At 43.9% G+C, this 70,492-nt stretch overlaps 3 protein-coding genes across 4 annotated transcripts; all 3 read left to right on the forward strand.

The window, feature by feature from the left end:
* The first annotated feature begins 4,269 nt into the window (after positions 1-4,269).
* Positions 4,270-20,521, forward strand: LOC124503670 (zinc finger protein 2). Of its 2 annotated transcripts, XM_047068880.1 has the most exons (5): positions 4,270-4,327; positions 13,623-13,694; positions 15,101-15,227; positions 17,961-18,074; positions 18,604-20,521. In XM_047068880.1, the coding sequence occupies exons 2-5, from the start codon at positions 13,662-13,664 to the stop codon at positions 19,608-19,610; spliced, it is 1,281 nt and encodes a 426-aa protein (XP_046924836.1). In that variant the 5' UTR covers positions 4,270-4,327; positions 13,623-13,661; the 3' UTR covers positions 19,611-20,521. The 2 variants fall into 2 exon arrangements, with proteins under 2 accessions (XP_046924836.1, XP_046924837.1); XM_047068881.1 differs by lacking the exon at positions 15,101-15,227 and having other exon boundaries at positions 4,300-4,327.
* A 9,822-nt stretch (positions 20,522-30,343) lies between these two features.
* LOC124503668 (zinc finger protein 2-like) lies at positions 30,344-40,401 on the forward strand. The gene is made up of 5 exons (XM_047068878.1): positions 30,344-30,669; positions 31,673-31,799; positions 33,993-34,106; positions 35,356-36,315; positions 39,550-40,401. The coding sequence occupies exons 1-5, from the start codon at positions 30,550-30,552 to the stop codon at positions 39,744-39,746; spliced, it is 1,518 nt and encodes a 505-aa protein (XP_046924834.1). The 5' UTR covers positions 30,344-30,549; the 3' UTR covers positions 39,747-40,401.
* A 3,140-nt stretch (positions 40,402-43,541) lies between these two features.
* On the forward strand, positions 43,542-54,809 carry ZNF892 (zinc finger protein 892). The gene is made up of 4 exons (XM_047068879.1): positions 43,542-43,703; positions 46,860-46,965; positions 47,448-47,534; positions 52,056-54,809. The coding sequence occupies exons 1-4, from the start codon at positions 43,671-43,673 to the stop codon at positions 53,324-53,326; spliced, it is 1,497 nt and encodes a 498-aa protein (XP_046924835.1). The 5' UTR covers positions 43,542-43,670; the 3' UTR covers positions 53,327-54,809.
* The last annotated feature ends 15,683 nt before the right edge of the window (positions 54,810-70,492 follow it).

Below are 70,492 nucleotides of genomic sequence, written 5' to 3' on the forward strand. Positions count from 1 at the left end.
TTAAGTCTATTTATTTATTTTGAAAGAGAGAGAGAGGGGGAATGCGCACGAGCAGGAGAGGGGCAGAGAGAGAGGAAGAAAGGGAATTCCAAGCAGCCTCCATGCTGTCAGCGTGGGCTCTGTGAGCCCTGTGAAGCCCAGGGTGAACCCTGACACAGAGTTCAGTCCCACAAACTATGAGATCGCGACCTGAGCCAAAACCAAGAGTTGGACACTTACCGAGTGAGCCACCCAGGCACCACAACAAGTTTGTTTTTCATGGCCACGGATTCTTTCATAGACCTCCCTTGACTCTGGGCAAGCTTATAATGGCTGTAACCAATAGTGTGCAATAGAAATGACACTACTGATTTTCTTTTTTCTTTTTTTTTTTCAATATATGAAATTTATTGTCAAATTGGTTTCCATACAACACCCAGTGCTCATCCCAAAAGGTGCCCTCTTCAATACCCATCCCCCACCCCCCCTCCCTCCCACCCCCCATCAACCCTCAGTTTGTTCTCAGTTTTTAAGAGTCTCTTATGCTTTGGCTCTCTCCCACTCTAACCTCTTTTTTTTTTTTTCCTCCCCCTCCTCCATGGGTTTCTGTTAAGTTTCTCAGGATCCACATAAGAGTGAAACCATATGGTATCTGTCTTTCTCTGTATGGCTTATTTCACTTAGCATCACACTCTCCAGTTCCATCCATGTTGCTACAAAGGGCCATATTTCGTTCTTTCTCATTGCCATGTAGTACTCCATTGTGTATATAAACCACAATTTCTTTATCCATTCATCAGTTGATGGACATTTAGGCTCTTTCCATAATTTGGCTATTGTTGAGAGTGCTGCTATAAACATTGGGGTACAAGTGCCCCTATGCATCAGTACTCCTGTATCCCTTGGGTAAATTCCTAGCAGTGCTATTGCTGGGTCATAGGGTAGGTCTATTTTTAATTTTCTGAGGAACCTCCACACTGCTTTCCAGAGCGGCTGCACCAATTTGCATTCCCACCAACAGTGCAAGAGGGTTCCCGTTTCTCCACATCCTCTCCAGCATCTATAGTCTCCTGATTTGTTCATTTTGGCCACTCTGACTGGCGTGAGGTGATATCTGAGTGTGGTTTTGATTTGTATTTCCCTGATGAGGAGCGACGTTGAGCATCTTTTCATATGCCTGTTGGCCATCCGGATGTCTTCTTTAGAGAAGTGTCTATTCATGTTTTCTGCCCATTTCTTCACTGGGTTATTTGTTCTTTGGGTGTGGAGTTTGGTGAGCTCTTTATAGATTTTGGATACTAGCCCTTTGTCCGATATGTCATTTGCAAATATCTTTTCCCATTCTGTTGGTTGCCTTTTAGTTTTGTTGGTTGTTTCCTTTGCTGTGCAGAAGCTTTTTATCTTCATAAGGTCCCAGTAATTCATTTTTGCTTTTTTTAAGCAATCTTTTTTTTTTTTAATTTTTTTTTCAACGTTTATTTATTTTTGGGACAGAGAGAGACAGAGCATGAACGGGGGAGGGGCAGAGAGAGAGGGAGACACAGAATCGGAAACAGGCTCCAGGCTCTGAGCCATCAGCCCAGAGCCTGACGCGGGGCTCGAACTCCCGGACCGCGAGATCGTGACCTGGCTGAAGTCGGACGCTTAACCGACTGCGCCACCCAGGCGCCTCATTTTTGCTTTTAATTCCCTTGCCTTTGGGGATGTGTCGAGTAAGAGATTGCTACGGCTGAGGTCAGAGAGGTCTTTTCCTGCTTTATCCTCTAGGGTTTTGATGGTTTCCCGTCTCACATTCAGGTCCTTTATCCATTTTGAGTTTATTTTTGTGAATGGTGTGAGAAAGTGGTCTAGTTTCAACCTTCTGCATGTTGCTGTCCAGTTCTCCCAGCACCATTTGTTAAAGAGACTGTCTTTTTTCCATTGGATGTTCTTTCCTGCTTTGTCAAAGATTGGTTGGCCATACGTTTGTGGGTCTACTTCTGGGGTTTCTATTCTATTCCATTGGTCTATGTGTCTGTTTTTGTGCCAGACACTACTGATTTTCAAAGCTAGGTCATAAAAGGCCATGCAGCTTCTATTTTGCTCACTGGATCACTCTCTTGGAGCCCTGAGCTGCCATATACCCTGCCTGATTACCCCGAAACCACCTACTGTGAGGTAGTCCAAGAACAAAGAGAGGCTGCCAGTAGAAATTCTGGCCCACAGCCCCACGTGAGCCCAGCCACAGGTTCCAGTTCAGGTAGCAGACTCAAGTGGAGAAGCCGTTTGAGTCCTCCCATCTGAGGGTCCAGAAATTATGAAGCAGTGAAGCAGAAGCAAGCCATTGCCACAGTGCCCTGTCCAAATTCCTCACCCACACAATCTATTCGCATGATATAGATGTTTTAAGTGACTAAGTTTGGAGTAGTGTGTTACACAGCAGCAGATAGCCATAACGTCCTGAAGTTCGTCAGAGCTCAGAGTTGGTGGGCCTAGTGGACATCTGTCTTAACCTAGACAAGATAGGTGTTATTTCTTGGTTGCTCAGCATCTATATGCCTTTTCTTTTTTAAGAAATTCAGCTGAAATTCTCTTTAAACTTTCCAGCAACATGGCAGATTGGACACCCTGAACAACTCTCCTAACTGAAAACACTAAAAATGCTGAAAAGCTATAAAACATCTTTATAAACACACTGGTCACCAGGTCTGAAAGTGAGGAATTTGCAGACTTAAAAAAAAAAAAAATGGAGAGCTACAACTCTGAGAAGGGAGCAGCAAACCTGACTTTTTCACTGCTAAACCCCAGTGAACTTAAGCTTCCACTTTGACAGTTAACTGGGGTCAGCAAAGAGAGATAAAGCCTAGGGCCTGCCCAAGGGTGGGGAGTTCTAGAAGGAAACTCATCTAGAACCCCCAAATTTCCACTCTGCATAAGGCTAAATTAAAACAAACACCACACAGAAAGGAAGAGCAAGAAAATATGTCTTAGACATCATGACTTTAATCAAGGACCTTTAATCAAGGTCCAAACCCTTACTACAGTACAAAATCATCCCCAATCTGGCCCCAAATTACGGTTATCAGCCCCTAAACACCCACTCGCCAGTCATCTTGCTACTAATTCTTCACATTTTTATCCTCTAGTCTGTACCTTTACAGGTGTTATTCTCTCTGCATAGATTGCACTTTTTTCTTCTTCTTAATGAATTATTCTTTTTCAAGTGTACCAGTTACAGGAAGCCTTTTCTAACTTTCTCAGCCATAGTTAATTGCTTCCTCCATGTGCTCCCATAGTGTCTTAGACGTGACATATAGAACATACTGCATTGTGTTGTTATGCTTTTACATTGTGGGTTTTCCTTTGGAGCATGAGTTCGTTTGGGGCGGTTAACTGTGTCTTATTTATATCGGTAACAATGCCTTGCCTAAGCTGGTATTTTAGGCTTTTTGAGTGAAAGTACAGACTTGTTCCCAAAGTAGGATTTTATCATATTCTTGTAATCTCCAGTCTTCTCTGGAGCTCTAGCTCAATGGTTCTTAGCTTTAGCTGCACAGTAGAGTCACCTGAAGTTATTAGTAAACTCTCGCTCCTGAATGGATTCCAGGTATCAATATGTCCAAAGCTTTTCAGGTAATTCCGACATGCAGCCAAGGCTGAGAATCCCTACGACGTCTCCACCCAGGGCCCTCTAGCAGTACCAAGGCAGGCAGGCTGGTGTGCGCTCAAACTGTCGGTAGTCTGCCCGGGTGCCCAGTTTGTATAGACGTGTATCCTGGGCTCTCCACTTGGGGCGCAAAAATGTGCATCCTATGCCTCAGGCGCAGCCTCGTCCTCAGAACTAAATTCTGTATCTCTCCGGCCCAAATTTCAGAACCAAATCCCTGAAAGTGGACAAGATGAAGCAGAACAAGCCTCTTCGAAGCGCCAGGAGACTCGTTCTTGGTCTTCCCGGGCAGTGAAAACGAAGGGTAGGGACGGGCCCCAAAGATCCCACACATTTTCTTCGGACGGCCCTTCCATCGGAGGACTGGAGGGACGTGACATCACACGTAGGCAGTATTTCCAGGGTGACCATAAGCCTCCTTTACATCCTCAACCGTTCTCCCCCGACCCGGACTACGGCTCCCGGAACGCTGGGACTAACCACCTTCAGAGCCATCAGCCTTTTTCTCAGAAACACGCGCTTGCGCGGAATTTCATACGTCATATTGAAGCGCGCTGGCCGCTGAGACTTCTGGGGAATGGAGTTTGTGAGAAGGCCGAACATTGATTGGGAGCGCCAACGTCAGAGGCTTTGCGCAGGCGCATTGTTTTCCGGACCTGAAGAGGCGCCGTCTTCCTGGGTCCCGAGCACTCTGTGCCGGAGGTGAGGGCTGGGGGTGTTTGTCTTCGAGATGCGGAGTGAGCGCAGCGGCCGAGAGAAGGGAACACTGAGAACTTGGGGGAGGTGCTGTGGGAATAGAACAGGGTGACGCGGACGGAGCCAGCTTGCGGAGTGTGTCTGTGTGTGGACGTCCCGGCTCGGAGAGGGGCGGACGGAAAGTTGCCCCTCGCCCGCTATGTGTGCATGTGTTCCGTGGAGTGTGGGCACTGTTACGAGTGGTCTTTCAGCATAGATCCCAATGCCAGATCCCAACTTTCAGGTTGGAAGTTTGGAGCCTTCCTCCGCTCTTTTCGTTCTTCTTCCCATAATGGGTGTTTAATAAATACGGGTGGAAACTGACACTAAATCCATAGAATCGCCCACTCCGCCCCTTCCCTCTTTCCCAGAAAGAGTCTCAGATTGTCTCGTTTAGCCCCCTGCCTTGGGCCTTCGTATGAGGCTCCCATTTAAGGATAGATACTTCATTTTTTAAACTACATCATTGAACATTTTTACTTGATTTTAACCATGGCAGTTGAACTTTTAAGCGGTTGGAATCCATTGTTGAAACCTATGGTTATTATGTAGTTCATTGACAAGTTTAATTCTCGAAATAAGTACACCTCTAAGATATCCTCGATTTAAAAGAAGAATATTAGTGAATCGAGTCTGAGATGCAGTCCTTAAAGCTCTTGGTTTGACATACATGGTTATCCATTAAACCAATAATTAAAGCTACCTTAATGCCTAATGTGTCTGTTTCAGCTGTCAACATCATATACAATCTTTTCTTAGTTCAAAGGAATGAATGGCTAAATGAATGCTTTAATATCATTCTTTAGTTGCTAGGGGCCTTGAAGAGGGGCCCTTTCATGGAGGAGGTAGGATCTGAGGTGGCAAAAAAGCAAACAAACAAGGAGTAAGTAGCAAATCATTAGTCGGATTTGAGAGGGAACTGACTTTAACTGGAGTGAAGTGTCAAGAATAGTGGGAGATAAGGGTGGAGAAAAGTATACTGGTGTGATGACCTAGAGAATCAGGACAAAACCAAGCAGGCAGGGTGGATTTTATGGTTCTGATCCGGAGACTGACAGGAATAAAACTATTTGGGGACACCAATTCTAGAGGTCGTATCTAGGACTAGAGAGAGGAAGGGACTAGTGGCAGGGAGCCAGTTAGGAATGCAAAGTAATCCTGATGCAAGTTGTTAGGGACCTGAATTATGGTGTCAGTGGAGGGAAAGGATAAAAATGACAATGCAGAAGAAGGGTCAAGGGATCTATCTGGTGACTAACTTGATTTGAAAGGAAAGAAAGGTAAAAGTTTGAATTGGGGGCATCTGGAAAATAATAGCACAATAGAAAGAGAGGGGCTGATTGGGGAGTTGCATAGGGGAAGATGGTTTTGAGGTGCTGGCAGAATGCCAGATTCAACATTTGAGTCATTTGGAAACGCAAGTTGGGTTTGGAAGAGGGATTGGGACTAGATTGGGAGCCATCTCTGTAGAGGTGGAAAATGGAATGCCAGCTGGATGGACTTTCCGAGGGATAGCAAGAAGAGCATTGTACAAAGACTGAGCATTGGGCAGTGTCCTTGTTTCCAGGGCAAGACTGGGGAAAAGAGGCACACAGAGATGCAGTTTTATTGGTAGGAAGAAAGTCAGGCTAATGCAGTATCATAGCAACTACAGTCACCACTTGAAGAAGCAGGAACTTGTCAGGACAGTCAAAAGCTGCAAGAATTAAAGTTAAGGAGAAAAGGACTATCAGAATTAGAGGTCAGAAATGCACTAGTAAGTTTTGAGCGTGCAGTTTCAGGATGTGAGGGTTAGCAAGAGCAGGATAATGGATTCAAGAAGAGTAGGTGGCATTGATAGGTATATGTTACCAGGATTGATCATAAAAGGAAAACCCAAATGAGAACCCTTGCTACAGAGAGGCCATGGGATTTGGTGGAGATAGTTTCAGATAGATGAAGGGTTGTACTGTTTGAAGATGTGGGAATTGAAGCTATTGGTGAGGTGGGAGATGGTGGAGAAAGAAAGACTGGGAGCAGGGAGCAGATTCTAAGAGGCAACAGTAGTGGAAAGAAAGTAGGACACAGTCAGAGGGACACTCAGGTAAAGTCCCGGAGACAGACATTTCTGTTTGGTTGTCCTCACATCCCGTACTACCTAGCACATAGCAGGTGCCTGGACATATTTGTTGAATAGTAGGATGAATGAGTGGATGAATGGGTTGGTGTTGGGCAGTAGCAAGGAAAGCAACTTTCGTTTGTTGAACAGACAGAAAAATAAATGCTTTCCATTAACTATCTCATTCAATATTTATAACTACTTTGTGAAGTAGGTGTTAAACAACTGGGGGTCAACTTTTAGCTTAAGTGATATGCCCAAGCCTTTACAGATAATAATTAAAGGCCTGTGGAATGCGTTTTACCACACAGACCCGCCTCTTCTGGAACTCTTTTGTGAGTGAGTGTTCTACTGAAATTGAATGGTAGCTATGGAGGTTTGGAATAGCTACGGAGCAAGGATGGGAACACTAAAAGCTTTCCAGGCAAGGGCTTATTTGAAGATCTAGAATAAGAATTTGGGGAGTTTTTTCTCCAGAAATACTCTGAGAACCAGGAAGAGGACAAGAGAGAACAGAAGTAACTCCACGTGAATTTGGTGGATTTGGGGAGCCTTGAATTTCACCGAGAGCCTACTGAAGCAACTGCCCAGGAGGGAAGTCAGCCTGGCAGGGAGCCCACAGATAATGAGCACCCTGGGGGAGTATTGGTTGCTTAATGGCTGGGGGAGCTTTTATTCTCCCCATCATTTGTAATTTTTCAATGCTCACTTTATGAAAGTCATAATCTAATAAATGAAACTTTGAAAATTATCTTTAAGCATTTAAACACTGAGCAGTTTCAACTACAATTTCAGATGTAGTTCAACTGATTTGTTTGAAAAGCCCAAATGCTTTGGAAACATTCAAATACTTTGATTCCAAAGTTATTACTACACTTATACTTAAACCTACTCAAAAACATTGTAATTATAATTTCGTTGTAATTAGTCTTTTCATTATTTCTACCTTCCTAGGATTATAACATGACTTTTAGCTAATGCTAACACTTGGCACATTATTCTATATCCTTTATAGGTATTATTTAAGCATCACAGTAACTGTATTAGACAGATACCTTCATTATTCTAACTTTACAGATGGGTAAACTGAGACACAGGTTGAGAAACTTGCCTAAGGTCATACAGGTAGTAAGACACAGCTGGAATTTTATTTCAGGCAGTCTGCCAGAGTCCATACACCTAATGACTAAACTGTCCTGTATCTCTAAATACTAATTTTGACTTCTTACTAGGGCCCAGGAGTAATATTTTAAGATCCTCCTGGAAATGGAGGAATCTTAACAAACAAGGAAAAGACTACCGTCTAAATGCAACTTGCAGGCTACTGATCATATCTGTTTCCATTTGTGTATATATATCACTCTGCCTCCTCCTAACAAGATTCAAACCCCAATCTCTCCTCAGGTCAAATTCTTTTTTTTTTTTTTTTATAGTTATATTAAACTTGTCTTTCGAGTACTTTTTTTTTTTTTTAAGTTTTTACCTTTTGCATAGGTTTTACACATTTATGCAAACTGGTGTTCACCTCAGGGTAATATTCTTTTGAAGTCTGGCTTAACCAGTGTTCAGTAACCCCTTGTCTAGTAAATGTATATTGATCTGGTCTTTCAGAGTTTTGGAAAACTGTACCTTATTAGGATCTTATCATTAATAAGGCAAGATGGAGGGTTCATCTAGGGAAGGAAGGGATTAAGTCTGCACGGTTACTTTGCCTTTTTAGAATCTAAAGTGGATTCATTATTAGAGGTACATGCTCTTCCTTCTTCCTAACCTCAGTACTGATTAGTCTGTTTAGGGTTTGTAGTTCCTCTCTCTGGCATTACTTGGTTTTACCTCCATTCCCTAGATTTCTTTTTTCATGCTTATATGAATGGGTGCAAGTATATATCCTAAGGATACATCTGTACTTGGTGAGTAGTCATATAATTAATAGAAAAAAACACAAAGTACTTATTTATATAACTAAAGGCTTACTCATTGCCCTGTTTGTATTACAACCAGTTTTTATTACTTTATATTAATTTTTCTATTTTGAGCGTTTAACTCACCGTCCTTCAAAATTCGAACTATTTCATTTAGCGATAATAATTTTTACAACTTGGCCAGTGAATCCAGAGTCACCTGATTTTTCCTATCCAAAGATGTGGGAACAGCTCAAATTCGAAATACTCCAAGCTGTACTCATTAGCTTTCCCCCCAAACCACCTTTTCCATTGCACATCTCCACGAATGGTAGCATTATGCACAGCGTTGTGCAAATGAGTGACCTGGAAGTCATAAGTCATCCTTGCCTCTCCCATCACCTTCGGCCTCCACTTCCAGTCAGTCTATTGTCTGTTCTTCATGTCTTGTCAGTAGTTCCCCTTCTTTCCATTTCTGCTGCCACTGCTTTTGTTCAGTTTTTCTTCATTTTTACTCAATTATGAGATTCCTCACTGGTTCTTCCTTACCTCCATTTTTGCCCTCCTCTGGTCCCATTCTGCTGCAGCTTCCAGAGTGGCATGGCTGCCTGTGTCAGAGGTCTCCAAGATCACCCCACATTCAAGGATTTGCCGGAAGGATGTGGGACTCGGCCTATAGTTGCACTCATGTCTAAGATGATGACCGATCTTGCAAGGATGCACAGCTAGGTCATGAGGGGAAGAGAGGTAGAATCTGGAGGAATTCATAGGCAGGCTTTCTTGTGTTCTCTCCCTGCCAGGAGGGGTCACACAGAACACATCCTCTCTAGCAATGAAAATGCAACAACATGTGTGTGATGTTCCAGCCCAAAAGAGCTCATTAGAGACTCAGAGCCCAAGTTATTTTTTATTGAGGGCAGGTCAGGTAGGCACCCTCTGCCTAACACCTACCAAAATTCCAGAGCGTCTAGCAGGAAAGCAAGCATCCAGCATAAACCGCATTGTTCGCACAAATCATTTAGGCAATGGACCACCCTTCTCTTTTAGGGAACCCTCCCAAAATCTAAGTTCCCAGACCCCAGCCAAGGGTCAGTCTCACAAGTAGACCTTTCTAAGAGTAGCAGTCTCGGGTCTGCTTTGTAACTTTTCTGTACACCACCTTTCCTTCCTGTTATTTTTCCTGTACACCAAAGTAAATACGTACTCTTGTAAAAACAAAAATTAGAATGTAAAGAATTGTAAGAAATAGAATAAAATCACTTACAATTCCACCAGTCAAATTCCATTTACATTTTAGTATGTATTCTTTCAGTCTTTTTTCTATACACATGTGCATACACAAATAAGTAATTTTAAGTGTGCATTCTTTTTTTTCTTTTAAAGTTAATTGATATTTGAGCAAGAGCACAAGTGGGGGAGGGCAGAGAGAGAGAGAGAGGAGAGAGGGGGGAGAGAGAGAATCCAAAGCAGGCTCTGCACTGTCAGTGCAGAGTCCAGTGTAGGGCTCGATTCCACAAACACTGAGATCATGACCTGAGGAGAAATCAAGAGTCAGACACTTGACTGAGCCACCCAGGCGCCCCTAAGTGTGCATTCTTAATATTTGTGAATTTGTTTGAAAAACTTTTTTAGGGTGGGAGGGAGGGGAGAGTAGGTGATGAGCATTGAAGAGGGCATCTTTTGGGATGAGCACTGGGTGTTGTATGGAAACCAATTTGACAATAAATTTCATATATTAAAAAATAAATTAAAATAAAAATTTCATTGCACATTTCCACAGGAAAAAAAAAACTTTTTTAAATAAACATCACAAAGTTGAACTCTCCTGGTTATCTGTACCAATCCCATATCCCTCCCTCCCCAGGGATAACTCACAATTTGGTACTTATTGTCTCATATAGACTTTTTTTTAATATTTAAGGATTATTTCCCTTTTTTAATGTCTATTTATTTTTGAGGGAGAGCAAGAGCATGCACGAGTGGGGGGGAGGGCAGAGAGAGAGAGGGAGGGAGACAGAATCCGAAGCAGGCTCCAAGCTCTGTGCTGACAGCACAGGGGCTGACATGGGGCTCAGACTCATGAACCATGAGATCATGACCTGAGCCAAAGTCAGATGCTGAACTAACTGAACCACCCAGGTGCCCCCCCCATATAGATTTTTGTAGATATTATTTACCTGTTTTTAAGTTTTGTATAAATACTACACAGTAATTCTAAAGCTTTCTTATTTTTTGCTCAGTAATTCTGTGATTTATCTCTATCATTAACATACAGCTCTACTCCATTCATCTTAATCAATGTGTAATATTCCTATACACATAAACTCACACACATATAATCACAGTTTATCCTACTGATGAACATTTAAGTCGTTTGCAGTTTATCACCAGTGATCTTTTCCTTGGTGACTTTTTGTTTTAAATAGACTCCATGCCCAATGTGGGGCTTGAACTCACAACCCTGAGATCAAGAGTTGCATGCTCTAGTGACTGAGCCAGCCAGGCGCCCTTCCTTGGTGATTTGTAATGCCACCTCAGTTGTAGATCAAGCTTCTCTACATGTTTGGATACGTTTGCAGATTTTTTATTCTAGTCTATTAGTCTGTTATCTATGTGGTTATTTTTTCATGAAAATAAAAATCACATAGCATAGAGATTGAAAGCTGATTGACAGACCTGGGTTCAAATTCTACTTCAGCCTCTTACAAAGCCGTAACTTCACTAATCTGTAATATTGTACCTACCTTATTGATTTATGAGGATGGAATTAAATTATCCTTAGAAAGAGTGCTTAGCAGGGCCACATGGGTGGCTCAGTCAGTTTGTTTGTTTTTTTTAATGTTTATTTTATTTTTGAGAAAGGATGTGAGTGGAGGAGGGGCAGAAAGAGAGGGAGACACAGGATCTGAAGCAGGCTCCAGGCTCTGAGATGTCAGCACAGAGCCCGACGTGAGGCTCAAACTCATGAACCCTGACATCATGACCTGCGCCAAAGTCGGTCGCTCAACCGACTGAGCACCCTAAGCATCTGACTCTTGATTTTAACTCAGGTCATGATCTCACAGTTCATGGGTTCGAGCCCCGCATTGGGCTCAGTGCTGACAGCTCAGAGCCTGTTTGGAATGCTCTCTCTCCCACTCTGCCCCTCACCCACTTGTGTGTGCTTTCTCTCTCTCAAAATAAATAAATAAACTTAAAAAAAAAAAAAAGAGTGCTTAGCACAGTGCCTGGTGAATAGCAAATGCTCAATAAATGCTGGTTACTATGATGTTAAATGGTATTACAGTGTATGGATGGGCTGGATCACAAATTATTTAATCATATCTTCTGTTGTAGAAACTTAAGATATTTCAAATTTTTCCTGTATTTTAAGGATTAAATGAGATACTACATGTAAAGTGCTTCAAAAGTTACCACATGTAACACCTCAGTAAAGGTTAGTGTTAATGATGACTAAGAAAAACTTTGCATATATTCTCACTTATTTCTTTAGGACAAACTCCTAGGAGAGGGTTGCTGAGCCAAAGAGTATGTGTATTCCAAGGCCTGTGATACCAATCGCAATGATTTTTCTAAAACACAGATCTGATGATAACCCTTCCATGTTTAATCCTCAGTGGTCTCCATGGCTGTGGTCCTTCTTCTATGTATGGGCCCATGCAAAATTGTCCTTGATCTACCTGGCCTCTGCCCATTTCTCCAGTCTCATCTTTCCTTACAGCACTACTCACAGCCTAGAATTCTCCAATTCTAAGCTACTTACAGTTGTTCATCTTTTCCGTGTAAAGACCCATCTCCTCGTTTTTTTTTTTTTTAAACTTGATATTTTTCCTTACCTAGAATGTTCCACCTCCTCCCCACCCAGATCAAAACTTATCTTAGATCCTGCTTCTGCCAAGGAACCTACAGCCTCCTATCTGCATTAGGCAAGCCCCTGATGGACACTCATCAGGTATCTCTTTATAGTACGTATCCATCCTGTAGTGACTCATTATTTGGGTTACTCTTTTGTCCTGTGTTCTAGACTATAAGCTTTTGGAGGACAAAGACAGTGTCCTATAGTTTTTGTCTTTGGCATAAAAAGTTGGTGCTAAATAAACATTAGTAGACGAATGAATGAATACCAAAGATCAGAACATATATTCCCTTGACTACAGGAGAATAGTCAGTGGGCCATCTCTTTTCCTCCTTCTTCCCAGGACCACACTTCCCATACCACTCATGAATCCCAAGAATGCTTGATTCAACTGTGTTTAATTAGACTCCTGACTGTGGGAACCTGAGACCTACTCAGCTAACTCAAGTAAAGGGAGTTTACTGATAAGGATTCACACAAAGCCTAAGAGGTTTAGAGTCTTAGGGAAATCCAAGAATAAATAAGGCTGGTCTGTATGCAAACTGGAGCCCAGAGATGGTCCTACATGAATTGAGGGACTTCAAAGCCAGTAAAAAACTCTTAGGTCTTTGCTCCACTGCTGATGTGAGCAGGCTTTTCTTCCCCTGACCCATGTCTAGTCTTACCGTATCATGCCTCCCATGTACTCACTGGCTCTGCTTCCTGGTTACTTGGGCTCCCCTGATCCTCATGGCTACTTCCGTCCCTCATGATATCCTTTCAGCTCATCACCCACCTGTTGTCCTGACATTTCTTAGTTCACATTCCTGAGGAAGGATGTCACCTTTTCAAGCTAGATTGCATCTCAGTCTACCGGTCAACCTGCACATTGCCCACCTGAGACCTAAATCAGTGTGGCTCCCGGAGTGAGACGCAGCATCATGCAGAACAAAACATGGCTGTCCAAGTGCTGCTCCTGGAGCACGGGGTCGTGAATGGGTTATTTTTCTCTTAAAGAGACTATGGGTGTTTACTTGACACATCTTATCCATATAATCATTTATAAAATTTCTTGGACTTTTTATCTGGTAGCTATCAGGGCAATAGTGAATGTGACCTTATAAATACAGTATAAGCTTAATACGTTCTTGGTTCCAGGAACAGAACTTCTCCTGTGGGATCATAGTAAAACAAGTCCCACATTGTATCCTGAGTAGTAATATCTGTGGTCTTTCGCTCCAGTTCTGGGGTGGGGTGGGGTTGCTCCTGGCCTTGCTTTGCTTTGTCTTCCCTTTTTGTAGGGTATCAGGAATGAGAATGGACATATGACTCACTGGTATTTGGAGATTTCCTGCTTTATGGGTCAGAAAAATACAAGACTAGTCTTTCTCATACCGACGTTCTCATCCCGTACCTCTTCCTCATTAGGACTCTGCCCTTTTCTACAAGGAGAGCACACAGGAGGGAATGGCCGCTGTGTCTCCAACTGACAGATGCCAGGTGAGGTGGACTTTGTGTTTCTGAAATACTCTGTTAGTCTCCAGAATGTAACCACTTTTCTGTGTCTATCCTGGAGCTTCTTCAATCAAACCTAACCAGGTGAATGAAGGACTCCACAGGGAATGTGTCTTTCCCATTTGATCTGTGGTATCCTTCAGTGACCTTTTCTTACCTTGAACATGTGCCCAGTAGCCTGTCACTAGGCACACTGTGACCTTTGCGCTGAGTGATTTTGACTAAAAAGTGTTGGTACAGGTCTGCTTGGATGGTTTGGGGAACAGTTCTAGTCCTTATTTCCCTTTAGTGCATCTGTGTATAGACTGAGAGCAGACCCCAAGTATTCTAGGAGGTGTTGGGTTAGGCCAATGACACCTGTTGTAGAGCATCTCAGTGAGGTGGTAAGAGTTCTAAAGAGAGATGAGTGTGGGTAGAGACATGTGGCTTGCCCCATTCCCGCCCAAGGGCCCAGTGTCTTGAATTCTGTGCTCTGGCTTAGAACGTCTGCATGCACACTGGAGACTCATCTGGAGTTTTAGGACTGGAGGTAAAGATGCAGTCTTGCAGAATCACGAAGCATTAGCGTGAAATGAGGGGATCCTCAGGACAACCTAATCTACATCATCATTTTATGGATTTGTAAAAAAAAAAAAAAAAAAAGACAATTGGTGGAATCTGAATAAGATTATAGATTATAGTCTAATATCAATGCTGTTTTCTTAGCTTTCATAATTATACTGTGATTATGCAAGAGAATATCCTTGTTTTTATAAAATATGAGTAAAGAAGCATCATGTTTGCAAGTTACATTCAGGAAAGGGACACCTGGGTGGCTCAGTTGGTTAAGTGTCTGACTCTTGATTTCAGCTCAGGTCATGATCTCACGGTCATGAGATCGAACCCCATGTCAGGCCCTGCATCAGGCTCTGCACTAGGCATGGGGCCTGCTTAATATTCTCAATCTCTCTCTCTCTCTCTCTCTCTGCTCCTTCCCTGCATGCATGCACACGCTTTCTCTCAAAAAAAAAAAAAAAAAGTTCAGGAGAAAGATAGAATGTGTATGTACTGAGAGAAAGATAAAGCAAATGTGGAAAATGTTAACATTTGGGGAAGCTGGGTGAAGGGTACATAGGAATTCTTTGTTCTTTCCTTGCAAGTTTTCTGTAAGTATGAAAAAAGAGCCCCTGATATTCACAGGCTGAGCTGTGAGTATAGGGATTACGACCAAGAACTTCATGCCTCAGGGAATTATGCCACTTTCCCCGAGTGCTTCAAAGCCCTGCTTTATCAGAACCATGTCCCTTAACCTTCCCTCCACAACCTCAGGGCTGTCATCTTTATAGACTGTTTTGTCTGGTCCATGTAAAAAGAAGGGTTATGAGTAAGGGAGAATGTTATTGTGTTTCCAGGAATCAGTGACATTTGAGGATGTGGCTGTGATTTTCACGGATGAAGAGTGGAGGCATCTAGTCCCTATTCAGAAGGACCTCTACAAGGAGGTGATGCTGGAAAACTATAAGAGCATTGTCTCATTGGGTAAGGAGAGCTTCCCACAAGAAGTTAGACTCTGTACTGCGTTAATGGGGGGTCGTGGGCTAATAAGTGATACCTCTTCTCCCACCTGAGTTCTGAAGCACTGAGAGACAAAATGGAGGGGTAGAAGGCTATGGCTAAGATGTACAGCAACAGTGGACTTCTCAATTGTGAACCGCAGCATTGGACAGACTTGTTCCCTGAGCCGTAGGCAAGGGAACCCCAGCCTCCCTTGCTCAGCAGTCTGCCCCTGCAATACAGAGGGCCCTGCTCCCCAGAGCAGGGGCAGACAGAAGAAGCCGAGTCACATATGCCCCATCCTTCCCCCAGCTTATCAGGCAGGTAACTTTCTCAGCTCCATCCAGAGGATGAAGGGTTGGTGGGGGAGGTGGAGGGCAAGGGCTATCTTACTGAGGGAAATTTTCTTTTCAGAGAAGCAGAGAAGGGGAGGAAGAAGTGTTTTCCTTTAAAAAGAGGGCAGTACGGGCACAGAAATACAAGGCTGTGCCTCAGAGTAGGTCACTACTCTGCGTTTGATTTTGAATATTTATCTTTAATGCAATCTTAGAGGCGCACAGAAGGCACTTTGCAATTATAGAGACCTGTGTGACAAAGGGAAAATTAAGAATGACTGCCTGGAGGCACCTGCCTGGCTCACTTAGTCTGTACATCTTGCAGCTCTCGATCTCAGGGTTGTTGAGTTCAAGCCCCATATTGGGTGTAGAGCTTACTTAAAAAAAAAAAAAAAAGAAGCTGATGTAATATATTTGTGAGAAGTAAAGTTAGGCTCCTGTAGGTAGTGAGAACCTCTCAGGAGCTTCCAGCATAAGAGGCTGGGAGAGTGTACAGATTCAGAAACCAGTATAAAATAAGCAGGAGGTGGCAGCCAAAGGAGTCCCATTATAGATTTTATGCAAGGCATGTCAAGAATTTAAATAGGCCAGGGGCGCCTGGGTGGCTCAGTCGGTTAAGCGGCCGACTTCGGCTCAGGTCATGATCTCGCGGTCCGTGGGTTCGAGCCCCGCGTCGGGCTCTGTGCTGACGGCTCAGAGCCTGGAGCCTGCTTCGGATTCTGTGTCTCCCTCTCTCTCTCTGCTCCTCCCCCATTCATGCTCTGTCTCTCTCTGTCTCAAAAATAAATAAACGTTAAAAAAAAAAAAAAAAGAATTTAAATAGGCCAAATAGGAAAAAACAGGTAAATATTCAGGGAACATTAAGGGAGACTGCTGAGCCTTTGTCACAGGCTTTGGTGGGATGAAATATTGGGGAAAATAGAATTCCTAGCAAAGGTCAGAAAGAGGAAGCCACAGGGAGGCCATGGATGTGGCCAGTTTATCAGCCGAGAATCAGCATACAACCAGATAGGTGTTCCGTGGGCCCAGGAAGAAAGTGTGTCTCTTTCCCAGTTTGGGGCCCCCAGTGCAATAGAAGTTTAGACTTCGAGACTATTTCTAGGATGGGTTCTATTTCTTTAAATAACCAAAAATGGACAGATTCACTTCTAGAAACTTGTCCCAAGGAAGTAATAGGATTAACAGCCCCTGGTATATAAAAATGTTCACCATATCATTGTTTGTTAATAGCAAAACATTAAAAACAGTCTGAATGTCTGTCAGCAGGAGATTAAATAAATTAGATTATTCCATACAACGTAACCTCTTGTAGCCATTAAAGTGCTAAGATAGATCTGTGTTAATTGAAGTAAAAGAATGTTTAAGTTTATTATTATGTGAAAAAAATCAAATTTACAAGTCAGGATTATTTTATAACCCATTTAAAAAAATTTTTTTAATGTTTATTTATTTTTGAGAGACAGACAGAGCATAGGTGGGGAAAGGGGACAGGAGAGAGGGAGACACAGAATTTGAAGCAGGCTCCAGGCTCTGGGCTGTGAGCACAGAGCCCGACATGGGGCTCGAACCCGCAAACTGTGAGATCATGACCTGAGCTGAAGTCAGATGCTTAACCAACTGAGCCACCCAGGTGCCCCTATAACCCAGTTTTTAACAGAATGTATCTATAGGTATCTTTCAGTTTCAAAATAGATACGAAGTACAAAAGGTGATTTTTCTTTTTACTTCAACTTACCCCTAATTTTCCTACAATGAGCATGACCCACTTGTTTAAATAAGAGCTTAGTAGTAAAGGGTAAACAAAAAGATTATATGTTTTTACTCAAGATGATCTGTTTTGATTCTCATCTTCCCTGACCCAAGGACTCTTTCCCCCCATCCTACCAGTGCTAAAGCTGGGACATCCCATTCAGTTCAGTGGGAAGAATAAACACATAATTCAAATGAATTTTATCAACTTTTTGACCAAGTGCTACTTTGTTTCCCTTAACTTAAAAAATTTTTTTTGATGTTTTTATTTATTTTTGAGACAGAGAGAAAGCACGAGATGGGGAAGGGCAGAGAGAGAGGGAGACAGGAACCGGAGTGGCCTCCGTGCTGACAGCAGAGAGCCCGAATCAGGGCTCGAACTCAGAGTGATGAGATCATGACCTGAGCTGGAGTCAGACGCTAGCTGATTGAGCCACCAGGGGCCCCATCTACTTGGTCCCTTTTAGAACCTCCATTCTGAGCATTCTTTTCCAGTACTTTGCGCTCTGTATTCCTGGTGTGTGCCCTCTGCCTTTTGCATTTTCTCTCAGAAGCACTCTGAGGCTGGGATTACGCTTTGAAATAGTGGCGTATTTTCATCATGTGCCTGGCTTGTTTCTTTCTCCATGAGCAGGACTCCCAGTTCCTCGACCTGAGGTCATTTTTCAGTTGAAGACAGGGGATGAGCCTTGGATAGTTGATCTTCATGGATCTGAGGAGAGAGAATGTCCAGAGAATGTCTCTCTAGGTAATTGTGTATGAACAGGGCTGGGCAGAGTTTGGGTTTGTTTTGTGGTTGTTATTTGGGTGTTTGGGAGGGAGGCTTGGGTACCACGTTTTTCCTCACATTCAAATCTTCTGCTTTAGTGTTTACTCTTTATCACCCACGAGTGTTGACTTTTTTTCTGTACACCTTAAAGTGTCACTCATCTTTATTCACCAAATGTTGTTCTCTCAGATCTGTCACATTGCCCGTTCACCCTTTGATATTCCTATTCCCCACCATCCTCTCCACTCAGTGTACTCTCCTAGTTATCCTGGCCATGCTCCCAATGGAAGGTCTTCTCTTTTCTGAGATGTCCACTGTCAGTTCTATTCCCTACTTTCTTCTCCCTTCCCAGGTCTCAGTCTTTCCCCAGCATGGACAAGTGTCTGTGCAAGCGAGTGAGGCAGTCACCACACTCTACTTTTCCAATTTATCGTAGTGTCTCTTCTTTCTGATGTAGTATTTCCCAGCCCAGGAAAGAAACTGCATCTGTATTTTCTGTCCATTCCAGATTGGGAGACCAAACCTGAGCCTCAGGGTGCTTCGGAAGAAGAAAGACCAGGACGAATAGTGAGGGAAAGGCTTGGAAGAAAAGTTCCTCTGTGTCCTAAATTTGAAGCTCGTGCCCTGGAGGGTGAGTTAGAAACAGGGAAGGGGAGCCCTGTGGTGCAGACCTGCAAGAAGTCCCTTTCCCAGAAGGAAAATTTGCAGCAAGGGTCTAGCCCTCTGAAGAAAATTCTCACTAAGGAGAGAGACCAGGAATGCAGCAACTGTGGGAAGACCTTTTTTGACCACTCATCACTTATCCGCCACCAGAGGACTCACACTGGAGAGAAGCCCTATGACTGTCACGAGTGCGGGAAGGCCTTCAGTCACAGGAGCAGTCTCAGCAGACATCTGATGTCTCACACGGGGGAGAGCCCCTACGAATGCAACGCGTGTGGGAAGGCCTTCTTCGACCGGTCGTCCCTAACGGTCCATCAGCGAATTCATACCGGAGAGAAGCCCTTTAAATGCAGCGAGTGCGGAAAGGCCTTCTTTGACCGCTCGTCCCTTACTCGACACCAGAGAATTCATACTGGAGAAAGTCCTTATGAATGTAATCAGTGCGGGAAAGCCTTCAGCCAGAAAAGTATTCTTACTCGACATCAGCTCATCCATACTGGCAGGAAGCCCTATGAATGTAATGAGTGTGGGAAAGCCTTCTATGGCGTCTCGTCACTGAACAGACATCAGAAAGCTCACACTGGAGAGCCTCGCTATCGGTGCAGTGAGTGTGGGAAAGCTTTCTTTGACCGCTCGTCCCTCACGCAGCACCAGAAGATTCACACTGGAGACAAGCCATACGAATGCACCGAATGTGGGAAAGCCTTTAGCCAGAGGTGCCGGCTTACGCGACATCAGAGAGTGCACACGGGAGAGAAACCCTTCGAATGCAGCGTGTGTGGCAAAGTGTTCAGTTCAAAATCGTCAGTCATTCAACATCAACGGCGTTATGCCAAACAAGGAATTGACTGAGTTGGGTGGAAGCTTCAGTCAGCGGACCACCGTAGAAACCCAAGACTGGTCTTTTCCCACAGCAGGCACATCCCTCATTTGAGCACTCTACGTATTCTGGCCACTACTCCCCTTTTCCATCTCTGCTGCCACGGTGTGAATAAACACTCGCTACCTACTGTGTTATAGAACTGATGTGGGATGCCGGGAAGGAGGCTGTGACTCTAAAGAGTCGACATTTTGCTGAAACTTATCAGACAATAGGATAAATGTTAGGAGGTGATCCGCAGGCACGCCTCTTGTCTGAGGCCCCAGGTATCACTGCACTTTAATAACCGGAGGCCAGGATGGGAGGGATGGCAGAATTGTGTCAGGGCCGCACTGTTGCTTCCAGAACGGTTCTTTTTATAGCTGGGTCCCTTTCCCCTGGGAGCTTTTTTGGGCACTGAACTTGTTCTTTGTGTCCTAGCTTGTAGGTCCCTTCTGCTGCTGCTGCTGCTGCTGCTGCTGCTGCTGCTGCTGCTATGACTAGCTAGCTAGCTAGCACTTACCGAGTGCTCATTATGGGGTAAGCACTCAGTGGAGAGTTCGGCAAAGAGTAGATTATTTGGTCCTCTCACCAACCCTATCAAGTAGAAGTAGGTACTGTTACTATCCTCATTTTACAGATGAGCAAACTGAAATTTAGAGGTGTCGAATAATTTGCCCAAGGTGGCACAGCTAGGAAAAGGTGAAGCCAAGTCTTGGATACAAGTCTGCCTTCAAAGTCTGTTCCTTTAAGCATTATGCTCTACGGTTTGTTTCATAATTTATGTACGTGTAATCTCTCCTCAACTAGATTGTAAGCACTTGGGGGCGTGACTTACGTGTCTTTGTATCTCACACGGTGCCTTGCACATAATAGGTGCTCAATAAATATTTATCCGAATTAATGACTTTTCTACCTACCAAGTTCTATCTGTGTAAAGCATATCCTTGGGTTCGTCCTTTCTCTGAATTTTCAGTCTAGCCTACACCTTTCTCATCTCAGCTCCCTTACTGCAGTAGTCATTTCCTCATTTGAATTCTTTCCTCTTCACTATTGAACAGGGGAATGCTATGCTATGGTGCCATAGTAAGTAACCCCCCAAGTAAAGTTTTTTTTTCACGTAAAATCCGATGTGAGTCAAGTCTGTCTTACTCCATCCTCATCATTTAGAACTTGTCGCCTCTAGGGTTATCATGAAAGAGAAAGCTGGGAGGTATTTTAGGACATTTTTAAGGGCCATCCCTTCTTCTCTCCGCATCTCATAAACCAGAACCCAGCACCAGAGGCTAGGAAAGCACCTCAGTATTTGGTTAACATCAACGGCCTCTGTCGCAAATTACATTTTGCACATTACTGACATTTTGCACACTACTATTAGGCCAGTCTTTCTAGTCTTTCTAAATGACTCTCTCCTGCCCATCAATACCTTATTCAAGACCTAAAATACCTCCCTGTTTAATGAAATCTCGGAATATTTAAGGTCTGCCTTGATGTGATTCCACCTCTCTGAACTTCTGACTCCCGAAATGCTGAGTCCCAAAAAACTCCTGTATGCCCTGGGCCCAGTCCTATATTTTTATTTTATCAAAGGTCAGGCGCTAGGCAACTTCGACTCCAGGTGTCTGCATTCCTTTCCGGGTTGCTTGAGGTGAAGCCCAGAAGAGGACTTGATTCTGAAAGGCTGTCTGGAACTCAGTTCTCCCAGCATGAATCCCAGGGGACCAAGAAACATTTCTCCTGGGAGCTAAAGTCATATTCAAGAAGGTGGATCGCCAAACAGACCACTCCCCACCTCCTAACAACCCTATTTGTCCACCTTTCTTAGAGCAGACGAGTGGCAGGGAAGGCTTTTTCATGTGTGGACTCTTGAAGCAACTTAAGGAAAAACACTTCACAGAGTGCAGAATCTATCAGAGTGGATAATAGCTGGTATTATTTAATGTCCAGTAGAAAATAAAAGGGACGATTGACAGACTTTGGACTGATGACTATATCTGAGAGTTCTGAATTTTTAATTTATTCCCTTGTTAGAAGTAAAGTGAGGATCAGGAGCGCCTGGGGGGCTCAGTCAGTTGAAGGCCCAGCTCTTGATTTTGGCAAGGTCATGATCCCAAATGCATGGGATTGAGCCCCGCATCAGGCTCCACACTGAGCATGGAGCCTGCTTAAGATTCTCTCCCTCTGCCTTTCTCTGCTGCTCTTTCTCTCTCTATACACACACACACACACAAAAGGAAGATGTAAATAAGTAAATTGAGAATCAAGTATTTTCCTAAGATATTCTGCTATTGTCAGCAAGATAAAACTAGAACAAATTCAGAATACTAATGGACCTGGGACTACAGTGGTTAGTGAAACAGAAAGGGGATATAAATTTGATACTTTCCCTTTGTTACCTTTTTGGTTTTTTTAAGTTTTTTTTTAAGTTTATTTATTTAGCAATAGAGGCCGCATGAGCAGGGGAAGGGCAGAGAGAGAGGGAGAGAGAATCCCAAGCAGGCTCCCTAACATCAGCACAGAGCCCAATAGGGGGCTTGAACTCAGGAAACCATGAGATCATGACCTGAGCTAAAATTAAGAGTCAGATGTTTAACTGACTGAGCCACCCAGGCACCCCATCTTTGTTCTTTTTTTAAATGTAGTGATCTGGAGGGCTTTTTTTTTTTTTTTTTTTTAATGTGAAATACTATTCCACCTACTAAAAATTCTGAGGGAAGGGCCACTTTACCTTTGAACTGGTATCTCCCAATAGGGCACACAGTACTGGAGGCCTTAAATTTTGAGGTTTTAGCTTCACCAAATGATCATTAGTAGTAGCAAATCTTGGAACCAGAAATTGGTCAAATTTTTAAAATTAAAAATACCATAGTTTTAAAATTAAAAATGAAACTGGTGAGATTAATTTTTATAATCAAGTTTTAATTTAAAAATAGTTGAATAAATGTTTCATTCAATGTCATTTCCACATGTAATCAATGCAAAAATTATTGACATGTGTTACAACCTTTTTGAAAAAAACTAAATTTTCGAGGTGACTGGGCGGCTCAGTTGGTTGGGCACTCGACTTTGGCTCCGGTCATGACCTCGTGGTTCCACGGGTCGGAGCCCCACCTCAGGCTCTGTGCTGGCAGCTCAGAGCCTGGAGCCTGCTTCTGATTCTGTGTCTCCCTCTCTCTGCCCTCCTCCCGCTCATGCTCGCTCTCTCTCTCTCTCTCTCTCTCTCTCTCTCAAACATTAAAAAAAGAAAAAAAATTAAATAATCTTCAACTTCTTTGTATTTACAGCACATCTCAAGTTCAGACTAGTCACATTTCAAGTGCTCAAGAGCTACCTGTGGCTAGCAGCTACTATATCGTACAGCACAGTTTCGGATAGCCATCAGGGGCTTTTATAGGTAACAGATAAAGGGACTATTTTGAGTTTTTTTTATTTTTAAACTTTTTTTAATGTTTGTTTTTGAGAGAGAGAGACACACAGCTTGAGCGGGGGAGGGGCAGAGAGAGAGAGAGAGAGAGAGAGAGAGAGAGAGAGAGAGAGAGAACCTGAAACAGGTTCCAGGCTCTGAGCTGTCAGCACAGAGCCCAACAGAGGGCTCAAACCCATGAACCGTGAGATCGTGACCTGAGCCAAAATCGGATGCTTAACTGACTGAGCCACCCACGCACTCCAGGAGTTATTTTGATCATTGGAGATGTTTGAGGGGTGCTTGTTTCTGGTCCTGTGGTAAGCACTCTGCACCTGCAGAAAGAAGTCTTTTGCTTCCAGTAGGTCAAGCGTCTGGGTGAGGTCCAAGCCTGGGAAGCCTGTTGTTACCATCCCTCAGGCACATTTTTTTTTATAAATAGATCTCAAAACAGCTGCTTGGATCTTTGTGTGCCTGACTCCTTTGTTCTGAGTTGGATCTTTTGTTATCTCAGGTAGGGAAGAGATGTTACTTATGGACCTCTAACAACCCAATCAGGATATGGAAGAGGAAATATCTAAGGTTGCCAGTTGTGAAAGATAAACGATCCTTCGTGTGATCATCACCTCTTTCTGAGCAGGATATTAGAATCCATTTATTATGACTCTAGAGGGAGGAAAATATTCTATTAGAATGGGCAAAGCATGAATGGGTGCTGGCAATGGATGGGCCCAGTGGAAACTACTGGAGCTCCCCCACCACTCCAAAACTGTCAATATAAAACAGTGAGGAAAATTAAAGGCATGACAATAAAGTTGGAGGACCTGGGAGTGATTTGTCCCACCATTTCCTTTCTGATTCCTTGACTTGTCTGGTGAAAAAGCTAGATCCGAGAAGTTAACTATCTCTGAGAGCTCAATAGAAAAGCTAATGAAGAAGAGTCAACTGTAGCTCGTTTTGTGCTTTGCCTTGTTTCTAAATTGGAAGATGGCTGTCAGTTGCCTCTTGAGGGATATGTAGCCATTGATCTAGTTAACACATTCTTTTCTATACCCATTAAATTGATCCACTAATAGCGGTGTAAATTTAACTTCACTTTGAACAAACTAGCAATTTGCTTTTATTGTCCTGCCACTGAGATAATTCATTATTTTTGCATTATACCATAATCTGATAGAGCAAGATTTAAATAATTAAAATACTGATGTTAGTCATTACACTAATGACAGTATCTGTTAAATAAGGGAAGGAGAAAAAGCCAATAAACAGTGTGTAATTAAGTTGGTCACTGCCGTGGGCAACTGAGGTTCAGTCCCGCTGGGACCTGGGGAATCATGTCGAATGAGCCTCAGGATTATCTGCCCTTGAAGTGGGGAGCATTTATCTACTGGCTCCCATCCCCCATTGGTTAAGTGTTGCTGCATGAACATCAAGGCTTGCTGTAGTCATCCCCTGTGGCAGAGTCAGAGAGTAACTCCAGGGAGGAAAGTGAAAAGTGTGGGGTACGACCAAGGCAAGGGGTTATCTGATTATGTTTGTGCAAATGTGGTTGCTGCAGCATGGCTGGGGTAAAATTTGGGCCAAGAGAATATGAGGTAGTGTACCCAAGGTGTTTGGTATAAGGGTAGAGAGTGAGCCCATTTGAATATAATGAGCTTGAGATGTTTGTGAAATATCCAGACATATGTAGGAATGTTCTGCAGGCAGACTGAACCTGAAAAGAGTGATTTCATATATATGGATGATACCTGAAACCATATAGGTGGTGGGAAATAGCTTATGAAGGTAGAGTGTTGGAAGAGACTAGGATCTAGGATAGGTCCTTGAAGAACACAGATTTAATGGGCATGAAAGAGGAAGAGTCCATAAAAGAAGAGTAAATGGAAGAGACTAGGTAGGTAAGAGAAACACTAGGTGAGAGCAGGTTAACAGGAAAGACTTTCAAGAAAGGGAATAGTCAAAAAGTGTTCAATGTTGTCAAGTGGTCAAGAAAACCAAAGCATTAGGGGCGCCTGGGTGGCTCAGTCAGTTGAGCATCCGACTTCAGCTCAGATCATGATCTCACAGCTCGTGAGTTTGGGCCCCGCGTCGGACTCGGTGCTAACAGCTCAGGGCCTGGAGCCTGCTTCAGATTCTGTGTCTCCCTCTTTCTCTGCCCCTAACCCACTCGCATTCTGTCTCTGTCTCTCTCAAAAGTAAATAAACATAAAAAAAAAGAAAGCCAAAGCATTACCCACCCCCACCCCCTGATTTGTCGATAACTTGGATGGTGGTGCCAAAGCCATATTGGAATGAATTTGGTTAAGGAATGGGTGGAGAGGAAGGTAAACATAGCAAGTATCTTCAACGTTGAGTAGTTTCGCTTTGATAAAAAGGAGAGGTTAAGATTGGTAGCTGGAGGGGGATGTGAAACGAAGAGAATATTTCTTTTAAAATGTAAGAGATGTAAAAAAAAAAAAATGTAAGAGATGTGAACATGTATCAGGATGCCTTCGGGTACGGCAGATAGAAAATGCTTCCTCAACTTGCTTTAAGCCTCAAGGGATTTTATTAACTAACATAATTACAAAGCCCAGATGTATCTCTGTTTATTGTTCTAATTGGAGAGGGCAGTAGAATGAACGTGAAGAAAGGCAAATTTGTATTTCTGATTACAGGCAAGTATGGGAATTCTCTCCCAAGCTTTCTCCGCTCCACCCCCACTCGGAAAGCGAGGGAGATGAAGCAGCAGGTGCCTGAAGAGAGTAGAGGTTGCAAATATCCTCCTGGATAGAAAACTGCCTAAGAAAGAGGCATCCTTGGTAGGGGTCCGCCTGGGGCAAGCGAACAGGGAGGGCCAGGAGACAGCCTTGGTTCTTCACTTTTTTTTTTTTTACTACATTTTCTTTCTTTTTTACTACATTTACTACATTTCTTCCCTTCATTTTTACTACAAGTGTCACCTTCCACCTTTTGAATGACGCGCGCGACTACCCCTGTGGTACCTCAGGAGGCGGGGCCTCCGAAAACCCGCCCCGAGGCCTTCTGGGAATCGTAGTTTTCCGAGGGCACTTTGCGCAGGCGCTCTGTGGTCCTGCTCCTCATGGGGCCGCCGGGAGCCGGTTGGCGCCCAAGGTGAGGACCAGGGGTTCGGTGTGGTGGGACCCGTGGCTGCGGCGAGAGGAAGGTGTTGAAGAACGGGCCGGGAAGGAAGTTGGGCTGCGAGACGCGATGACGTGAGGGTGGAACCGAAATGGGGTGTTTGGAACTATCCTTGGCCGCTGCTCCCAGGCTGACCTTGATCCGACCTGCAGCGGGGAAGGGGAGGAGGCGCCAGCTGCAGGCCCGGCGCGACTCAGGGTGACGACATGGGTGCGAGGTGAAGTGAGACGTCGGTAGCCTGGCCCCGCAGTGTGAGATGACGTGCGCTGGGGTGCGCAGGGCCGCGCTCCGCAGTGTGTATCCGCCGGGTAGAATGGCGCATTTCCTCCCGAGGCGGTCCTTCCCCTGCTTGGGAAGTGCTGGGGGCTCAGTACACCAGGATTGAACTGACTCCGCCGAATCCTGCTGGTCCATCCTTCCCGGAAAGCCCCTCAATTACTCATTTCTCTCGGTTCCCTGGGCCAGGGTTTCAACCGCTTGCACCCGGCTTCTTGGAGCTGTCCAGTGGCGCTCCCTCTTTGAGAGCTGCTTTCCAACACCAACTAGACTTTTTGCAAAACTTGGTATTTCAATTAGTCTGCAAAGATTTCTGGAGTACTAAGTATGTGGAAGTAGCTTTGTTAGTGTGAGGAAAGCAAGATTTGACTCCCAAGATTTGCCTACTTGGAAAGATAAAGATACAAATAACTGTAGTATAAGATAGTATACACCAGGTGATTGAATCAGAAATCTGAGCGTTCAAAGACGGTAATGACCCTGAGTCTTTGTTTTGTGATGTGGATCAATTTGGTTATGGATTGGAAAAGAGTTTATAGGCTTGGCTAGAAACATCCACAGCTTATTTTAATGATACTGGCAGGCATCTTAAGATTAATGCCACCCTTTTGGTTCTGTGAGCCACACTGGATGCTGTGTCCTCTATGTACCCCCAGGATTCAAAAGAGCTCTTAAGAGGAGAGGTCTGGTAGCAGAACGTGAACAATGAAACCTCAGGTAAGAAGGTAGAAGATTGGTTTTGCTCCCTGTCTTAGGTCTCTTTGGGTTGCAAACTGCAGAAACCCCGCTCAAACTAGTAGAAGGGGGATTCATTTTGAGGATGCTTGGTTAGGTCACGGAACCCAAGGAAAAAGACTGCGGTGTGCTTGTAAACTGCAACTGGGGACAGAACAAAAAAATTCAGGACCCTCTCTTAACCCCTTGCCTTTACTTCTGTTTGTACTTCTGTTTTATATTTCCCTGTCACTGCTGACTGGCTTTTTCTGCTCTCAGATGGCATGACAAAATGTGACTGTCAAGGGCTCCCAGGTTTTCATGCCCTCAAGGGGAGCCTCATGAGAGGCTGACCTCTTTTTCTTGGTTCCACTTCCAAAATGCCAGGGGAAGGACTAATTGGTTCAGATGCCAGTCAGCTTTGGCCAGGAAATAGAGACCGTTTTTAGTAATGTATGGATGTGAATAAAGATACTGCCTTGAAAAGTGTGAAGTATTGGCAGAGCTCCAGAGACAGAACAGTAGATGCTTCTTGTTGCCTGTCATTCACCTTGAAATACAACTACTAAGAAAATCACTCTGTAAAGAGTGGTAGGCCTGTCCTGGCCATAGTTCATGTCTCTGAGAACTGCTCTTCATTGTGCTCCTTGGCAATGGCTGAGTGGGCAAGAGGTGGAAACGTGATCTAAGGTCATTAGCCTCTCAATGGCTAACAACCACAAAGGTCTTGAGAATTCTAAGTAGGAGACACAGAGACCATGGCCACTTAATTGTGGGTGTTAGAACAATAAACTCAGGAGGGCTGGGAGTTAAAGACCTTATTGAACCTTGTCTGTACAGAGGAGAATGTTCCGAGAACATTCCTCTGAGAACTCAGAACATTCTCTTGGGGGATGAAGAGGTGCAAGACCCATGTAGCCCTTGGTGGCTTGGTTCCGGCACCATTCTCATTTGTGGTCACCTCCAGGCACATGTCAGATGGCCTGCGTACACAGAAATTATCAATGTAATCTTGCTGTTGGCCATTCTAAATGTCCAAGATGGTATATCCAGGTTCTCTATCAAGATACGTTGCTCTATCTTGATCTCAAGAGCAAGAGATAAAGATGTATGGCACCATCATTATCCTTCAGTATCCAGCAGGATACACAAGTCTATTCATGAAAAAAAAAATCTGATTGGTAGTGGATCACCATCATAATTGGAGTCCAGAAGATAGTGCCAAATGTGACTTATCCTACTGGTTTGTATGGATTATATTACATAGAGTCAGCCTTGGATGAGTACTATTGGGTCCCTTTACCCTCTTTCTTTTTCTAGTCTTTTGCCCTCCCTACTGGATACCGACTACATTTTTAACAGTCTTTGTAATAAAACCCTGAGAGAATGTTATTCTGGCATTCCCTGTGGACAGGGAAGTTTGGGGAGATCGTTGTTCCCGGCTCTACTCCTGGAAGGATTTTTCAGATCCTCTGAATAAAGCTTCTGTTAGGTAAATGAATCTTTTTCTTGAGAATAGTATTACCTCTCCTGTCTTCCAGTTGCTGTTATGTCACAGATTGTCTCCATATCAGGCCCAAAGATCAGAAGGCCAGGAGAGAAGAGGACGGAGATTCTTCCTCCTGTTTCGGACATATAGTTACACTGTGTGGTCTGCCTTGATACTTGACTGCTGGGCTTTTAAGACTCACCCCTCCTTCTTGCCCTTTTGTCTCACACCTGGACAAGCTGATAAGGAAGTCTGAATGCTCTCTCCTTGGGCATTGGTGGGGGATTCCAATCACACAAGCCCCTTCCTATGGGCATGTGGGCACGCTCACCCTAGCCCTGCCCCCTAACCACAATAAAGACCAGGCTGGTCTCCTTTCCTCCTTTCCTCGTCCTCTCTAGAGCCATTTTGGACCTATTGAGAGACCGGCTCTGCTCTCTCCAGAGACCTCAATGACATAAGTAATAAACCTTTTTATATACTTGGTCTGTGTTTGTGCATGTGGCATCATCATTCTCAATATTGAAACCAAACTTCGCGTGGGGTCTGTCTCTGCAGGTGACCATTGCACTCTGGACACCCTAGCTCTCTAGCTAATCCTTTATTTCCCATGGGCTTCTGTGATGCCAGCCAGTGCTGTAGGGGCAGCGGTCAGTCAGTCCATCCCGGTTGGTCCTGCTGCCCCTTTTGCTGGAGAAGTAATTGTATTCAGTTCTGGACTGAATTGAATAGCTGGGTATCATTTTGCATATAGCCTCCTAGTTCTATGGAAACTTTAAAAGTGACTGTAACAGGGGCCTCTGGCTGGCTCAGTCAGAGGAGCATGCGACTCTTGATCTCAGGGTCATGCGTTCAAGCCCCACGTTGGGTATAGAGATTACTAAATAATAAACTTAAAAAAATGGACTCTAACAAAAAAAAGATGACCCTAAAGAAACTGGCTGGAATTTCTAACATTTGGTGTTTGATTCCATTTCTTGTGTTGTTGTTGTTGCTGTTGTTGTTTAATTTTTTTTTTAAGTTTGTTTCTTTTTGAGAGAGAGAAAGAGCACAAGCATGTGCGTGTGAGTGGGGGAGGGGCAGGGAGAGAGGGAGAGAGAGAGAATCCCAAGCAGGCTCTGCACTGTCGACTCAGGACTCAATCTCAGCAACTGTGAGATCATGACCTGAGCTGAAATCGAGGGTTGAATGCTTAACCAACTGAGCCACCCAGGTGCCCCTGACTCCATTTCTTGATTGGATAGGACCCAGTCACTTCTTGAACCTCTACTTGGGACCTTTGGCAATCAGGAAAGAATTAGGACAGGAGGCCAGTGCTCTTCATCCCAGTAGGGGCCACAGATGTCATGAGGCCTAGATGCTGTTTAATTACAGTATCCTTATAATGTCCATTGTATCCTAAAAATAACACCGTAGCTTGCTTGAACATATTTCTGGCCCTTAGAACTAAACAAAACTTGACTAATAACACTAATACACGAATTTGCTTTTGCTTTTTTATTCTTGGCCATATAGGCTCCACATTAGCCTTTAAAAAAAATGCTAGTATAAGCATCCTTCTGGTCATCTTGAATTTAAAAGTCAGATTGAGTTATTTATTAAGTTGCTTATTTATGTCAAAATACTACAGAGCACAATGCTTATTATAGATTTATAAAATGGAGTAAAAATTGACTTCATTGTAAACTATTTGATTTTTAATAGTTTTCTGATATGGGAACAGAGCTCTGTTCCCAGGAAGCTGCTAACTCAGGAACAGAGTTGTGGCACTATCCGTAATTTCCATCTCCTGGGAAAGGGTGAATTTACTTCTAGGCTTGCTTTGCTCTTAGTGGGGTATTGAGCATAAGGACTGTTTCACACCTAACGGATATGTAGGGATTTTTAGTCTGGGTCAGATAACTATGAAATGGGAGTGGTCTCTTTTCATGTTTCCTTCTCTAGCTCTGCCAACTCTGACCTGGGCCTTTTCCAAGAGGACATAGTAGAGGAGAGAATGGCAGCTGTACCTCTAACAGCCAGATGGCAGGTGAGTTGGATTTTCTTCAGTCCGGAGCCTTGAGATTGGTCTCATTTTGGTAGAAGTGATGCTCTATAGAAAAGACTAGTACCCTTTCTGGCTTCAGATTCTCTCTCTTCTCACCATACAACAAAGCTGTAGGGATCTTCCTTCTAAAGTTTTTTTTTTTTTTTTTTAACATTTATTCATTTTTGAGATTGCGAGAGGCAGAGCATGAGCAGCGGAGGGGCAGAGAGAGAGACACAGAATCTGAAGCAGGTTCCAGGCTCTGAGCTGTCAGCACAGAGCCCAATGCGGGGCTCGAACTCACAGACCATGAGATCATGACCTGAGCTGAAGTCGGACGCTCAACCAACTGAGCCACCCAGGTGCCCTGGGATCTTCCTTCTAGATGGCCCTTCATAAGGCCTTGATGACCAGCCCTGTCCTGTGTTTTGTAATGGTTGGGAAGCAGAGAATTGAGGCAGCTCTGCCCTTAGCAATGGCTCAGGGAGTGCTTAGAGAACTTTCATGAGAATTTAAAACTTCTGAACCCTCTAGTCTGGAATATTATCTTCCTTTCAAAGGGACACCATATTTTTTATCCTTTTTCTTCAGTTTTAGCTCTTACAAGTATCCTCTGTTCTTTGTACACTCATCATAGATCTTCCCTTGACTTGAGAACCTGTTGTTCAAACTGAGATCTCATGGACCATGAGTGTTAGAGCTGAAAGGGAATTTAAAGATCATCTACTCTAATTCTTTAATTGATAGTTTAAAAAATTGAGGCCAGTAACAGTGTCCCTGAAGTTTGGAGGCTCTGTCATGGATATGATGACATGAGGCCATCACCAAGAGTTTCATGCCTCAGGTCACAGACCTGTACCTCTTACTTAAAATATCCAGTGCCCTTACATCATCAAAACAGTTTCTTTTTTATTCCATGTGTCTTCCAGTGCTGTAGTCTTTACTCTTCCTCAGTGAGACATAAAAGAAGACACGTAGGTGAGTAAGAACATGTTTGTCTTTTCAGAAGTCACTCAAGTTTAAGGATGTGGCTGTGAAGTTCTCAAAGGATGAGTGGAAGCAGCTGGTCCCTACTCAGAGGGCTCTTTACAGGGAGGTGATGCTGGAGAATTATCAGGGTTTTGTTTCTTTGGGTAAGTATGACTTTCTTCAATGACTCAGAATCTGCCATTGGGTGTGTGTGTAGAGAATATGCCCTCCCTTTTTTTAAAGTGTATTTATTTATTTTTGAGAGAGGGGAGAGGGAGAAGGAGAGAGAGAGAGAAGGAGAGAGAGAGAATCCCAAGCAGGTTCTATGCTCAGTGTGGAACCCAACATGGGGCTCAATCTCACTACTGTGAGATCATGACCTGAACCAAAATCAAGAGTCGGACGCTTAACTGACTAAGCCACCCAGGTGTCCCTGGCCCTTCTTTACTTACTGGGGCAGAATTGTACATCTTTAGATAGATCCCTAGCAAAGGTACAAGTGGTTTGTGAATTTATTTACCTTTCGTTGTTTGCTTGTATTTAACTCATGGCTGTCAGTACTATCAGTAAATGGTCCTTTGGATCTGGATAGAGTCTGAAGGAGAAGTGAAGTTTGGTCTGAGACTGTAGCTTTAAGCAAAAAATTATGTTAAATAAAATGGAAAATGGGTACCCCTTTTTCTGGGAATTGTCCTAAGGGGGAAAAATCAGATAAATGTTTATCCCTGTTTTGGCTAAAATTGTGAAACAATGGAAACAGCACAGGTACTTGGTAGTAGGGATTTAGGTAAATAAACCATTGTACATCCATAATGGGCTATAGTATAGGATGGGCCTTGACCATGAATGATATTTATAGAGTTAGAAAGATATTAATGATATGTTGTTAAATGATAAAAGCAGGCTACAAAATGATTGGAACTTGAGTACATTCACAACATATATCTATATGCATAGAAAAGTGGAAGAATCTACACCAAAATTTTACCCCTAATTGTCTTTGACTAGTAGACTTACAAGTGACTTTTTCTCTTTTTTATATTTCTTAATGGTCTACAATGAACATTACATATTTTTTTTAACGTTCATTTATTTTGAGAGAGAGAGCATGAGCAGGGGAGGGGCAGAGAGAGAGGGAGAGAGAGAGAATCCCAAGCAGGCTATGTGCTGTCAGCATATAGCCCCTCATGGGCTCAGTCCCATGAATGGTAAAATCATGACCTAAGCCGAAATCAAGAGTCAGGCGCTTAACCAACTGAGCCACCCAGGTGCCCTGAACATAACATATTAAAAAAAAATTTTTTTTAACATTTATTCATTTTTGAGAGACAGAAAAAGAGCATGAGCGGGGAAGGGGCAGAGAAAGAGGGAGAAACAGAATCTGAAGTAGGCTCCAGGCTCCAAGCTGTCAGTGCAGAGCCCAACGTGGGGCTCAAACTCACGGAGTGTGAGATCATGACCTGAGCTGAAGTCGGACGCTTAACCGACTGAGCCACCCAGGCACCCCGAGGAAACATTTTTAAATGCATAGAGTGATTTACATCATATTTAGTATGGTGGGTACCTCAGTAGGGGAAGGGAGAGGGGATGAAGGAGGGGCTTCAATTTTAGTGTTAATATCAAGTTAGATGGTGGGTTCGTAGCTTTTTGTTTTAGTCTTTATGCTTTTTTGTATGTCTTAAACATTTAGTATTGCATTTTAAAACATAAATATAGAAAATTTATGTATGTCACCATATAAATTTATATTATATAACATTTATAAATGTCATTACTTTAAATCATCAAAAACCAAAGACATTATAATTCATTTTTTAAGGATTTCTAAAAAATTGTTCACTGATATTTTTAGTTTTAAGTGTTTACTATTAACTGCACATAAGGTGAGTCATATTTCTTAAACTATTCCAGTTTGATTTGTTAGTTGCTTCAAATTCAGTATAATTGCACGGAAATATAATTAAAGGATACAAATCTATTCTTTAAGAAACGACAAAAGAAGATGGGGTAGCTTCTTCACCTTAGTTCCTTGAGGTGCAGAACCTTCTCCATATTCCACTTCTCTAAGCTAAGAATTTTCCCTCAACTCTTAATACTAGTTCCATCTTGGGGAGGTGCCTCCTACATCAGAGAAAAATTAGTGAACTACTTCAATAGATCTAATTCAGATTTTCTAGAAAGTCAGTACCGACTTCCCTTTAGAGAAGAAGAATTAGCCTCTTATTTTAGAAATTAGCATATGATTTTTGGATACTGCCATTTTCCTATCTAGAGGATAAGGGGATTTTATTAAACCCCAGGATGGTTGTGAATTTCCATCCCAAACAGCCATTTCTCATTTTGTCCTTTGTGAGCAGGACTTCTAGTTCCTAAACCTGATGTGATTTTCCAGTTGAAAAGAGGTGAAGAGCCATGGAAACTTGATTTTCAGGAAGATGAAGAAAGAGAAGCCCCAGGAAGTACTTATTTAGGTATGTGTAAACTAGGCGGATAGGATTTCGATAGACAGTTCACTTGCAGAGACCATTCCTCAGGACCTCTTAGGCCTGTGGAGATGTTCACTGCTTTTGTCAGGAACACTCATTCCCCCAGATAGCCATGTGGCTTTCCTGTCACCCTTTTCAAGTTTTTGCTCAAATGTGCTGCCTTCTCAGTCAGGCCTGCCCTGATGACCCTATCTTTAATTGCAATCTCTCCATCACCTTCCCCCTCCCCAGCCCCTGCACTATCTAGCTCTCTTCCCAGTCTGTCTTCCTCACATACTGTATTTTTTTACTTCTTTATTTTGTTTACTGTCTGTCCATACCTGCCCACTAATTAAAATGTAAACTCCATCAGAGGTTTTGTATCGTTCACTAATATATCCCCAACGTTTTGAATAGTACCTGGTACATCGCACGCACTCAGGTATTTGTCAGATGAATGAACAGGTAGCAAGGGGGTTGGGGGAGGGTTGAGACCTATTTATAATGAACTCTGATAACACTTTTTTTATCTTTCCTACTTATCCTTTACCATATCTCCTTCCTCTTCCTTTAAAAACCGTTCAGTAGTCATTGACAGTTCACTTTCTCAGGTCCAGGCTGGCCTCTCCATTTACTCTCTGCTGTTTAAACTCATTGACCTGTAATAAACTGCCTAGTCATTTCCATGCTTCTTTGTGTATAGCCTACTTTTCTGCATGGATCTCTCCCTGAAATGCTCTTCTTTTGGCTGTTCTCATGGTTAACATATCTTTCAGAGCTCAGCTTAACTGTCACTTCCAGATGACCGTTCTTAAGTTTTTCCTCTAAAGAAGACCCCCACTCCAACTTCTGTTCATTATTTTCTTCACTGGACTTACCACCATCTGTGGTGTTTTATTTGTTTTTTGTCTCCTGTCGTGTTGAATATAAGCATCATGAGGGCAGGGACCATGTCTGGTCTTGTTCATTAGAGTCCCAGTGACTTCTATTGTGCCTCGCACTTTGTAGGCACCTAGAAAATATATAACGAATGAATAACAGAGACTTGTTTAGTGGGCGAAATGACCACCTTCCACTTCCATCTCTGTTCCTCTGTTTTCCTCTGCCATTTTTCAGCCTCTCTCTGATGCTTTGCTTTTGAGGAGTTACAATAAACAAGGAAGCATTTTGTATTATTCTTTTCTGAACAAAGATAATGTTCTCTTTTTCACTAGCACTAAGACCCAGTCATATCTATATTTTCTATTTGTTTCAGACCAGAATGCTAGACTTGAGAGCTGGGACTCAACTAAAAGCCAGGATATTTCTAAAAAAGGAAAGTTGCAAAAGACACTAATGGAAAAACTCAGAAAAGATGGTCCTCTGGGTCCTGCACTTGGCTCAGAAAACCTCAGGGGCACAAAGAAAGAACATCTATCGGGGGAGATTTTGAAGAAATCCTCCCCCAAGGAGAAGGACTCCAGGCAAAGATCCACTCCTGCCAAGAAAACCAACAGTAAGGGAAGAAACTTTGAATGCAGCATATGTGGGAAGACCTTATATAACCACTTATCCCTCACTCGCCATCAAAGGACTCACACCGGAGAGAAGCCCTACAACTGTAAAGAATGCGGGAAAGCCTTCAGCTATAGAAGTAGTCTTAAGAAACATCTGATGTCTCACACTGGGAAGAGCCCCTTTGAATGCAACGAATGTGGGAAAACTTTCTATGACCGATTAACCCTTACTGAACACCAGCGAACTCATACCGGAGAGAAGCCCTTTAAATGTAACGAATGTGGCAAGGCTTTCTTTGTCCGCTCATCTTTTACTCGCCATCGGAGAATTCATACTGGAGAAAGTCCTTATGAGTGCACAGAATGTGGGAAATCCTTTAGCCAGAAGAGCATCCTCGCTCGCCACAAGCTCACTCACACTGGAGAGCGGCCTTATGAATGCAAGGGCTGTGGCAAAGCCCTGTTTGACCGCTCCTCCCTCATTCGCCACCGGAGAGCACACACTGGAGAGACCCCTTTTGAATGTAATGAGTGTGGGAAAGTTTTCTTTGACCGCTCGTCCCTTAATCAGCATCAGAAAATTCATAGCGGAGACAAGCCCTATGAGTGCACTGAATGTGGGAAAGCCTTCCTTCAGAAAAGACGACTTACTCAGCATCAGAGAGTGCACACTGGAGAAAAGCCCTACGAGTGCAGCGTGTGCGGGAAGGTGTTCAGTTGTAAGTCATCTATCATCCAACATCAGCGACGTTATGCCAGGCAGCCGTCAGAATGTCACAGAGGTGCTCCAGCCCGGCAGGGGGCCCCCACAGAGAGTTAAGATGCTTTTATGCAAGATAATGAAGATTTGTGTTTGAGCACCTTCTAACTACCGCATATTCTCATGTCTCCATTTGGTACTAGAGGCTCAATAAATAGTCTTAATGGACCGTGCCATAGACTTCCACTGGGATGCCTCATACTTAATATAATACCCCGAGGATCCCCAAATTGGTCAGAAGCTCTCCAATCAATATGTTTTGTAAGTGTTTGAAGGGGACCCAGAGATAAGCATTGTATGTTTGTATTTATTTATTTATTTATTTATGTATAATTAATTTTTTAAATTTCTAGACCACTCCATAAGAACAGGAACTATTTCATACCTGTGAGCTGCTGTGTCCTCAGTGTGATGCCTGCCACTTATTATATATTTTCTCAATGAATGAATACCTGTCTAGTCATGAGAACTTGAGTCCTCAATCAAAAGCACTTTCCAGAACTAGAGACTTCAGTAAGAAAATTAACATGAAGCTAATACATCTGTAGGACTGTAAATACCTTCATGATAATTGTGCTATTAGCTCTTAATCTACTCTTCTTTGAGGTTCCTGGAGTCCTGGTTTGGGTATGCCCTGTTCTTCACTAGGGACGTCATCCAGCATCAGTTGGCTCTTCTGAACTTTGGCTCTTCTGCCCTCTAACCTGACCTTTGGTCTCTAGTAGACTAACCCATCACCCTTGTTTCCAGGTTAGCGGTTGTGTTTTTGTGTTACATGTGTTTAGTCTCATTGATAACTAAAATTCCTTAGTGTAGTTCTGCCATTCCATCCATATTTTGACATAACACCTTCCCTTTCTCACATTGTATTCGTGTATAAATGCTGAAGGGAAAGAATATTTATGCCGAAAGTTCTCAGTCCAGTTGCAAGCCAGCTACAAGCCAGCTACAGCCATGGCAGCTGGGTGGGGTTCCAGGCTGAAGAAGTCAGCCACAGTGAACCAGGAGATGGCGCTATGTCTAATCTCAAAGAATATCACAAAGCAAAGTTAACTCCAGGCATAGGTCATCCATGAGCAGTCCTCCTTTAGTACTAAAGCAGCAGACATGAGGCTGTAGCTGAGAGCCGGGCCACCGGGTCTATGAGACATGATGTCCTCCTTGCCCTCAACATCAGTATCTGTGAAACCAAAATGCAGACTGTCCTATCCACACCTACACAGTGGAGGCAGAGATTGGCTTCCTCACACCTACATCTTGAGAATTCCTGCTTAGTAATAAAGCAGTAATTCCCTGGAGCAGCTGAGAGAACATGAACACCAAGATGAGGACAGGTTCCTCGTGTCTAGGTGTGTTTTTTAAAAAGCACAGTTCTTTTCTTTTTTATTTTTTTAAGTTTTTTCAATGTTTTCATTTTATTAAAAAAAATTTTTTTTAATGTTTATTTATTTTTGACAGAGAGAGAGAGAGAGAGAGAGAGACAGAGCATGAGTGGGGGAGGGGCAGAGAGAGAGGGAGACACAGAATCCGAAGCAGAGCTCCATCGGGCTCTGTGCTGACAGCTCAGAGCCCGATGTGGGGCTCGAACTCACAGACCGTGAGGTCATGACCTGAGCCGAAGTTGGACACTCAACCGACTGAGCCACACAGGCGCCCCTCATTTTATTTTTTAGAGAGACAGAGTGCACGTGGGGGCAGAGGGAGGGGGAGACACAGAATCCAAAGCAGGCTCCAGGCCCTGAGCTGTCAGCACAGAGCCTGACGCAGGGTTCAAAGTCACGAACCGCGAGATCATGACCCGAGCCGAAGTCGGGTGCTTAACAGACTGAACCACCCGGGTGCCCCCAGTTCTTTTCTTTTCTTTTTTTTTTTTTAAGTAGGCTCCACACCCAATGTCGGGCTTGAACTCACAACCCCAAGATGAGAATTGCACACTTGGGGTGCCTGGGTGGCTCAGTCAGTTAAGCTTCTGGCTCTTGGTTTTGGCTCAGGTCGTGATCTCCCAGTTCGTGAGTTTGAGCCCTGCATCAAGCTCCGTGCTGGCAGTGCAAAGCCTGCTTGGGATTCTCTCTCTTTCCCCCTCTCTGCCCCTCCCCTGATTGCGCTCTCTTTCTCTCTCTCACTCAAATAAATAAACTTAAAAAAAAAAAGAGTCACATACTCCAAGAGTCACACCAAATAAGCCAGCGAGGCACCCCTATTTTAATTTCTTGTACCATATTGGCATTACAATTGATGAAGGATAGAGAATGAGCATGACGCTCTCTTCTTTCATCCTGTTAATGGGCAGGAACCTGGAACCTTAGAAAGGACAAATGGAGTTGATAGTGAAGCCCAATAGCAGAGGCCACAAAAGAATCAGTCCCCACGATGATCAAAGATCTCATGTCCAACCTGCTAAACATGCCATAAGTATCCTGTAAAGATGTGGATTCCTTTCCTTCCCTTCACACATGTGTCTAAAACCTATGCAAAGTCTGCAGAAGAGGCAATTGACCAAATAAACTAGGATCAACTTACTGAGCCACTTTATAGAACCTCATGATTAAGCAACCTTGCAATAGCTAGTGTTGATAATAAGCATTAACTAATGCTTACTGTGGCAGAAGCCGTTAGTTGCCTAAGTTGTAGTTGTACTTTTTTTCGTCCTTAACAATAGGAAATACAAGGCTCTTCTGAGCACAGCAGAGTGTCTTGTAGTGAGGTATGGCTAGTCAGACCAATGAAATACTGATATATCAAATGTCAGGCCAGTAACGTATTGATGTGTCAAATATCAAGCAAATGATATGTTAGTATAATTGGAATTTGTTGGACAGGACTTTTGGGGACACCTTCAAAGGGAGGGACAGCTAAAAAAAAAAAAAAAACCTTTTGCTTTTGCTCTTCCCTTCTTCTCTACCTGGAATGTGGATTTAGTGGCTGGAATTTCAGCAGCCATCTTGTGACTTTGAGGATATCAGCCATGCCTGAAGGATGGGAAGGGAGAAAAGCAAAAGACTTCTGATTCCTTGGTGATCTTATGAAGACTCCATACCAGCTCTGGACTGCCTAATCCTAATCTTGAATGAGAGAAAATAAACCCTTATGTATTTAACCACTATATTCACAGCCAAAGGAAATTCCTGTTAAAAGTTGACGGGCAGAAGGAATTTAACTGATCAGATTCCTCCTGTTTACCCCACACTTTCAGGTTGCATCATCCAGCCACCCCTAGAGAGGCCAGATCCCAAGCCATTGTGTGGCACTTCAGCAAGCCTGGAAGTGGTGCAAGGAACCGGAAACTGGAGCTGTGCAGTTGTCTGGGCTGTGGCAAGCAACGGGGAGAGACTGGCACTCCCAGCAGATAACTGTACAGCTGGAGGTGGTGCAATCAAATGTCCGAGTTAGTTCACAGGTTCTGGCAGCTGAGTTGGAGCAAAGAGCTGAGGATATGTGCCCAAAGGTAACATGTAACATAACTAGGTACATGACTCAGGCCTGATTTATTGCCTTTGCTATTTCACTCCCAAGTTTGATTGCCTGTCTCACATCTGCCTTCCTCTCTCAGTACCCAAGACCTTTAGCACCTCTCTCTTCTGTTGAATCTCACGTCCCTGAAACCTCCATCTGTTTGCCACCCAATCCTACCTTTACATTTCCGGTTTTGCCCTCTTCCAAGGTCACTAAAGGATTCCTTTTATATCCTCTGCATATCCTTTGATATCTCTCTATATATCAACTTTCACATCAAAGTAAATGGCCTTTAAAGGCAGCTTCTTAAGGAATGCAAAGATACGTTCCTGGTGGGATGTTGTGGCAAACACAGACTAAAGGGAAACAGAAGCCCTCAGCAAATTCAGGAAAACTCAAGGACCATCTACCCTTAAGAGACAATGGGGACTCATTGGGGATTTTTATCTTAAAAAAATAGAGTGGAGTGTTCCAGCTCCACTCTACTGTGGGACACCAATTTATGTGCTTGGGCCAGCTGGTAGTGTCTAGGGCTACCTTATTTCTAAAGTAGGGCCTCTGGGGGCACCTGGGTGGCTCAGTCACTAAAGCATCTGACTCTTGATTTCTGCTCGGGTCATGATTTCATGGTTCGTGAGATTGAGCCCCAGTTGGGGTTCCATGGTGACAGCAGGGAGCCTGTTTGGGATTCTCCCTCTCCCCCCCCCGCCCCCCCGCTCTCTCTGCCCCTCCCCAATTCTAAAAAAAAAAAAAAATCCCCAAAACTTTAAAGTAGGGCCTCTGTAAATAAAAGGAGGGTTACAAAGGACGTCCAAGTTTTCCAAAATCACCCCAAATGAAAGCCAAGAAAAGCAACAAGGACAGTATTAGTTTCGGGCATTTGTACCTTCTCTACGAGTACAGAGAATATACTCAGTTACTGTTTATCTAAGTAGCAGTAAATACTCTGGGATACTCCTCCCATGGAGTTTAATCTGAAGACACCCCCAATAAACAAAATTAATTACATGTTAGAACTAGAAAAGTGCTATGGAAAAGGTCTGGAGGTGAGAGAGCAAGCTCTGTGGATACCTGGGGGTATCTACCCAGGGTGTCTATCCAGGCAGAGGAACAAGCACAAAGGCTCCATAGTGGAAGCATGCTTCACTCAATTGAAGAATGACAGGCCAGTCTGGCTGCAGCGGAATAAATAAGGGGAAAGTGGTAGAAGATGAGATCAGAGAGTTAGTGTGGATGATGGAGATCTTGAAGGGCCCTGTGGGCCATTGTAAGGACTTTGGCTTTGTTTGGAGATAGGAGAGCAAGTGTGTTGAGAATAGGATAAACAGGGCAAGAGTAGGAGTGAGACCAGTTGGCAGGCATTTGTAGTGATCCAGGCAACAGATGATGGGTGCTTAGACCAGGGTGGCAGCACTGGAGGTGGTGAGAAGTGGTCAGATTCTGTATGTATTTTGAGAGTACAGCCAACAGGATTTGCAGAGGAACTGGATGTGGGTTGTGTGATAAAGAGAAGGATGACCACAAGGTGTTTGAACCGAGCAACTAGAAGGACGAGTTGCCATTTACTGAAGTAGGGAAAACTGCGGGAGTAAGAGTTACAGCATTGGGGGAGGAAGGATCTCAAAAATTCAGTTTTGAACGTCCTATACTAGAGATATTCATTAAACAAGTAAGGAGTTGAGGAGACAGCTCAAGGTCAGAGGAGAAACCCATGCTGGAGATATAAGTTGGGAGTTGATCACATTTGGATGGTATTTAGAACATCTAGATTGAACAAGATTACTGAGAAGTGTTCACAGAAAAAGAAGAGCGGTCCAGGGATTCCAACATTTAGTTGGTTTCCAAATGAGCAGCTTCAGCATCCCTTGGGAACTTGTTAGGAATGCAAATGCTCAGGTCCCACTCCAGATTCCTGAATAAGGGTTGAGTTTAGCACTATTTTAACAAGACTTCCAGGTGGTCATGGTACAGTTTGAAAACCACTGGTTTAGAGGCTGCGGTTACTTTATATCATCTCTGTTCCCGCCACAATGGGCGGACTGATAATGGGCGCAGAAAGGAAGCGATGAGGCAGCCTCCCCTCCCGAGGGAACACCGCCGGTAGAGAGGGAATCCAGGGTAGGTCGGGGGTGGCGCCCTTGGCTCGTCACAGTTGCGGGGCAGTGAACGTCCTCTGCGAGGCGGGAGTTAGTGCGGCCGAATACATCTTCTGAGCCGGGGCCCAGCGTCCGCATCCAAGAAGGAGAGTCTAACACGCTTGGAGGGGTTTCTCAGGGGCCTGACTCTCTCGGCGACCCAATAAGTGCGCGACTTCGGTACAGTGCCAGCCCGGAGTGGGGAGGGCCGCCTGGCCAACATCCCGCAGAGTCCTCTGGGAAGCGGCCACCGGTGACGTAGGCCGCGCCCCGCGGAGGATTCTGGGAGTCGTAGTTCAGCCTCGAGATCGGGCCGGCTCAACTTGGCCCGGCCGGCTCTTAGATGCCTTTGTTGCTAGGCCGGGGCTGCTTCTGCGTGGTGCGGGAGGTCGAACCTGGGGTCGAGGAGGCCTAAGCGCGGGTCCTTCCAAGTCTGAGTGGACGGAAGGAGGGTGGCGGGAGGGCCCCGGGGTGGCGCCAGGCTGCCCTGCGAGGGTCGCGCGCGCGTTCCCGGGCCCCTGAGTGCACCAGAGCGGCGGACCCCCGGGGTCCCTCGCGCGTTCGCTGCGCCCTTCTTCCGCGGCCGTCGTCGCCTGCGCGGGCCAGGGGAGGGAGTCTCCATGGAGCCTGGGGGCAGAGGTGAGAATTTCGGAGGGATGCAGCCGCAGAGCCTGCTGGAGAGAAAAGAAGGGAAAGGCTGCCCTCTGGCTGGGGCAGGCTCTGGAAGGAGAAGCATCACCTCTGTGAGACGACAGCCCTTACCAACTGGTTGGTTTCCCGTTAGGGTTTTGAGGGAGAGCCCGCTACCCCATTGCCCTGCGCGTCTTTAGGATCATGTGTGCCTCCCTTGTCCCCCAGATCACCAGATTTGACAATTTGGCTTTTTTTTTAAATTTTTTTTAATGTTTATTTATTTTTGAGACAGAGAGAGACAGAGCATGAAGGGGGGAGGGTCAGAGAGAGAGAGAGGGAGACACAGAATCTGAAACAGGCTCCAGGCTCTGAGCTGTCAGCACAGAGCCCGACGCGGGGCTCGAACCCACGGACCGCGAGATCATGACCTGAGCCGACCGCTTAACCGACTGAGCCACCCAGGCACCCCGACAATTTGGCTTTTGATAATGACTTTGTTTTGTCCTCACGGGAACCCTGTAAGGTGGTAGGAAGAAGATTGTTGTGCCCATTTGCAGATGCAGAAAGTGAGGTTTCTAGAAGTCACAGGATTTGTTTAGAAGACTAGATTTTTTTCCTCCCATAAGACTCCTCGCTTTTCTAAGAATGCCAGTATTATATCTGAAAAGCCAGTGTTCAAAAGGAATTTAACTAGTCTTCCTTCATCCTGTGATTCTTGAATAGGACAGGAATGAACCATTAAGTGAGGAACGGATGGACAGACTCTTGAGTATTACTTTGTCATTCAGCAGATGATAGATAGAAATAATGTATTTAATTTATGTGTCTAGATGTTCATTGCAGAGTTCTACTAGAATTTAAGCGCAGAGGATAGGAGGAATGGGAGGTCGTGTTTGTCTTGATTCAGGGATGTTGCGGGATTGTGCCTTGATTTCCTGTGTTGACTTTTCTTAGGTGACAAGTAGCTGTGTATGGAAGTTTCTGCAAGTTTACTGCAAGGCAAGAGTAATCGTCATGGCTCCTATCTCCACTTGTAGGGTCGCTTTCTGAGGACTCAAACCTTCCCGGTGCTGAAAACCCTAAAGAAAATGGCATGATCACTGTGTTGCTGACCGCTGCGTCCCAGGTGGGTTTAGTTTTCTTTTTTTTTCTTTTGTTCTCACAACAGGAATACAGTTTCTGCCATTGTTATGGAATCGCTCAGCCCTGTTTCCTAGACCACTGGGTTCATCCTGATAAAATGATGAGTGACGAGCCTGACAGTAAATGCTCCTTACTTGTGCAGAACTTTCCTTTCAGCATTACTTCTTGATCCACTTAGTACTTGATTCACTCTTACTAAGCTCTTCAGTACTGTCATTGGCCTCGTGGTCAGATGCAAAGTGATAAAAGCCAGTTTCCCTGCCTCATGAAATTTACTGAGGAAATAAGATAGAGATTAAAAAAAAAAAAAAAGATAGCTAATCAGCAAAAATGAAAGTCATTTCATACAGAAATGACTGGTACAGACAAGTCCTAAAAGGCCTTGGAAGAGGTTTTCCTCCCCCCCCACCCCCCATCCTCTAGAGAACTTGGGATAAAAAATACCGGGATAAAAACCGCACTTTGGAAAATATGAGAGTAGGTAATTAGAGAATAGAATACAGAATTATTCTGTATTGCTTTGGCTTTGGCCAAAAGTCTATAAGTGAGTTGGAGGTCTTCAAAGGCTATGTGTGTCACTGTAGAGTGACCTGAAGTGTGGTAAGGGAAGCTTAGGTCCATAGCCAGACTGCAAGAAAACCTACACTGGGTCTCATTCCAAAAGTAAATAAAGCCCCACGAAAGTTTGTAGAGGCCCGGCAAGATGAAACACGCCTCCCTCGGACTGAAGGGAAGTTAGTCAAGATGCTTCTGCTGGATCTGGCCTCGGATGATGAGACAATGGCAGACTCTGGGAAAGGCACTGGGACTGTTTGACAACTTCAGACCTGCCTCACAGCACACTGTGAAACACTGGGGGCTCTGATCTGAATTTGTAGATCTCGTTCAGAAAACAGGGGAGAGAAAGTAGCATCTGCTGGACAGTTTCCGGTTGATCTTCCTGTGTCTTCCAACTCCAGCACATGCACACAGGGCAGCAACTCCATAAACGAGTTTGACTGCTGTGATTCTCTCAGGGAACTAAAGTCTAAAAGGAATGCCAGTTAGTCTGTTACTGTTAGCATTGTTTGTAAAGAGAGAAGACCATAAAAATTGTATTGCTGTGTGATCACTCCCGAGGCATATGGTCTTAAGGGACCAGAAACGTAAATAGAGGCAACTGGGTGGCTCAGTCTGTGAAGCCTCAGACTTTAGCTCAGGTCATGAAATGTGGGAAATAAAGAGTTAAGTTATTTCGAGCAGGAGATTTTCCAAATAGGTAGTTCTTTTAACTTTATTTTATTATGCGAATTATTTTACCAGTTGTTTTAGAGGGCTGTGTCATAAACGTTAGAATGCTGACTACAAGCAAAATCACCCAGTATATTCATTTATGCGCTCAGGGAGCTATGGCAAAAGTGGTGGTTCAAAGCAAGACAAGACTGTTTCATTTGCTAGCATCCCAGAGACTGGTCTGTTTTAATGTATCACAGTTAAAGTTGTACAGAAAGTTTTTTTCGTGTAGAATTAGAAAAATTATTAGACATCTGTCTTATCAGGAAATCGATTCAGCTATAGATTCAGAGGACCATTACCCACTCTGTTCCCTTTCCCTACATTTTAGTAGACAGTCTGAACTGTGTGCCTGCCATCTAGATCAAGGTTAGGCTTGCCCTCCTGCAGTGTTTTCAATGTATGATATGTTCTGTTCCCCTCTCCACCTCTCTTCCCACGCATATTGTTTTTTTGAGCGAGAGTGAGTGGGGGAGGGGCAGAGAGAGAGAGGGAGACAGAGAATCCCAAGCAGGCTCCACACTATCAGCACAGAGCCTGATGTGGGGCTTAAACTCATGAACTGTGAGATCATGACCTGAGTTGAAATCAAGAGTCAGATGCTTAACCAAGCCACCCAGGCGCCCCTCCCATGCACACTTTTATAGAACATCCCGTGCAAACTTCCTGTGTTCCTTCCTTCATTCAGCTGTTTGACACATACTTAGTGTTCCTGCGCTGTGCCAGATAACTAGGGTTGCTTCAGTGAGCAAAATTGGACCCGGTTAGCCTCTGTTCTCATGGAGCTCACTGTCTAATGAGAGAGACAGACATTAATCACAAACTCCCCTCAGTGTGTGCAAAACCCAAGAGAAGTGAACTTGGTGCTACAACCCTACAAGCCCAGGGAAGGCTTCTCTGAGGAGGTAACACCTGAGCTGAGATCTGAAGTGTGAGTAGGATTAAAATAGCTGAAAGGCCCCGCTGTGCTTACAGCTTGGAGCCTGGAGCCTGCTGGGGATTCTGTGTCTCCCTCTCTCTCTGTGTACCTCCCCTGCTCGCGCTCTGTCTCTCTCTCTCTCTCTCTCTCTCTCTCAAAAATAAATAAGCATTAAAAAAAAAATTTTTTTTTTTTTAAATAGCTGAAAGGATCAGATGGGGTAGAACATTCAAGAACAGGAAGCAGCATGTAGAAAGGAGTAAAAGGGAGTGTGGCACACATTTCAAGCAGCTGAAAGGCAGCCACCAACTGGAACACAGGGAACATGGGGGGAGTCGTGTAAGATAGGTTAGAAAGTAGATGGAGCAAAGGACGGGGGCTATCAGATTGATCAGGGCCACTATGAGAAATGGTGAGAACACGTTAGGAACTTTCATACTTTGGGCTTGAGACACTGTTTTACAAATAAATATATATTCTGTGACGTGTAGCAAACATCTTAATTTTTAATACGTATTGGACTGATTGTGTTCTCAAAGGAGAATTAGAGAGAAAACTGTTTCCTATTTCTTGAACCCCTTATATTTTAAAACCATATCACAAAGAACATAGTTAACTCATAATTATATTTTCTCCACTTTCCCATGTCTAAATGGTAACGATGTCTGTAGTTCTATAATTTAATTTACCAATGCATAAACTAATGACTTGGTGCCTTCAGATTTTACAACGAAGGTTCCTTTCTTCTTTCCGGTTACATGCAATTCTGATACATTGAGGCAAGGAGTGAGTCTGTGGATACAGATACACCAGATAATCTTACTGTTGGAAGGGATGTTACACGTCATTTTGTCTAACCCTCGTGTCCATCCTCTCTTTCTGCTCTGAGTGCTTCTCAGAGGCTTCTGGAAGATCCCTTGGTGAGCACTGGTGTGTTTGCTTTTTCAGGAGTCATTGGTAATCAGGGATATGGCCGAGGCTCTCACCCAGTGGAAGCAGCTGAACCCTCCTCAGGGAGATGTGCCTGAGAAGCACAGGAATCTGGTCTTGCTGGGTAAGGACAGCTCCCTCCTCCACTTTGAACTTACCCAGTGTGGTTTCTTTGCTTCCTTAGTTCCTAGGAGTTCTGAGGTTCTTAGATTCAAGGATTCTTCATCGTCGTGTAAGTCCTGAGACAGGCAATGTCTACTTTTGTTTCTGGATACACGTTTAACCCTCCCACAGTTAGAGATGGATACCTTTTGATTATATTTGCCTAGGTGGTAGCATCCTTCTTCTCTACTCCATGACCAAGGATGTTGAGATGAAATTCTAGTGAAGATACCTCTTAAGAAATGGATGGTTATTCTTTTAATAGAGACTCAGTTGTTCTGCTCAGATAGACCCCATATCCTCTTCCTCCCTTCTTTTAAGCACCATTGAGGGAGAAATCCAAAACCAGCCTCTCTCTTTCTTTCTCTTATGCTGTCTCTCCTAACAACCAAGGAAATCATACCGAACTGTTGACCAAACTAATTTTTCTTTTCCCATGAGCAGGGCTTCCAATTTCCAAGCCTGATGCGATCTCTCCGTTGGAGTGCGGAAAGGAGCTGGAGAGAGAAGTCTCAAAAGCAGCTCTTTCAGGTGAGTGATGACATAAAACCCAGGTGGTCATTGGGATCAAATGGACCAAAGCATCTTCAAAGTGCTTGTGGAGGAGCCTTTCCAGATTTCGTTAGACCCGTGAAAAAGTTGAAGTGAAGTCCCTTTCTCCCATGCCACATTCCAGCTCTGTGGATGGTCATCTATTAAAATTCATAATTAAAAAAAAAAATTTTTTTTTAGAAAGTAATAGTTTCCACCCTTTCAAACCAATTCTTTTCCCCAGATAAGGTACAATGAAATCAACATTTTTTTTTTTTTTTTTGATGAGTCACCATTTAAACCATATTTATTTCCTACCTGGGGATAATTGTATCCTGAAAATTCACTAAGCATGATTGTTTCTTTTTTTTTTTTTTTTTTAGGTCTTTTATTTTTATTTTATTTTTTAAATTTACATCCAAATTAGTTAGCATATAGTGCAACAGTGATTTCAGGAGTACATTCCTTAGTGCCCCTTACCCATTTAGCCCATCCCCCCTCCCACACCCCCTCCAGTAACCCTCTGTTTGTTCTCCATATTTATGAGTCTCTTCTGTTTTGTCCCCCTCCCTGTTTTTATATTATTTTTGCTTCCCTTCCCTTATGTTCATCTGTTTTGTCTCTTAAAGTCCTCATAGGAGTGAAGTCATATGATATTTGTCTTTCTCTGACTAATTTTACTTAGCATAATACCCTCCAGTTCCATCCACGTAGTTGCAAATGGCAAGATTTCATTCTTTTTGGTTGTCGAGTAATACTCCATTGTGTGTGTGTGTATGTATATATATATATATATATATATATATATATATATATATATACACACATCTTCTTTATTCATCCATCGATGGACATTTGGGCTCTTTCCATACTTTGGCTATTGTTGATAGTGCTGCTATAAACATGGGGGTGCATGTGTCCCTTCGAAACAGCACACCTGTATCCCTTGGATAAATACCTAGTAGTGCAATTGCTGGGTCATAGCATAGTTCTATTTTTAGTTTTTTTTTTTTTTAATTTTTTTTTTTTAACCTTTTATTTTTGAGACAGAGAGAGACAGAGCATGAATGGGGGAGGGGCAGAGAGAGAGGGAGACAGAGAATCGGAAGCAGGCTCCAGGCTCTGAGCCATCAGCCCAGAGCCCGACGCGGGGCTCGAACCCACAGACCGCGAGATCGTGACCTGAGCTGAAGTCGGACGCTTAACCGACTGAGCCACCCAGGCGCCCCTATTTTTAGTTTTTTGAGGAACCTTCACACTGTTTTCCAGAGTGGCTGCACCAGCTTGCATTCCCATGAAATCAACGTTTTAATATTTGTTAATTATATGTTTGGGTGTTAGGTTCTAAACTAGGCTTTTTCATATATTTTTTATCTCTGCAGGATAAGGTGACTTTTTGTCTCAGACCAGATTGTCACAGATTGACTAAAAATCAATCTCTGAGTTTCCCCTTGCCTTTCTCTCTATGTAAGTGGACACAGCATAGTATAGTGGTTGAGTGCAGATTTTGAAACCACTTTGTTCAAAGCCGGTCTCAACTACTTACTAGCCCTGTGACCTTTGACAAGTGAATTATCCTCTCTGTGACTCAAATTCCCCAGCTATAAAATGGGGATAATGGGGGCGCCTGGGTGGCGCAGTCGGTTAAGCGTCCGACTTCAGCCAGGTCACGATCTCGCGGTCTGTGAGTTCGAGCCCTGCGTCAGGCTCTGGGCTGATGGCTCAGAGCCTGGAGCCTGTTTCCGATTCTGTGTCTCCCTCTCTCTGCCCCTCCCCCATTCATGCTCTGTCTTTCTCTGTCCCAAAAAATAAAATAAAACGTTGAAAATAAATAAATAAATAAAAAATAAAATAAAATGGGGATAATGATTGCACTTAACTCCTAGATTTGCTGTGAGGATCAAATCAAGTAATCCAAGAGAAATGCTTAAATGCTTTGACTAGTACCTAGCTAAATGCTAAGTAAATGATAACTATTAAGTCCTGGTAACTTTTTTGTGATAGATACCATGAATTTGACCTGATCATTTCTATCCAACTAGATACTGCAATAGACTGCCAGCTAGTTTTACTTCCTTTGGTCTTACCCTTATCTAACTGACGCAGCATATCGCTACTAGATTCCCCACTCTGCCAGTTCTGTATTATTCTACCTGCTTCTAAAGCTTTTGTTACTACCTGCCTAACCGTTTTATCTTCTGTATTCTCCAACTCGAACCCTTAACACCAGACAAGCAGTCTCTTATTTTCTTCCGCCAACTGTGTGTTCTCCAAATATTTGGGATTTAATTCCTCCACTCCCCTTAGCTGAAAGTCCATTTGCCTTTAACTTATTTCTGTCTATTTGCTTTTTAAAATCCCAGGCACTTCCCTGATTATGATGTGTAGCTCACAACATTGTATTATATTGATTTACTTTATTTATTTATTTTTTTAGTTATTTTATTTTTATTTTTTAATGTTTATTTATTTATTATTTTTTTTAATCTTTTTTAAAAAATTTTTTAACTTTTTTTTTTTTTTTAATTTATTTTTCAGACAGAGAGAGACAGAGCATGAATGGGGGAGGGTCAGAGAGAGAGGGAGACACAGAATCCGAAACAGGCTCCAGGCTCTGAGCTGTCAGCACAGAGCCCGACGCGGGGCTTGAACTCACGGACCGTGAGATCATGACCTGAGCCGAAGTCGGACGCTTAACTGACTGAGCCACCCAGGCGCCCCAATGTTTATTTATTTTTGAGACAGAGAGAGAGAGAGCATGAACGGGGGAGGGTCAGAGAGAGAGGGAGACACAGAATCTGAAGCAGGCTCCAGGCTCCAAGCTGTCAGCACAGAGACCGACGCGGGACTTGAATTCACAGACTGTGAGATCATGACCTGAGCCTAAGTCAGAAGCTCAACTGACTGAGCCACCCAGGCACCCCTTTAATAAAATTTTTTTTAACAGTTATTTATTTTTGAGAGTGAGAGAGACAGAGCATAAGCGGGGGAGGGGCAGAGAGAGAGAGGGAGACACAGAATCCGAAGCAGGTTCCAGGCTCCAAGCTGTCAGCACAGGGCCGACGCGGGGCTAGAACTCACAGACTGCGAGATCATGACCTGAGCTGAAGTCAGACGCCCAACCGACTGAGCCACTCAGGTGCCCCTATATTGATTTATTTTATGTAGAGTCATGGTTGGAATAGAAATTAAAGACCGTTTAAGCCTGAAAATAAACATTTTTAGCATTTTTAACTTTAATCCCAAAATTCTTACTCAGAAGCCTAGGATTTGGAGCGGGTATCCTGACAAGTTGGGACCAATCTGAGCATGTAGAGATTTGGCCTTCTCCTCCCTACATGCTGCTCATTTTTTTAAACGTATATATTTTTAAGTTTATTTGTTTATTTTGAGAGAGAGAGAGAAAGAGAGAGAGCAAGAGCATGTGATCAGGGGAGGGTTAGACAGAGAGGGAGAGAGAATCCCAAGCAGCCTCTGCACTGTCAGTGCAGAGCCCGACGCGGGGCTGGAACTTACAAACCACGAGATCATGACCTAAGCTGAAATCAAAAGTTGGACGCTTAACTGACTGAGCCACCCAGGCGCCCCTCATTTTTTTTTTTTAAACTTCATTCCATTTAATTGTTTATAGTTTGTTGTTATTGGGCAATCAAAGGTGATCAGTTACTTCTTTTTTTTTTAATCTTTATTTCTGAGAAAGAGAGAGAGAGAGAGAGAGTGTGTAAGCGGGGGAGGAACAGAGAGGAGACACAGAATCCCAAGCAGGCTCCAGGCTCTGAGCTGTCAGCACAGAGCCCGACGCAGGGCTCGAACCCACAGACTGTGAGATCATGACCTGAGCTGAAGTCAGACGCTTAACTGACTGAGCCACCCAGGCACCCCAATCAGTTACTTCTTAATCACCAAGCATTGTGATGGTGTAAATTTGTCGATCTGGACCACGTTGAATGCTAGCTTAGAGAATCTGTGTCTCCTCTTGAGGCAACAGAACCACCAGAGATTTTTGTTTAACAGTGACAGTTTTGAAGGTTAGTCTGTTAGCAGTGATTGGGAAATACTAGGATGGGGAAGGATTGGTGGCAAGGAGATCAGCTACTGATGGCTATTCTCAAAGCACGAAGCACAGAAGCTCCAGTGAGGGGGTAATAGGGGGCAATCCCTGAAAGACTGTCTTCTCTGTCTCTGCCACACCCGGTTTCTAAAATCTTATCTGCCATTTCCCCACATCACCTCTGTTTAGTCTTCTTCTCTGTTATTCTTTCTCATCTCCTACCCTACTAGGTAGAGGAATTTTGAGTACCTGCTCACTGTCTCCCTTTTGTGCAGCTGAACTTCTTTGCCCCCCCATCTTTGTTTTCTCATGTTCTCTCAAGATTGCAAAGCTATTTTTGAGAGCTTTCGAGTTCCTGTGTTCCCTGTAAGCATTTTTTCACTGCTTTGTTTTTCATTATTTTCCTACCACATCAAATATTTTTCTTTCCTGTGTAGGAAATGGTACATGGGTATTTTTGTTTCTTTCAGACTGGGAGACAAGACCAGAGAGTAAGGACCTAACTCCAGAGCAGGATATTTCTGAAGCAGAATCAGCCCCTGGGGTGTTAATAGCAAGATTTCCAAAGGAAAGTTCCAGTGAATACGAGGATTCTTCAGAGAGTCAGCAGGAAAACCATGAGAAACATTTAATACAGGAGGTTGTCGCTCAGAAGAAATCTTCTGGGGAGAGAAGTTACCAGTGTCACGAATTTGGGAGAAGTTTGAGTCGAAGGTCATTACTTGTTCAACAGCAAGGAGAGAGACTACATAACTGTGATTCATTTAAAAAGAACTTAAAACAAAATTCGGATCTAATGAGGCACGAGAAAGTTTGTGCAGAAAAGAAACCTTGGCAGTGTAATGAGTGTGAGAAAGCCTTTAGTTACTACTCAGCTTTTGTCTTGCATCAGAGAATTCACACAGGAGAAAAACCCTACGAATGTAATGAATGTGGTAAAGCTTTTAGCCAGAGTATACATCTTACTCTACACCAGAGAATTCATACTGGAGAGAAACCCTACGAGTGTCATGAATGTGGGAAAGCCTTCAGTCACCGCTCTGCCCTTATTCGGCATCATATAATTCATACTGGAGAGAAACCCTATGAATGCAATGAATGTGGGAAGGCCTTTAATCAGAGCTCATACCTCACTCAACATCAGCGAATCCATACTGGAGAGAAACCTTATGAGTGTAATGAATGTGGGAAGGCCTTTAGCCAAAGCACATTCCTTACCCAGCATCAGGTCATTCACACTGGAGAGAAACCCTATAAGTGTAATGAATGTGGGAAAGCCTTTAGCGATCGATCAGGCCTTATTCAGCACCAGAGAACTCATACTGGGGAGAGGCCTTATGAGTGTAATGAGTGTGGGAAAGCCTTTGGCTACTGTTCAGCCCTGACTCAACACCAGAGAACTCACACTGGGGAGAAACCCTATAAATGCAATGATTGTGCCAAAGCCTTCAGTGACCGCTCAGCCCTCATTCGTCATCAGAGAACACACACTGGAGAGAAACCTTACAAGTGTAAGGACTGTGGAAAAGCTTTCAGCCAGAGCTCATCTCTTACAAAGCATCAGAAAACTCACACTGGAGAAAAACCCTATAAGTGTAAGGAATGTGGAAAAGCTTTCAGCCAGAGTTCATCCCTTTCTCAACATCAGAAAACTCATGCTGGAGGGAAAACCAAAGAATATGGAAAAGCCTTTAGTGAGCATTCAGCCTTTGGCCAGCAAAAGAGAATTCATACTGGGTAAAGACTATGTAAATGTGGTACATTTGGAAGATTTTTATTGAACATTTACTAAACGTGGTGCGAGCGCTACAAAGGAGCTTAAGAATGTGTTACAAACAAGATATTAATGGAGAAGTCATTGTTGACGTGGGACATAGCTTACTTAGAATGTGAAGGAGGAGTTTTACATTTTTTTCAGTGCAACAGAGGACTTTGAATTTCCCTGGGGAAAGAGGAAGATTATTTCCAGCACCCTAATGTGTATGTAAGCTTCCAAATCCTTGAGAGAGAAACAGGGTGTGCGATGATGGAAAGAAGACATCTTGTCTGGGCTGGGTCGTCTCTTAATGCTAAGGAGATGGAGTTTTAAAGAGATGAGTGGTTCTTTAGGGAAGTTGCAGAGGCAGAAATAAGAGATTGAGAATTCACAATGAGTTTGTCCAGGGTTGAGAGTGGAGGTGAAAGGGAAGTTGTCCTTAGGCTCAAGTACAAGGGCACTTAGGAGGTAGATGGGAAGGAGAGAGAAAGAGAACCAGGGGAATGAACTCAAGAAATGTTGATTGAGATAACTGCTCAAACGAGTGCTCCCAACTGGGGAAATATTCATCAGTTGGTCAGTTGCAGTTTCTACCCTGAAGCCAAGGAACACTGGCCTGGCAGTCTGCTTCTGCACTTTCTGTCTTTGAGATCTTGCTTGCTGATTTGCTGCCTGCTAAGAATCGCGTTAACTCCAAGGGTCAAGACTGACAGCCTAGAAAGTACAGCAGGGACCTTTGATGTTTTCAGTCTATTTTAAGCTACCAATTTTAAGCTAAGTTCCCTGAGAATGTGCTTATTTATAAAGATGTTACCTCAATTGTCTGTAGTTAGTACTTTAAGCTTATTCATACCATAGTAAAATTTAGTTGTAGACCTGAACTGACACTGCGTATTGGATTGTGAAAGACTTGAAAAGACTCCAAAATACTTACCTTTCACCATTTTACTCTTGCGTAGAAGCAGACGATGTCTTTGTATATATATTTTTTTCATTGAAACTTCAAAGGTTGTCATTGCACACGTTTTGAGTACTGTGTTTTTAGTTTTCACAAGTTTGTGTGTCTTGATGTGGATTTCTTTGAGTTTATCCTGCTTTATGAACTTCAATCTGTAGGTTTATGTCTTTTGCCATATTTGGGGAACATTTAGCCCTCATTTATTTGAATACATTTTTCGGCCCTCACTCCTTCTCTCCTTCCAGGACCCTGATGACATGAATGTTAGATCTTTGATTGTAGTTCTGAAGGTTCCTGAGGCTCTGTTTTTCTTCCTCTTTCCCCCCAGTATGTTTTATCTCCCTCTTCTCAGGCTACCATAACAAAACACCATAGACTGGGTGGCTCAAACAACAGAATTTCTCAGTTTTGGAGGCTGGGAAGTCCAAGATCAAGGTGTCAGCTTTGGCCTCTGGTGAGGGCTCTCTTCCTGGATTGCAGAAGGCCATGTTCTTGCTGTGTCCAGCCTTTTTTCCCCCTTTTTCTTTTTTCTTTCTTTCTTTCTTTCTTTCTTTCTTTCTTTCTTTCTTTCTTTCTTTCTTTCTTTCTTCTTCCTCTTCTGTTTGTTTTGTGCTTACAGGTGCGAGAAAGCTTTCTCTTTCTCTTCCTGTAAAGGTTTAAGTCCTATCTGGTTAGGACCCCAGCCTTATGACCTCATTTAACCTTAATTACCTCTGAAAAGCTCTGTGTCCAAATACAGTCACATTGAGAGCACTTCAACATGAATTTGGGGGACACACAATTCAGTCCATAGCATTCTGCCCGTGGCTCCCCCAAATTCATGACCATGCAAAATACCTTTGCTCTATCCCAGCATTCCCTCAGATCTTAACTCATTCCAGCATCAAGTCTGAAGTCTTACCTAAATATCATGTAAATCAGATCTGTGTGAGGCTTGAGGTGTAATTTAGCCTGAGGCAAAATTCTTGTCCAGCTGTGAACCTGTAAAACCAGATAAGTTATGTGTTTACAAAATATGATTGTGGGACAGGCATATGATAGATATTGTCATTCCAAAAGGGAGAAATAGGGAAGAAGGAAAGAGTGAGAGGTCTCTAGCAAGTCCAAAACATAGCAAGACAAACTCCATGGAGTCTTAAGTCTTGAGAACAATGCTCTTTGACTTGATGGCCCACCTTACAGACCCACTGAGGCCATGATCCCACTTTCTGGGCCCACTGGTACAGCAGTCCCACCACCAAGGCCCTGCTGAGCATCCCTGCCTCCAAAACTTTGGTTGTTGGCCATCTGGCCTGTTCAAATGGAGGTGATGTCCTTGTCCTCTGAAACTGAGGAGGTAGTTTCAAACTGATGATCCTGAAATTGGCTTTCGAGTCCTTCTTTTTTTGAAGCATAGAGCATGTCTAGCTGAGTAGCCCTATTGTCTGGTCCTATAGGATCTAAGAAGTCCCAGTCTTCCTCCATTTGTCTAGTTTTCCTGTCCCTTTAGTCCCAGCTGGCAGTGTTTCTGTTGGTATAATCCCATTTTTATTCCTGGCTTCTGTGAAGAAGGCTGAACTTAATCACACCCATGAGTCACACCCATGATCTCTTTTTCAAGTGGTTGTTTAAGCCACACCCTTAGTGTTCTCTTCCGAACCAGTTTTCTCAGTTTTGCAATATGGGTGGACAGAATTTTCCAAATCTCCAAGTTCTAGGGTTTTGTTTTTTGTTTTGTTTGTTTTTGCTTAACAGTTCCTTCTTCGGTTCTTCTCTCTCCTCTCATATTTTGTGATAAGCAGGAAGGAGGACCCAGGCTGCACATTCAATACTTTGCTTGGAAGTCCGTGTTGAACGTCCAGTTTCATTGCTCACAAGCTGTACCTTCCACAAAACACTAAAACACCGCTCAGCCTGGTACTTTGCCACTTTACCACAAGGATTGCCTTCCTTCCAATGTCCAGTAATGTGTTCCTCATTTCTGAGATTTCATCAGAATGGGCTTTAACATCCATATTTCTAGTATGCACCTCAAAACCGCCAGACTCGACCTGTTACCCAGTTCCAAAGATGCGTCCACATTTTAAGGTTATTTGTTAGAGCAGCACCCCTCTCCTAGGTACCCAAATCTGCTTGAGGGTACCATTACAAAATACTGTAGACTGGGGGGCTCAAGCAACAGAAATTAATTTCTCATAGTTCTAGAGGCTGGGAAGACCAAGACCAAGGTGCCAGCTGATTTGGTTTCTGGTAAGAGAGTTCTCTTCCTCGCTTGTAGATGGCCACCTTCTTGCCGTGTCCTCACAGCCTTTCCTCCGTGCGTGCATGTGGTGTGGAAAGAATCCTCTCTTCCTGTTCTCACAGGGCTACCAATTCTATCAGCTTAAGACCCCATACTTATGACCTCATTTAATCTCAACCTTCTAAAAGCCCTTTCTCTAGTCACCCATGGGTGGGGGGCGGTTAGGGCTTCAACATGAATTGGTGGTTTTGGAGTGGTTGACATATAATTCAGTCCATAGTAATTTTCTCTTTGTTCTTCAGGTTGGGTATTTTATATTGTTCTCTCTTCAACTTCACTGATTCTTTCTCTGCCCCTTGCAGCCTGATGTTGAGTCCATCACTGGGTTTTATTTCAGGTATATTTTTCTGTTCCATTTGATTTTCTGTATTCTGTGTTTTTGTTTTTGTTTTTTCCCGAGGCTTTTTAAAATGCGTGTCAAGCATGTTTGCAATTGTCCATTGAGGCATTTTATGATGGCTGTTTTCAAATATTTATCAGGTAATTCTAGCAGCTGTATCGTTTCAGTGTTGGCATCTGTGAGTTACCTTCTCCTGCAAGTGCAGATTTTCCTGGTTCTGTGTGTGATGGTGATTTTCAGTTGAACTCTGGACATTTTGAGTGTTATGTTATGAGACTCTGCATCCTGTTCAAAGCTTCTGTTTGGACAGGCTTCCTCTGACACTGCTCTGGTGAAGAAAGGGCTGAGGGGAGACTGCCTTGTTACTATAAGTTGGTGTTGGAAATGCAGGTTCATCGGCCTCTACTGACACCTGGATCGGGGTCCTCACTACTGCTGGGTAGGGGGGGAGTTACAACTCCCCGCTAGGCCTCTACTGACACCAAACCAGTAAAGAAGGGGAGAAATATCTTGTCTCTGGGTAGAATTGGAGGCCTACTCTCCCCACAGTGTCTCCAATGACACTGCCAGGGTGGAATGGGGAAGGGGTTGGTTTTGAAAATTCTGTCCCTGACTTGACCCTCTCTGACACCAATGTGGTGTGGGGGTGGGGCATCGAGGAGCCTATCACAGACCGGAGAGGGTAGAAGTGTAGGCTCCCCAGTTGGTCTTTAGTGTTTGGCTGGAGTAGGATGGGTATTGTCTAAAAATTGCCTGTCTTGCTAGGCCACTCCTTTCCTCCTCCTTTGTCTAGAAAGAACAGACTTGGGCCTTTTTTTGGCCTGTGCCCATTGACACTTCTCAGTTGCCAGCTTCGTCAGAATCTGGTCTGGGATAAATGAAGCAAAACAAAACAAAACAAAAACCACAACCCAAGGAACTCAGTGCTGTGTTGTTCTCCAGGTCTTGAAGAAGGACCAGTCCGTACTCTCTCCACCTTTCAGAATCATCTTATGTGGTTTTATACATAATATCCATACTCTAGAGAAATAAGGGAAAATACTACTACATGTCCCATGACATCCTTTCATTTGACACCAAAATCACAGGTCAAGTTGTCAAAGCCTTGTGGTGTAGATAGGTCATCTGCAACCAGTTAGGATTAAGGACCAAGAGGAATGCTCACTTGTTCCTCACATGTAAGTTGGCAAGTTGGTAGGTAGAAACTACCAGGCTGCAAGCTTCATCTACCTTTTAGGGAACTATAGTTTTTAAGTTGAAACACTAGTATTTAATTGTAGATTACAAATTTCAGAAGGAAAGATAGATATGGCTAAGAATATAAAATATAGGGTTAATTTTTTTATTTATATTTGTTCCAAGAGCATGTAAAAACCACTGGAGAATTTACTTAAGAATTTTGGTGGTGTTTTTCTATTATGTATTATCTATTTGTAGATATCTGTTCATTTTTATTTGGTACATAACACGGGATATCATAGAGAACCAACAAAATAAAGAATGAAAATCATTGGGATTTGGGACAAATCACTTCATCCTTTTAAATCTGTTTCCTCATTTGTATGTTTTTAAAAATGTAATACCTCCTTCAGAGTGGCTAGATTATATAGATAATGGATGCAAAGTGATTTGCAAGCTATCAAGTGCTACATAACTATTAGGTATTGTTGATGTAATCATTTGTGATATGTCCATCATGTATGCTTTATGATGGTGTAGCCCAATAAAAATGACGATGAATATGTCAATGTGTCAAAAATGACGATGGAATGTGTCTTTTTATCTTTTTATAAAAATAAGTTTTCTTAAACAGTAGTAAAGTCTGCATCTTTTGAGATGATCGTATGGTTTCCTTTCATCTCTTAAGGTGGTAAATGACTTATTTACTTATTTAATTAATTTTATTTAAAATGTTTTTTTTATTTTAAAGAGAGAGAGCACTAGTGGGGCAAAGGGGCAGAGGGAGAGAGAGAGAATCCCAAGCCGACTCTGACGCGGCGTGGAGCCCAGCATGGGGCCCGATCCCACAATTCTGGGATCATGACCTGAGCTAAACTCAACCAACTGAGTCATCCAGGCACCCCAATGTAGTAAGTTACAATGATAGATTTTCTCATGTCAAAGAATACTTGCATTCTTGGGATTCCAATTTCATGATTTTTCCCACTTCTGGAAGAGTTTGTGTTCCTTGAGTGTTTAGTTGCATTCACCTAGTTAACTGGATTTATTACGTGTGGAGTGTGTACCTTGGTTGGTTTTAGGGGCTATTCAGATCTTCTATTTTTTTCTTATTTAGATTTTTCTATTTCTGAAATTTAAAAAAAATTTTTAACGTTTGTTTTTAAGAGAGAGACAGAGTGCGAGCAAGGGAAGGGCAGAGTGGAGAGAGGGAGGGAGACAGACTCCGAAGCAGCCTCCAGGCTCTGAGCTGTCAGCACGGACCCCGATGCAGGCTTGAACTCACAAACTGTGAGATCATGACCTGAGCTGAAGTCAGACGCTTAACCTCCTGAGCCACCCAGGCACCACACTATTTCTAAAATTTTTTAATTGCGTTTTTCTAAAAAAAAATTTATTTTTTTTCAAGTTTATTAATTTTTGAGAGAGAGACAGAGGGTGAGCAGGGGAGGGGCAGAGAAAGAGGGAGACAGAGAATCTCAAGAAGGCTTCTCACTGTCAGCACAAAGACTGATGCGGGGCTCGAACTCACAAAACCGTGAGATCATGACCTGAACCAAACTAAGAGTAGGACACTTGACCGGCTAAGCCACATAGGTGCCCCTAAAAAAAATTTTTTTTGCCATTAAGTTGTTCAAATATTTTTACAGTATTTTGTTTAAAATCCCTGTTTTACTATGCTATGTCCTCTTTTTCATTCCTGGAAATGCTTATTCATAGCCTCTTTTTCTCTTGCTTGTGTTTCCAGAGGTTTGCCAATTTTACTAGTCTTTTAAAAGGACTAGTTTTGGGACTTTGGGGATTTTAACTGTATAAAGAAGTATCCGTTACATAAATAAAATTCACCCATTTCAAGTGTCCGGTGAGTTTTACAGATGTAATATCCATTTAACCACCACTATAATTGTGTGTGCGGGTTTATAGTACGGTTTCTTCCTTCTCTTTCTCCCCCGTCAATTTCATTGAACTTTTTAATAACCCAACTCTTAGTTTCATTGATTTTTTTCTATTGTTTACCTATCCTCAAGTTCATTTGTTTCTGTCTAATCTTTATAGGTCATGGGCAGAGAGACGGAGAGAAGATGCTGACCTGGGGTTCTGCCTTTATTGGGGTCTGAGGGTTGGGTGCCTAGGATTTCTCGGGTTCACTCTTTGGTGAATTTGAAACATAAGAGCAAGACTTAGAGCACAGGATGGGGAAAGTGGGGTCACTCCAGCTGTCAGTTATGTTACCCAGGGCTTTCTAAAAGGGGAACATGGGTCTCTCACCCAGTTGTTTTACCAGTAACTGACACACAGCTGGCAATATGTGTATTCGAGATGGATGTCTCTGCAATGGATGGTTGGCTATCAAAAGCTTAATGTCAGACCCTTAGACTACAGTTGGTTTTCCAAAAATATTCCTTCTAGCTCCTTGCTTCTTACAAAATGGTTGGTTAGGAATATCCAATGCAGATATTTTGCTTATCTCTACTGCCGGATCATGTCTCTCTTTACTCCTAGAAATAGAATCATTAGTGTCTTTCTTTTCAATTTAATTGTATTTAAAAAAAATCTTTTTAACATTTATTTATTATTTTTTAGAGACAGGGTGAGACAGAGCATGAGCGGGGGAGGGGCAGAGAGCGAAGGAGACACAGGATCCGAAGCAGGCTCCAGGCTCCAAGCTGTCAGCACAGAGCCCGATGCGACGCTTGAATCCACGGACCATGAGATCATGACCTGAGCTGAACGAAGTTGGACGCTGAACCGACTGAGCCACCCAGGCACCGCTTTTTAATTTTATTTTTAAAGTTTATTTATTTATTTTGAGAGAGACAGAGAGCGCAAGTAGGGAAAGGGCAGACAGAGACAGAGGCAGAGACAGAGACAGAGACAGAGACAGAGACAACTCCAAGCAGGCTCCGTGCTGCCTGTGCAGAGCCTGACGCAGGGCTCAAACGCATGAAACCGTGAGATTGTGACCTGAGCTGAAACCAAGAGTCAGATGCTTCATGACTGAGCCACCCAGGCACCCTGAGTCTTTAAATACAATCAGATTAGAGAGCCCATTCCAGAACCTCTGGAACAAATTCAGGAAACTTATCCTTAAAATTCTGTTTTTTCCAGAACCACTGTTGGTACCAAATTCTGTATCAGTCAGGGTTCTCCAGAGACACACAACCGATAAGATATATATATATATATTCTATTGGATAAATAGTGATATTTATTACAAGGAATCGGCTCATGCATTTATGGAGACTGAAGTCCCATGACCTGTTGTCTGCAAGCTGAGGGCTCAGGAAAGCTGGTTGTGTAAATTCCAGCCCAAGCCCACAAGCCTGAGAACCCAGAGCACAGAGGACAGGAGAAGACCCAGTGTGTCAGCTCAACAGTCAGTCAGGGGGAGCCAATTCAACCCTCTGGCTTTTGGTTCTATTTAGTCCGATAACATATTGGATGATGCCCACCCACACCGGGGAGGGCCCTCTGATTTACTCAGCCCCTCGATTCGAACACTAATCTCTTCTGGCAACGCTCTCACAGAGTCATGCACAAATAATGTTTAACAAGATGTTTGGGCATCCCCGGCCCTGTCAAGTTAACCATCACAGGGACACCTGGGTGGCTCAGTTGGTCGAGCTTCTGACTCTTGATTTTAGCTCAGGTCGTGATCTCACATTCGTTAGTCTCCAGGCTGAGCATGGAGCCTGCTTGGGATTCTCTCTCTGCTTCTCTCTCTCTGTCTCTCTCTCTCTCTCTCTCAAAATAAATACATGTTGAGATGTAAAATGAAAACATTAAAGAAGTATTTATAAAAATTAACCGTCACACTGGGGCACCTGGGTGGCTCAGTCGGTTAAGCGGCCGACTTCAGCTCAGGTCATGATCTCGCAGTCCGTGAGTTCGAGCCCCGCGTCGGGCTCTGTGCTGACTGCTCAGAGCCTGGAGCCAGCTGTTTCAGATTCTGTGTCTCCCTCTCTCTGTGACCCTCCCCCGTTCATGCTCTGTCTCTCTCTGTCTCAAAAATAAATAAACGTTAAAAAAAAATTAAAAAAAAAATTAACCGTCACACTAATATGTTTTTATATTGTACCAGTCTTGCACTTTCTTTTTGCCTGTTCCCCTCTTCTTTCTTGTTTTCTTTCGGATTGATTAACAAATTTTAGTTTTTACTTTACAGGTTTGAAATGTACCTACTCTTTCCACTCTTTTTCATGGTTATTGTTAACATTTTAACAAGCTGAATTATATTAAAGCATGCTTAATTCATACTCTTATTCAATTTCATTGTAATTCCTCCAAAGACAGTAAGGACCTTGGGATATTTTGGCTTCAATCACTCCTGTCTCGGTTAGTTATTGGTGCATAGCAAAGCGTTCTAAAATTTAGTGGCTTCGGGGCACTTGGGTGGCTAGATCGGTTAAGTGTCCGACTTCAGCTCAGTTCATGATCTCATGGTTCATGGGTTCAAGCCCCGCATCGGGCTCTGTGCTGCCAGCTCGGAGCCTGGAGGCTGCTTTGGATTCTGTGTCTCCCTCTCTCTCTGCCCCTCCCCTGCTCACACGCTGTCTCTCTCTTTCAAAAATAAATAAACATTAAAAAAAAAATTTTTTTAATAAAATTTAGTGGTTTAAAACAACAGCTACGGGCGCCTGGGTGGCGCAGTCGGTTAAGCGTCCGACTTCAGCCAGGTCACGATCTCGCGGTCCGTGAGTTCGAGCCCTGCGTCAGGCTCTGGGCTGACGGCTCGGAGCCTGGACCCTGTTTCCGATTCTGTGTCTCCCTCTCTCTCTGCGCCTCCCCCGTTCATGCTCTGTCTCTCTCTGTCCCAAAAACAAATAAACGTGGGAAAAAAAAATTAAAACAACAGCTACATATGATTCCTCATGAATCTGCAGGTCAGCTGGATGGTGCTGCTGATCTGATCTCAGTGTCTACAGTCAAGGGGTGGGTTGGCTGTGTGGCTGGTTGGTGGAGGACGGCCTCGGATGGGATGTCTCTGCTCTCCTCCCTCCTATTCCAGGGGGCTAGCTCAGACAGGCTCTCCTGGTGGCAGAGGTCCAAGAGAATAAAGGCACGCAAGGCCATTTGAAGCCTCCGCTCAAATTTAGCGCACCAACACTTTCAGCACATTCTACTGGCCAAAGCAGGTCACAAGGCTGGCCTGGATTCAAGAGGAGGGGAAAACAGACTCGACCTCTGCATTAAGGGAGCTGAACAATCACATTACAAAGGGTGTGGACACAGGGAGGGGCGAAGAACTGGGTCAGTCTTTGCGATCGATATACCGCACTGACCGCCCCATCCTAAGTGTTGTTTTTACAAGTACTAACATGATCACTGTTTTATACAATCAGTGTTTGTTTGGATTTACCCACATGTTTATCTCTATTCCTTCTTGCATTCCAGAAGACCTTCCTTCTGGAGGCATTTTCTTTCTTCCTGAATGACATCTTCTAGAGGTTACTCTGGTGAGGATCCGCGGATGGCAAATACACAGATCCATGTAACCACCGGCCAGCTTTAGGTCAAGATACAGAACATTTCCATTATTCCAGAGGCTCCTTCTTGCCTCCTCTTTCCAGTCAATCCACCCCATCCCACCTCGTCTTCCCAGCGTCTCACCTCCCTGTCCCCAGAGGTAATTGCTGCTTCGGTTTCTACTATCCTTGACTAGTTTTACCTATTTTTGATCATCGTTTTAAAAAAATCATATAATCTGGCTTCCTCACTCCACATTTTGTGTAATCCAACCATCTTCCATGTATCAGCAATTTGTTGTCTTTCACTAATGGTATAAATTCTGTTGTGTAAATATACAGCAGTTTGTTTATCTATCCTACTGTTGATGGATATTTGACTTGTTTCCGGTTAGGGACCATTATGAATACAATTGTTATGGACATTCATGGTAAGCATATGTCTTTCTCTTGGAAATAGATACTTGGGAGTGAATTCCTGTGTCATGGAGAAGGCATATGTTTAACTTTAGAAGATAATGTCAAATGGCGTCCAAATGACTTTAGCAATTTACAACACCTCTATCAGCAAAGTATGAGAGTTCCAGTTTTTCAACACTTTATAATTTTAGTCTTTTAAATTTTAATTGCCTGGTTCACGGGTAGTAGTCTCTCATGGTGGTTTTCATTTTCATTGTTCTGAGAACTAATGATATTGATCACTTTTTCAAATGCTAATTGTACATTTGGATATCTACTTTTTATTTTTTTTAATTTTTTAATTTTTTAATATGAAATTTATTGTCAAATTGGTTTCCATACAACACCCAGTGCTCATCCCAAAAGGTGCCCTCCTCAATACCCATCACCCACCCTCCCCTCCCTCCCACCCCCCATCAACCCTCAGTTTGTTCTCAGTTTTTAAGAGTCTCTTATGGAAACCAATTTGACAATAAATTTCATATATAATTTTTTTTTAAAAAAAGAGTCTCTTATGCTTTGGCTCTCTCCCTCTCTAACCTCTTGTTTTTTTTTTTTCTTCCCCTCCCCCATAGACTTCTGTTAAGTTTCTCAGGATCCACATAAGAGTGAAAACATATGGTATCTGTCTTTCTCTGTATGGCTTATTTCACTTAGCATCACACTCTCCAGTTCTATCCACGTTGCCACAAAGGGCCATATTTCATTCTTTCTCATTGCCACGTTGGGTATCTACTTTTTAGAAGGTGACTACTCAAATCTTCTGTCCATTTAAAATAATTCTTTTTTTCCCTAAATGTTTGTTTGTTTATTTATTTATTTATTTATTTAGAGTGAAAGAGAAGGACAGAGAGAGAGAATCCCAGGCAGGCTCCACGCTGCCAGCGCAGAGCCTGACATGGGGCTCGAAATCACAGACTGTGAGATAGTGACCTGAGCAGAAACCAAGAGTCAGATGCTTAACGGACTGAGCCACCCACGCACCCCTCAAATAATTCTATCTTTTTGATTCATTTGTGGGAGTTCTTGGTATGTTCTTGACACAAGTCCTTTGTAAGATATTTGTACTGAGAATTTTATCTCTCATCATTTTCTTATGATAAAATGTAGATAAGTGGGAGCCCTTCAGGCTGGCCCCTCTATCCTTTCCTTTGAGTATGCCCCTGTTTTCTGACTTAGCAGGAGGTTCCAGGCTCATTTTATTCTTTCTTTTTTAAAAAATGTTTATTTATTTTTGAGAGAGAGACAGACAGAGCATGAGCAGGGGAGGGGCAGAGAGAGAGGGAGACACAGGATCCGAAGTAGGCTCCAGGCTCCGAGCTGTCAGCACAGAGCCTGACGCGGGGCTCGAACTCACGTTAATGAGATCATGACCTGAGCTGAAGTCGGGCGCTTAACTGAGTAAGCCACTCAGGTGCCCCTCATTTTATTCTTTCCTTGCACCAAATCTGGAATCAGCCATTCTCCAAGGATCCTTGGTTCCTTTTAGTGAGAAGTGATGTATTTTTTTTTTTTTTTTGGTTTTGACATCTGGAGGTAGCTGTTACATTCTTATGAGTAGACATATTATGCTTTAATCAAGTGTTTCCATTTCAAAGCGTGGTGAGTTTTATAGAACATCTGCTTCACCTAATGCTGACGCAATAGTTTATATGAAGGCTCATTCTATGTGAGCTGCCTTGTTTTGCAGCTCCCATAGAATTGGACTCCTTTAGAAATCGAACTTTAGAAATAAAAGGAAATACTGCAGGTGGGAAGGTAACAATTCTGCCACCACTTTGGAAAATGGTTGGGCAGTGTCTTATAAAAATAAATATATACCTACCCACTGACCCAGAAAGCTGACTCTTGAGTACTTGCCCAAGATGTGAAAACATTTGTTCCAAAAAAGACTTCCACAGAATGTTCCTTGTATGTAGGGCTGTTCTCGTAGCCAACAGTGAAAACAGCCCAGATGCCCATCAGCAGTATAATGGAAAGACAAATTATGCAACATTCACACAATGGACCATATTACTCTACAATAAAAAGTTCCTGCGCCACCCAGGCGCCCCACAAGGGAATTTTCTAGGGTGGTGAAAATGTTCCTTATCTCAATGGAGGTATGGATTACACAGTGCGTATCTGTTTGTCAAAATGGTACAGTTAAGATTTATGCATCCAGTATATATAAAATGTCTAAATATATGTGAGTGTGTGTGTGTGTGTGTGTGCGTGTGTGTGTGTGTGTGTGTGCGTGTGATTCATGTCTCTGGGTTTAAAAAGAAATAAAAAGGGGGGCGCCTGGGTGGCGCAGTCGGTTAAGCGTCCGACTTCAGCCAGGTCACGATCTCGCGGTCCGGGAGTTCGAGCCCCGCGTCAGGCTCTGGGCTGACGGCTCAGAGCCTGGAGCCTGTTTCAGATTCTGTGTCTCCCTCTCTCTCTGCCCCTCCCCCGTTCGTGCTCTGTCTCTCTCTGTCCCAAAAATAAATAAACGTTGAAAAAAAAATTTTTTTTAAATAAAAAAAAATAAAAAAATAAAAAGAAATAAAAAGAAATAAAAAGGAAGGAAGGAAATACTAATTGCCTGGCAAAGGCTTAGAATTAGCTGAGTAGATTGCATTAATTTAACTTCAGGGGAACACTTGGTGAAGGGGGGGCGGGCAGGAGATCTCTGCAGTGTTGCTGGACTCCAGTACGCTGCTGTCTAGGAGCTCTGCCTTCCGGTTTTGTGCTTTTAAGGATTTATTGGCCTTTTAATAACCGCCCTGTAGTTCCCCTAGGCTTCACCAGGTGGCAGTGCTGCACCAGTCATCTGAGTGCCCAGGAGGGGTCCCTAGAAATCCCAGTGCTCTCTGGAGCCGCTAAAGAGAACTGGTTTCCTTACGTCATCATCATAATCCACTTTTGAATAGATGGCATGAGTCACCTCGGTCGCCTATTCACTTCACCAGCCTTGGCTGAAAACGACTTTTATCTTTTTCCAAAAATTAGCATCTAGGGTGCAAATGTGCCACCACAGCAGGTATTCAAGAGAATGTGCTTAGGGCCCTGATGAAAGCTAGGCTGGAGAAGAGTTCCCCAAATACTGAAATGTCATCTCCCAGAGTGGCTGACTTGTGGCATAGTCCCCTTGGAGGAGTTTGGAGAAGTCTAAATGATTTCCCTCCGACGGTTCCCCTTTCACGGAGCCATGCCACGATGACTTTCGATGTATTAATGAGCCCCAGGTTCCAATGATAATGACCAACATTTGTTGAACATTTGTCACGTGGCAGGAACGACTTCAAGTGCTGAATATTCATCACATCACCTCCTCTTTAGGAGGGAGGGGCTATGAATACACCAAGTTTCCAAGCGAAGAAACGGATTAAAAGGGGTTCTGTGATGTCCCAGTGCAAGTAAATATGAAGCTGGGAGCCCCTGGCAATGGGACTCCAGGGTTACAAGCAAGGCAAGGGGACCTGGGACTCTCCTGGTCTGGCGGCCAAGTAAAACCATAGGAGACGTGTTTGGGCTGACATTTCCAGGATGGTATTTTGCTTTTCATGTGTTCATAACTCCGGAGTGACTTCACCGGTTCAGCGTTTGTCGGTCTTAGTACATCCCATGGATTTTGCTGACATTTGATCCGGGACGTCCAGCTTGTCTGCTTCAAAAGAAAATAAGATGGCTTGTCTCTTTAGAAGCCTTGTCTGCAGAGAAACAACAAGAAAAAGGATTCTATTTTCTTGTCATTGTCTAGCACATCTTTGTACCCTGATCCCTACAATAGCTCCTACTAATTTAGGTTTGCTCCTTTTTTATTTTTAAGTGAACGGAGTTGCAGAAATATTCCTCCGTTCAGCTGTGCTCCCAGCATGGTGGTGGACGTCTAATAGGTGCTCAGTGAAGGTTTGTGGACTGAACGGTCTTTTGAACTCTTGGAAAAATGCACCTGAAATTATTTTTTGGTTCCAATTTCAGTTTGCCTCATTATGTGGCATATCCTGTTCTCTGTTGGACTAATTGTTGCACTTTCCCCAGGGACAACTTCAAGTCACATTCAGAATCTTTGGTTGGAGTTTTTGGAAGCACACCTTTATCCAAGGTTTCTTATAAGGATTCCAAATTATAGCTCTTTGTTTCAGCCTTACACACACACACACACACACACACACACACACAAGTTTTAAATATTTTGTTCCTTTTTTAAAAAACATACTTATTTCTAGAAGAGTGCAAGTAGGGGAGGGGCAGAGAGAGGGGGACCGAGGATCCCAAGGAGGCTCTGAGCTGACAACAATGAGCCCAATGTGGGGCTCGAATTCATGAACTGCGAGATCATGACCTGAGCTGAAGTCGGATGCTCAACCGATTGAGCCACCCCGGGGCCCCTTCATTCCTTTTCAATACACCCATTTACTCAGCTTGGGACAGGCTGCTTCTAACTGACACCTGTGGGCACTCTGTACTCCTGCAGCTTGGACAGGACAGGGAGCCCACACACTGGCTTGTCACCCAGTCTCCCATTGGGTCGGGTCTGGAAAGTTGTTACCATAGAAACAAGCAGAGGTCTCAGGATAGGGGAGGAGATCATGACCTGTGGTGGGGAGATGGCTCTGACCCCAGCTTGTTGGATGGGAAGAGGAAGGCATTATGGAAAGTGCTCTGGAGAAGGTGCTGAGGGAGTCTTTGGACCCCCCAAATAGAGGCTCTGTGTTGCCGTTCCTTCTGCGCATAGAGGTGAAACCTGAGACCCCTTGCCTAAAAATGCTTAACACTGGGAACCGCAGGAGGCTTAACCACAGAGAACCACAAGAGGGCACTTGGGTCATGACACGGCATGTCCCGTGGCAGAGAGATACAGGCATGACAGAAGGGCATGTTGGGGCCGAGACATCTTCAGGGTGGCTGTGTCTGGGGATAGAAGGGTGTGGCGCTGGAGATAACAGTTGGTTGTGAGAGGGTTTCATGTGAAGACGTGGGAGAACCCCTGGTCCATCTGGTGGCTGTATTTAGCTAGGATAGTCTAGGTTATGTTTCAGGAAGAGATTAACTACAGATCTCAGTGCCTCGTCTCCATGTCTCTGCCAAGCGGCCCAGGGATCCAGGCTGATGGACGTCCCACCATCTTGTAACCTCGCCATCCCGCTGTGCGGCTTCAGCATCCCCATGCGAGGGGAGCAGAGAGTTGTGGGACCTCACACGTGCTCTGCTGTGCTTTGGCCAGGGGCTAACTCACCTCACCTCTGCTTCCGGCCTGTCCACCGGGATCCATCGCATGGCTCCAACCCCACCACAAGGGAGGCTGGGAAAGGCAGTCTTCCTCCGCCTCGGGGGGAGGAGGCTGAACTGGGGCTGGGTGAACACGGAACACTGTCTCTGTCATAGCATTTAACAAACACTGGGGGGGGCAGAACTTTATTAGGGGGCACAAGTAGCCCTGAGGTGTTTTAAGTAGGGGAGCGCTGTGATCCAGTGGGGCCATCTGTGGGCCGCTGTTCATGGCGGTGCTGCTCTGGGAAGGCCGTCCACGGCCTTCGGCTGACACGGAGGTGCAGAGGCCCGGGGCTGCTCCACGATGCGGCTGTGCTGCTGAATCCCAAGGATTTTCCGCCAGAGGGGATGCCAGCTGTGCCCGCCCACCGACCTGAAGCAGAAACCGTCTCTCCCCGAAAGCTTCCAGGGTGCCCCCAGCTGCCTGACGTCTCCCCAGGAAGAGCTGCTTGAGCCTCCCTATCAGAGCTTCGGTGTGGAGAAGTGTGGAGTCCTTGAGCCGACCCTGGAGCGTCTGCCTCCAGCGTGCATGCCCGGATCCTGCTCCTTCCGGGGGGGGGGGGGCTCCCAACAAACTAGAGTTGGGGCCTCCTTCCTGCTGCCCCGCTCTGCCTTCCTGCCCTTGACCTCCCGCTGCCTGCTGACATTTGCAGCCCCCTGTCGGGTGCCTTGGTATCTGCACTCACCTAAGCCCTGCTTTGCTCAGCCGGCTGCCTCCCCTTGGTGCCAAACTTCGGTCCACGCGCCGGTGGGCCACGGGCCACCTCGTTGCTTCACACTGACCTTGGATTAAGTGTGTACCTGGACCCCACGCTTCCTGCCCGGTCCCTGGTTTAGCCTAGGTCCTTGGTTCCAGCTTATTCCCTCCTGGGGAATCCCATCCTGCTGACACCCACGATCCCCATGTATCACAGTTTTAAAGGGACCAACCTGCATCCGGGCCCAGCGCCTTCTTCACCCAGGTGTTCTCCTGGCCTGGCCATCGAGGGGAGTCTGTTTCCTCAGATGGCAGTAATTTATCCCATGGGACACCCCGCTGGGATGTCCCAACGCCTTCCACCAACGCCTTGATGTTCTCAGTCTCTCGGGTTTCATCCTCTGACTCTCTGTTTATATTTTCTTCAGTACTATGTACCTTGGTCTGAGAATACTTTCACTCCTGGGGCGTCTGGGTGGCTCAGTCGGTTAAGTGTCCGACTCTCGATCTCGGCTCAAGTCATGATCTCTCAGC

Source organism: Lynx rufus, unplaced genomic scaffold (assembly GCF_022079265.1).
Source record: "Lynx rufus isolate CCGP_SWC_20201006 ecotype Redwood Valley unplaced genomic scaffold, mLynRuf1.p SCAF_8, whole genome shotgun sequence".
NCBI lineage: Eukaryota > Metazoa > Chordata > Mammalia > Carnivora > Felidae > Lynx > Lynx rufus.

Coding starts and splice junctions, on each gene's coding strand:
- LOC124503670 (XM_047068880.1), top strand. CDS start 13,662: ATGGCCGCTGTGTCTCCAACTGACAGATGCCAG. Junction 15,228..17,960: donor TAAGAGCATTGTCTCATTGG/GTAAGGAGAGCT, acceptor CTCCATGAGCAG/GACTCCCAGTTCCTCGACCT. Junction 18,075..18,603: donor TCCAGAGAATGTCTCTCTAG/GTAATTGTGTAT, acceptor TGTCCATTCCAG/ATTGGGAGACCAAACCTGAG.
- LOC124503668 (XM_047068878.1), top strand. CDS start 30,550: ATGGGAGTGGTCTCTTTTCATGTTTCCTTCTCTAGCTCTGCCAACTCT. Junction 30,670..31,672: donor CTCTAACAGCCAGATGGCAG/GTGAGTTGGATT, acceptor TTGTCTTTTCAG/AAGTCACTCAAGTTTAAGGA. Junction 36,316..39,549: donor GTGCGGGAAGGTGTTCAGTT/GTAAGTCATCTA, acceptor CCACACTTTCAG/GTTGCATCATCCAGCCACCC.
- ZNF892 (XM_047068879.1), top strand. CDS start 43,671: ATGATCACTGTGTTGCTGACCGCTGCGTCCCAG. Junction 43,704..46,859: donor TGCTGACCGCTGCGTCCCAG/GTGGGTTTAGTT, acceptor TTGCTTTTTCAG/GAGTCATTGGTAATCAGGGA. Junction 46,966..47,447: donor CAGGAATCTGGTCTTGCTGG/GTAAGGACAGCT, acceptor TCCCATGAGCAG/GGCTTCCAATTTCCAAGCCT.